The sequence below is a fragment of the Tachypleus tridentatus genome, chromosome 12 (assembly GCF_004210375.1).
Source record: "Tachypleus tridentatus isolate NWPU-2018 chromosome 12, ASM421037v1, whole genome shotgun sequence".
In the NCBI taxonomy this organism is placed as follows: domain Eukaryota; kingdom Metazoa; phylum Arthropoda; class Merostomata; order Xiphosura; family Limulidae; genus Tachypleus; species Tachypleus tridentatus.
The window spans coordinates 16,865,022-16,932,417 of record NC_134836.1 but is presented as its reverse complement, the minus strand read 5'-3'; the positions used below and the strand labels follow the sequence as shown (position 1 = coordinate 16,932,417).

The window sequence follows — 67,396 nt, the reverse complement described above, 5'->3', positions numbered from 1 at the left end:
CCAGTTGGTTTCAGGGGAATCCGCTTGGTGTCGCTAGGTTTGCACAGATCAGCTGATTACGACGCCATTTCCCGATTACAGATATCTTCATTTGTGTATTAGCTACACGGTTTTAAGTGAAGTGCGATTTTTTCGTTTGGCGGATTTCAGAGAGAATGACCTGAAGGAGCAACGATTTGCTGTGAAATTTTGTGTTAAACTTGGAAAATCTGCGACTGAAACTTTTGCTATGCTTAACACGGCTTACGGTGATGTTGCTATGAAGCGTACGGCATGTTTCAAGTGGCATGAACGTTTTAAAGATGGTCGACAGTCCATTGAAGATGATGAGCGTTCTGGACGTCCTTCCACGCAACTGACGACCCACACGTCGACAAAATCAACACCCTGGTGCGGGCAAATCGACCTCTGACTGTCAGGGAGCTTGCTGAAGAGTGTGGGATATCAGTTGGATCTTGTTACGAGATTTTGACCGAAAAATTGAAGATGCACCGCGTTGCTGCGAAATGTGTGCCTCAGAACTCGTGAGTGTTTGGCCAAACACGCGATCACTGTTCTTCCCCACCCCCCTACTCACCTGACCTTGCTCCTTGCGATTTTTTCTTGTTCCCCAAACTCAAAAGACCGTTGAAAGGAAGAAGATTTGAGACGATTCCCGAGATTAAGGCAAATGCGACGAAGGAGCTGGAGGACATCACAAAAGAAGCGTACCAGGTCTGTTTCAACAAGTGGAAACACTGTTGGGATAAGTGTGTGCGTTGGGGAGAAGAGTACTTTGAAGGGGTCCCAGACCTGTAACTTCTAAATAAAGTACATTTTGTTTTATGACGTCAGTCCGCGTATTGTTTGAACAGATCTCGTATATTTAATTCTAACAATATGACTACCTTTTCTACCCATAAAGCAAATAACAATAAGTGTATGTTTTTCTTATAGTAAAGCCACATCGGGCTATTTGCTCAGCCCACCGAGGGGAATCGAACACCTGATTGTAGCGTTGTAAATCCAGAGACATACCGCTGTACTAGCGGGGGACGATAAGAATAAGAATGAACGTAGTATTTGAAAAGAAAACTGAACAAAAACAGATTAGAATGGAGCCAAATGAAAACCAGATTTAGAGAAACACCATTCATTCTTTACAAATTACGGGTTAAGCAGTAGAAGGTGTTTAAATATCATAAACAAGACGTCTACAAATTATGAAAAAATTACATTTGTGGGAAGTGAAATACAGATCTGAAATATTACTTTTACACTTCCGATTTTAGTTCCGCAATGCATGAATTAAAAGTATTTATTTATTGTTAAGCGCAAAGCTGCACAACGAGCGATTTGTTTTCTCCTCACCTCGAGTACAGAAACCCAATTTTTAACAACATATGACTGTGGCTTTCAGTAGATCATGAGGATCAGCCAAGTAAGAGAATGTATAAAACAGGAGAAAAAACACACTTAAACTAATTTTAATCCCAGATCTTAAGGTTATACATTCGTGTTTAAATTTCCGACGTACCGTGTTGTGTTGACGATTATATACCAACAATTACTTGATTAATTAAGCATAAATAATTTATAACAATATCATTGATCTTATAATGTTTTTGGTATTAGAATATATAAAATGTGCAACGAAAATCCTTACATTTAATGCAGAGGTACAAAGAATGGAACAAAACACAAAATACTGAACTTTTTACAGTTAGTTTTATAATCATTTTAGCCCAGCATGGCCAGGTGAGTTAAGGCGTTCGACTCGTAATCTGAGGGTCGCGGATTCGAATCCACATCGCACCAAACATGCTTGCCCTTTCAATCGTGGGAGCGTTATAATATAACGGTCAATCCCACTATTCGTTGGTAAAAGAGTTGGCGGTGGGTGGTGATGACTAGTTACCTTCCCTGTAGTCTTACACTGCTAAATTAGGGACTGCTAGCACAGATAGCCTTCGTGTAGCTTTACGTGAAATTAAAAAAACAAAAACAATGCATCCATTTCTCAAAAATTACTTTATTACGATAACATTGTCAATTCTAAGCTACTTAAATTCCATAACAACTAGAACAAAACTAATTAATGAGCTATCTGTGCTCCACTCATCTCTGATATGGAAACCCAAATTTTAGTTGACAACACGAAAAGCTTAATAGGAAAATAATTAATGTCATTATTCAAAATTACAAACTACTAATTATGAACATTTTATGTCTTCACCGTTTAAACAGTTGCCACTTCACTTCCATCATAATAAAGAAATACAGTTATGATAATACCTATAACGTTATCATGGTAAAATAAATTTTATGTTTTGACATTCTGTTGCGAAGTGTAAGTTTACCGAAAGGATGTAGCGATAAACAAACACCTAACTTGTTAAAATTAAAGTTAAAAGCTCTAATGCTTGCGCTTTTATGTCTTCAATAATAAAAACGTTATCTGCATTTTCCTAAGCCATAAAGCCATCAACACACGCAGTTACTCATACGCTGTACAGAATTATTGTTTCTACACATAGTTCGGAAAAATAAATACATTTATTTCAGGTAATTTCCACGAATATTTTTCTTTATATTGGATAGCTCATTAGAAATGTATTGAAAATAATTTTACTTTTCACCTAGCCTTAATAATAGGTAGCGCTTCTACAGCACGACAGATGCTCTTCATTATAGTAGTGACAATCTTTGGTTTGAAAGGTACAAGTTTTACCAACATAAAGCAGTTTAGATAAGACATTTCGAACTACTAACACAGAACTTTATAAACCTACGATAATCAACGCTAGTAGTTTGAAACTGTGTTTCCAAATTTTGCAGGTTGATGGATTTTAGTACTTGGCACAAAATTAATTACTACACATAATGTAAAATACTCTTTAAATAAGACCACTCTTGTTTATTCATTAAGCACGTACAAAATAAAATAGTGATAATTTTCTATAAAAAAACACGCTTGGATTAGTCCTAACTATTCCACATTTAATGGTCGAAAGGGTAAGTATCGTTACCATCAATGGATGTGTTTTGGAGGTCATCATTCTCTAAAAAGACTTTTAACGTGTAGACGTGGCAAAAGAAAAGATCAATAATAACCAATTCCTGTAAGAGAAAAACTGTTTCTCACTACAATTCGAGCCATAACGACCCTTAAGAAGCTTCCGATGGAAATGACAAGATTGAAAAGAAGTTGGCCGACAAAACCATATTGTAACCTCAGGCTAAACTGAAAAAAATGCTATTCAAATTATGGTTTTTGATATTATGTTCTGGAACACTTTGTATAGAAAGGATCTCAACGGCTAACCGGATTTATTGTGTGCGTATATTTAATTAAAATAAAAAAAAAACAGCTAGAGAATAGTCAACTTGTTTTCAGAGTCACCAGAATATTGCGGTGATTTTTATTTAATTTTAGGGATTTTTAATATTATCTTTTTGTTTAGGTTCTTCACTTTCTTCGATTACTGTGTGTTTTGTAAAGACACAATAAAAATTGAAATTATACATTTCTGATATCAAGACGTTAAAATAATTTATTTTTTAGTTAATATAGAAACAGAATAATAGGATCCGTTTATTAAATACGTATCTGATAACATTATGGCCACTTCAGTTTTTAACTGATGTTAGAGCGTTCAACCAATTAGTAATCTACAGTTGTTGCGGGATTGAAACAGTGTCAAAAATACTAATTCTTTCAGTCGTGACGTCATTCAATGAAAGGTTTAAACTGAATATTCGTTGATAAAGGGTTGTCCAACATTTGACAGGAGATTTTGCCTGTCGGTTAACTTTCCTGTAATTAACAATTCAAAATTCAGAACGGTGACAGGTAAACTTCGTATTTTTACCATGACATAAGAAAAAAATTATCGAGTTTTAATTCTAAAGCTCAGAAGAAAAAAATGTAAACATGTAATATTTTATATTAAGATTCTGCCATTACTTCTGTGTTTTAACTATAAAGTTTACTGTATTACAGCACTACTACTAAGGTATATGGTTTGCCAGTTTTCTTTCTAGGACTACCGTCCATTATAATCAAACTTTCACGACACACTGATTTATTTCCTGCACCCCATTCACTTCAAGCCTAAGGCGTCTCATGCACTCAGTTATCTTTCCTTTCTTTTTCTGAAATATTACTCTTAGTCATGCGCACAAGTTACACAGTTCCATGTGGTATTTACGTGTACAAATATTACAGCACTAAACTGGATGATTTCACCCATACACACAAAAAAAATCGATTTCTTACGTTAGAGAAAGAAAAATTTATGTACGGCAACAACAATAAAAAAATCACACGATTGTTCCTAGATTGAAAAAAATGATTGCTTTGAAATGTATAGGGCACGGCAAGCTTGGTGGAACAAATAGTAATTTTTTCTCCTCCTCATCAGGAAATTTGAGTAAAATAAGTATAACGTAGGCATACTGTGAACCACATTTGCCATACTGTTATTGTAGCCTAATTGATTTGACGCCACAAAATCAATAGCTTTTATCACTAGGAAAAAAAAAAGGTTTAGCACGGAAATAGAGGTTAAAATTTTAGGGGATGATCGTAAAGGTTGACATGTTTATAAAAATTTAGAAGTAGAAACGTACTTCAGGGAGATATGGCCACCCTAATAATTCGATGCATATGGATTCTGTCATTTTGGTAAGCGTAATTTTGTTTATCCTTATTCATATGAATTACGTGTGTGACTTCTTATGGCTCATAAATGTGTAATATGTGTGTACGTTTTATGTGCTTACCTACCCCATTTAAATTCATGAGCACAGATGTATAAATACATTTGTTTTGTACTTGTATATGAGAATAATAACTGCTCATTTTACGATGTTTCTAATTCTTACTACACTTGATAGTTGCAGAGAATTTAAATTATGACAACATGAAGTTCGCAGTGCTTTCAACTGAAATATAAAATATAAACTAGATGTTATGAATTAGCTTGCAGAACTTGCTGTGGTGGCCCGGCATGGCCAAGCGTGTTAAGGCGTGTGATTCGTAATCTCAGGGCTGCTCGCCCTGCCGTGGGGCGTTATAATGTGACGGTTGGTAAAAGAGTAGTCTAAGAGTTGGTGGTGGGGGTGATGACTAGCTGCCTTCCCTCTAGTCTTACACTGCTAAATTAGGGACGGCTAGCGCAGATAGCCCTCGAGTAGCTTTGTGCGAAATTCCAAAAACCAAACCAAACCTTGTTGTGATGATTAATCTTAATGGTCAATTTCTAACAAATTTCTAGTGTTCTAAGGCGTGTGATTCATAATCTCAGGGCCAAACATAATTTTAACTGCCTAGAGTTCGACATCCCACCACATCGCTGCCAAAAACATGCTCGCCATCTTTGCAGCCGTATATAATATTAACGGGAAAAGCGTTATAATGTGACTGTTGCTCAATATAAATTTGGACCCACTATTCGTTGGTAAAACAACATAATGAGTAGTCTAAGAGTTGGTGGTGTAGTCTAAGAGTTGGTGGTGGGGGTGATGACTAGCTGCCTTCCCTCTAGTCTTACACTGCTAAATTAGGGACGGCTAGCACAGATAGCCCTCGAGTTGCTTTGTGCGAAATTCCAAAAAAACAAACAAACAAACTCTCCGTTGGGAAATCAAACCCTTTAGTTTAGCGTTGAGAGTACTTTAACTTGCCGTTGATTCAATGGAAGGCACTTCACAAACATTGAAGCGAAAATGAAATACAAACCTTTACGAAAAAGTCAAATAAATAGATATGGTGTAAATAGTAACCATCAAACATATTAAAAAAAACTAAGGCAAAACAAGAAAAAACAAGTTTTGTAAAGATATTTCTATACCTTTGTTCAGCCAGGCATGACCAAGTGATTAAGATGCTCTACCTGTAATCTGATGGTCGCGAGTTCGGATCCCCTTCACACCACACATGCTCGCCCTTTCAGCCACGGGGCTGTTATAACGTTACAGTAAATCACACTATTCGTTGGTAAAATAGTAGCACAAGAATTGGCGGTGGGTGATGATGATTAGTTGCCTTCCCTCTATTCTTACACTGCTAAATTAAGGACGGTTAGCGCAGATAGCCTTCATGTAGCTTTGTGTGAAATTCAAGCACCAAACAAAAACAATTTTTTCCAACTAAATCCTCCAATTGTTTTGGAACTAATTATTTTAAAGCCGCTGAAACCTAATCTAGTATCGGATGTTTCGTTTTGGACTTTATCTGCTTCTATTTTAATCTTTTTAAGCCTTCAAACGTACAACTGAGCTACTGAAAGGCAGAGAGAGGTTTCACGTAACACCTAATTTCATATTGTTCATAGCTTTGGAGCCCGTCATGGCCAGGATGTTAGGGCGATCGACGAGTAATCAGAGGGTTGAGGGTTTGAATCACTCCACACGTATGTCTTAGCGCAGTTAGCTCTCGTGTAGCTTTGGACGAAATTAAAACAAACAATCAAATCACTGTTCGTCAAACATATTCGCCTTTTCACCTGTGGGGGCGTTGTAAAGTGGAAGTCGTTGGTAAAACAAAAGTAGTCTAAGAGTTGGCTTTGGGTAGTAATGACGAACAGCTTCCCTTCTACTCTTTTACTACTAAATTAGCTAGCGCAGAAATCCCTTCAGTAACTCAGTGTGAAATTTGATATAAACCAAACAGTTATAAAATCAATGATGTATTACGATGTTAATAATTCACTTAGACATTCACGAGGCCATATCAGTGGGCTTAGTTGACATTTATATAACTCATGTTAGCTTTACAAACAACATATTATCTTCAATAATTAAAAACTTATTTTATAGAATTTCTGAAAACGGTAAAAATGAATTAAATACTTCATAAGTAAATAGATTTTATGAAAGAAAAACCAAAATAATTTTGTTCGATATTTCTGAGTAGAACTTATTTTAATTACTAGAGTTCCATTAATATATCTTATCATGATTTAAGAATATGCAAACCAGTGTTCTAGATGGAAGATAGCATTTAGCAGTTTAACTAAGCAATAGCTTAGTCATTAAATAGTTTTCACTCGTGCTTTTCGTTTGTGTATTAGAACCAGTTTTATGTTATGGTACTATTGGCAAGATTTATAAAAAATACTTATGAGTACCATTATAAAAGCATAGTTGGTTTGAAATACATCCATAATACGTACTTACCTGTACATTTTTATTGTCCTATAAGAGCATATCTATGTTATTCCTAGATATCTAGAAAAAAACAATTAATAGCATAAAAGCAAAAATCGGCAACGAAACGTTTTTGAAAACTCTTAATATCAAATGTAATTAATCCTGTTATAAAGGAAATGTGTATTTAGGCTAACATTTCATTCTTAGCGCTGAATCACAAAATCAAAATGCAATTTTTTAAATAACTCTCATAATGCAAATTTACAATCACAGGTATTTGAAACTTGAAATTATAAGGGACTATAAGATATATATATATTTTAATAAGGCGTTAGATTATATAATACTAATATCTTGTTTCAAAGGTTTTCTGACACAGTATGTTGCTTATATTGAACATTCAATATACTGCTTATTTGTCCTCGAGCTGAAGATTTCCCATATATTAATAACTACTTAAATATATAGTAAAATAGTTAATGAAACTACTCTTAGTGAAATAAATTGACTGAGCATGCGTAAAGTCATTTTATTTCAGTGTTGCTTGAAACTTAATAAAATACTCCCAATATAATGATCGCTGTCAATGTCGTCTTGGTTTTATTTGTCAGTGATCCTACATTTGCAGTGACTCATCTGTGAATCTGAAAACTTATAAGGTTAAAATCTAGATGTCGATACCTATAGTGGCCCAACACAGACAGCACATTATGTAGCTTTGCATTTAACAGCAAATAAACATATTTCTTAGTGTGTGATTATATAACAGTTGCTCTTTTAGTCCGCCTTCTTACGGATGGATATTAGAAATAAATACATCCTATAAATAAACGTAACAAATTAGGTTACAATAAGAAGTGCCAAAATGTGCGTTAAAACAATGAATGCGGCTGAATGTTAAGAAAAATCTCATCTTACGTATATAGCACAATGCATTACAGCGAGAACTGGCAACACGTGTAAAAACATTGAATATGCCTTAGTTGAAGATGAATTACACCAAAACAAAAATAAGTTAGGTATATGAAAGGTAAGTCTTAAACATCGAAAAATGTGAAAACATTAAAATTTAATAGGTTTTAAATTTGATTTAAAATCACTTACGCTGCACGTTGTTTATTTTCATACGTTGAATATGAATTGTGTAAAAACGAAATTCCAGGTCTGTCTTTTGTCTTTCAGAATTGTGTAAGAATGACATATTTAGATCTTCTAGAATTAGTGAAAAACAGTAGCACCTCAGATATGGTATTTTGTCTCTCGAAATTGTGTATAAGTAAAATTTCATATCTATTTTTATGTTTTCAAGATTGGCTTAAAATTAGCATTTCATATCCATATTTTGTCTCGCTAAAATAATTTCTTTTTGAAATCCGAAACAGATAACTTGAATCACTAGTGTATATTTCAGTATTTTGGAATTAATATTGATATACGAATCTTTCACTGATTTGTCATTTAACTTTCTCACTCAAAATATTTTATTAATAAATTTATTCTCACATTTTTTTCATTCTCTATAATTTCATTTTATTTTAAACAAGTCATTAAAATATCAATGATAAATAATTATGGAATGCTTGTTTGGAATTAAGTACAGAGCTGCACGATATAATATCCGTGATCTGCCCACTACAGGTATCGAAACCCGGTTTCTACTGGTGCGAGTCTGCAGATATACCGCTGTGTCACTGTGTCCACAAGTAAATGATATTACACAGTTGTTTGTCGTCAACCAAAATATATATAATAAATATATAATGTTCAAGTTTTGACTAAATGCCATGACTACTTTATGATATATTACTGATAGAAATTAACTCTATACTCTCTTCAGTGACTCAGCGGCAATTATGCAGAATTACAAAAAAACCGGGTTTATATACCTGTGGTGGGCAGAGCACAGACAGCCCATTGTGTGTCTTTGTACTTAATAACAAGCAAAATACCGGAAACAAAAACCCATACTGATAATTGTTCACGGCACAGATGACCCAGGACTGCTGTTAACGGACTAAACAGTAAGAAATACATAAAATAGTAATCTTAAGAACAAAACTAAATAAACAACTCTCTACAGAATATTTATAACCATAGTTACATTAGAGTATATGTTCGTGTTATTAATTTTAATATTAAAACATTCAAAAATACTTTGTTCTGAACTGTTTTTTCTTCATATAATTATATCTAAATAGCAACACTTCAGAATTGTTGTTGTTGTTCTGAATTAAGCACAAAGCTACATAATGAGCTATCTGTGCTCTGCCCACCACGGGTATCGAAGCCCAATTTTTAGCATTGTAAGTCCACAGACATAACGCTGAGCCACTGGGGGGCCACTTCAGAAGAAGACGTATAATTGCTGGTCATCAATATTAATACTAAAAGATAGATTAACGCTTTAGCACTTAAACATAAAATTTTCATTATGATTTTCAAAAACATATTTATAAATAGTTTCTAATTCCTAAATTCAGGAAAGAATTATTTTTCATTAGAAGTTTACTCTTAAAATTTCCAGCGTTGGAACATTCTAAATCAGCTGATACTATATTAATATATCTATAGAAAACATCAAGCGAAAAGATAATCTTTCTTTCTCGCCCTAAGCAAATGGTTCATCTTTTACTTCGCTCGAGTAACAACATGAACTAATTACGTTTATAAAGTTCATACATATTTATTTTTCATTTAACAAAAAGAAAATTCAATTTTTTTTAGAGAAGGGACATATTTTGCTGATTTTTTCACCACATCCTTACAGAATGTGGTCAGTATATGGGCTTATAATCTTTCCCAAAATTATTAATGCCAGTTTCACAGTATACTGTATTAAACTTGATCGTGACATTAATAACAGTGCACCCTCGCAAGAATATCTCCAAATAAAGTCTACTATAAGAAATAATCACATCCTCAACTCTTAGTTTTTTTGAAACATCACATCGTAAAATGAGTCAACTGAGTACAATTGATTCACACTCATACACACACATATAGATATATATATATTTAATTTGTTTTACGGTACAGAAACTCAAAAAATGGTATAAGTTCTATGTGATATCTAACTGAAGGTGATAATTATGGTAATTGCTCTTGTCTTTGTATAACTTACTCAAGAAATAAACGTAATCAGATCCCTGAAGCATTTAACATTTTATGAAAAATAGGTTAATTATCAACTTTGATTACAAGGTATAAATTAAAACGTTACGGATATCAAATCATTGGTAATAGTGAATTAAAGCCCCTTTAATTCAAGATTTTCATGCGTTATTTGAAAACAGAAAATTAAAACAACGCTAAAAACCTACTGAAAGGAAAAAGAGCAATTTATACAAACGTGTCTTTTCAGGAACTAAAACTTTGATATAGCAGGGCTAGAAATTGTATTTCTATATCCTGTTTTGAATGTGTATTGTAACAAACTGTTCTGAAGGAAATCTGTGGCATCTCATGCTGAGAATTATGGTTCTAAATAAAGCCATGTAGAATGATCCAGTGAAACTGTTTCTTTTATACAATACAAAAATATCATAACGATCCTTGGATAAAAACTCTGATTGTCAATGTTATAGAAATAAAGCATATTAATCGGATCAGTTATTAAATAATGTTGTATGGTTTAAAAAGATACTATAAGGCATGAAACAAAACTTTGATTGCTTGCTCTCCATTATGATTCAGCTACAATCACTAAACCCCAAGTTTAAACTATTAACATAAGAAACTAAAACTGATGTTTTTAATCTGTTGTGTTGCAAATTGTACAGGAAATTGTTTGATTATTATGTCATACCAGTGTCACACTTTGAACTTTTCAGAAACGACTTTTAAAACATTTTGTTTTTATTTGAACTTTTCAGAAGTGAATTTTAAGACACCTTGGTTTTGCTTGAACTTTAGGAAGTGTTGTTTGTTTTGAAATTTGCGCTATCTGCGCTAGTCGTTCCTTATTTAGCAGTGTGAAACTAGAGGGAAGGCAGCTAGTCATCACCATCCACCGCCAACCTTTGAGCTACTCTTTTACCAATGAATAGTGAGATTGATCGTAACATTATAACGCTCCACGGCTGAAAGAGCGAGCATGTTTGGTGTAATCTGAATTCGAAACCCCCGACCCTCGGATTACAAGTCGAGTGCCTTATACACCTTGGATATGCCGCGCTTTAGGAAGTGACTTTTAGAAGATTTTGTTTTCACTTGAACTTTTTAGAAGTGACTTTTAAGACATTTTGCTTTCACTTTAGAGACATACATATATACATATTTATTTATATATTATGATATGTGACAAACGAACACTATTTGTCACTATTCCCATTTTAGTTTTTCAGATGGTTTCATGATGATAACTTCTTAACAAACTTAATTTTTATATAGAAATGGTCGGTGGTGGCCTAGTGAGTAACTTGTCTTTTTGTGCATCAAAGGATCTTGGGCTCGAAATATATCATGCTTTACACTTTTAGTTGTAGCGCCTTCTGAAAGTAACAGGCAATCCTATCGTTCAGGCCCTTGTGGCAGCATGTGCTTTTAGATAGCATACTTCCCTCTGCTAATATATTTTGACACCAGAAACGACTATATCTGAAACCTGTGTGTGGGTCGCTGATTTTTTCGCTTAGTCCACTGTGTGAATAGTGTGCTATTCAAGTGGAAAATTACAGTTTCAGTTTCCATATGAAGTACATAGAATTTAGAACAGTTTCAAATCAAGATGTACTAAATCATTTATTATTATGAAATAACGAAATCTTATTACAGCTTAACCGAATAGTCATATCTTAATCATGCTCTCAAGCTGGTTATTAAGGACCCATTGTACGTTTCATATACACAATTCATTAACACTTATTTATTGTTTAAACAGTCTTATCAATATGTGGTTTTGTAAGCAATTTGCAACCAGTTCTTTGAAAAAGGATGCAGTACAAACGCAATTGATACATACATACACACATTATAGACATAAACACACATATAGGCCTTGCGATTACGGTGCTCGAATCGTTATCTTTAGGTTGCGGGAATGAAACTCAAAGATGACTATTTTTGTTGTTTTCAGTCTTGGGGGCGTTATAACATGAAGGAAAATTCTTCTATTTGTTGGTAAAAAGTAACCAAAGAACTAGTGGTTGGTGATTTCAGCCGGTTTCCTTTTTCTATAGTCAACAGCTCAAAATTCAGGATGGCGGCAAATAACTTTGCTAACTTTGCTGTAAAGAGAGAACTGGCACACATGCATACATTTGTTTTATCAACTAAATATAAATTGTACTTTTACGGTTCGGTAGCAAATGGGCGATAACCAACTCGGGGATAGTAAGTTATGTCGAAAGATAGGTAGGTCCTCGACTGGACAAGTTGTCGAAATACAACTAGTCGACAGCAGATTGTCGACAATTGCGTCTTGAGATGGACTTGTTATTATATTTACATTTACTTAGGGAAATGTATGCATGTTTACACGTACATGAATCAGATTTACAAAGTACATGAGTAATTTGTTGCATTTTGAATAAATAAATATAAATACAATGATTTCATACAGACGAAACAAGTTCGCGAAGTATTAAATTTATACTCGTAAAATAAACTGAATAAAAACAATATAAAATATTGAAATTAAATGTATTATAGATGTCTTATAGCAAAAATTAAAATGACGTAATAATGATTTCTACAGTAAGAAAGCTACAGTCTTGTCAAAAAATGATCTCGTTATTTCACTTCGATAACCACAAGCACTCACCTAGCCTACAGTCGGTTGTACTACTGGTGCATTCTAAATATTGTTATGTATATGAATCTGTCGGCAAGTGATAAAATTATTGGCAAATGGGTTGTTGTCGAGTGGTTTTTATTATTGGTAAATGGGTTGTCGCCGAGTTGTCTGTCGACTATTAATATTGTTGACGATTTGAGTGTCGCCGTTTGGCTCTCGCCCACTTGAGCCTGAACCACTTTAACATACATTGGCTCTGAATCAGTTAGAGCAATGACCAGTGAAAGGTTAGCCCTACAGATATAAATTTCCGGAAACGTGTTTTTTCTCATATACAGGTTTTAACTGCAACGGGAGAATCATGCTTATTTTTTTTTTTTAGTGTAACTGGTTTGCGTAAAACTTGATATTTATTCAGAAATGGAAAATTCGTTTACTATTTATAAACATATAATTGTACAATCCGAGTTCTGTTAAAATATCTGAGAGTTATGTGTCTTATTTCGTTTGATTTGTAATGATTTGATAGATCTTGGTCTACAAATTGTTGTTTTTAATTTTCCATGCTTATTTAGCATGTTATTAGATTTGGAAATATTTTCTTTATATGTGTGCTTGGTTCACAACTCCTCTCTCAGACATTTTGACAATTACTTTTTAATGTTTTTGTTTCTTCAAAGGAAATTATTTCTGTTTACTTTTAATGATAAACAAGTGATTTTGATAACTTCATAAGCGCTTAACTTCAAAGAAAGTTTCTGAAAGGCTAGAGGAAATATTTTTAGGCTGATGAATAGCTTGTCACTTGACTAATTGATAATTTTGTTTAAGGAAAGTTTAGGGCGTTTTGAACGTAAATTATTATTATTTTCAATTCAAGAGTCGATAAAAATCCATAAAAATATTCGTTAAATAATGTTTTATTTCAGTTGATGATTTATGTAGGAGTTTATACCTCTTTAGAAAATATTTGTTTATTCGTTGAATTTTGTGCAAAGCTTTGTTTGTTTGTTTGGGAATTTCGCACAAAGCTACTCGAGGGCTATCTGTGCTAGCCGTCCCTAATTTAGCAGTGTAAGACTAGAGGGAAGGCAGCTAGTCATCACCACCCACCGCCAACTCTTGGGCTACTCTTTACCAACGAATAGTGGGATTGACCGTCACATTATACACCCCCACGGCTGGGAGGGCGAGCATGTTTAGCGCGACGCGGGCGCGAACCCGCGACCCTCGGATTACGAGTCGCACGCCTCACGCGCTAGGCCATGCCGGGCCTTGTGCAAAGCTACTCAAAAGGTACCTGCACCAACAGTTCCTAATTTTGAAGATACAAATAAAGGGAAAGCATTTAGTTATCACTGACTTGGGCTACTCTTTAGTAATAAAAAGTATCTTTGACTGCGTCATTATAACACCTCCATGGGTGAATTGGTGAGAATTTGCAATGAAGACATTTGCGAGTCGAGAACCCTAAACTCCAGACTATACCAGGCCTTTTGGAAATGAAACTGTTTTAGCGACAAACATATAAAACACTTCTACAAATTATGAAAGGCTTAAAATGTTTTAAAATGGAATTCTAGTATTCTCAGTGCACGTTTTTTTCATACGTAACATTAACAAAATTAAATTAAAAATATTTGTTTTAATACAATAATAAATAAGAAAAGTGTGATTATTGAAACATTTGGTAAGGTACTTGACGTTTTAATCTTTCTACATATATGTCTTATTCTTATAGATGTCCTCCTGAGTTTCATATACGAGACTTCGCATAAAATCAATGTGTTGTTAGAAAAAAATGCCATAACTTGTTTTAAGCTCGAAGACAGCTAAAGGGGTTGCTATGGAAAGGTTGGATTCTGTGACGTCATACAGCGCAGCGAAGCAGGCAAGACAGTTACTAGTCAAGCGTGAATTCGCTTAGTATGATTCCACTACCCGAGCTCCAAGCGCCACTCTGATTTCTACTCGAAAGCGAACAACTGGTCACAACCATTCCAAGCCGTGACTGAAGCCCCCTTACGGTAAACTTTTCTAGTTTTTAGCAAAAGGTAACGTGCTAGTTTAAGACATATTTTCACTACTTTTTTTCTGCTAGTGCTAATTTTAGTTACTTAAAAACATTTAAGTCACTTGAAACATAAATTCGGAGTAAACTGTTTTTTCAGAGACATCCTATTCAAAATTAGAATTGAACTATACTGCAGTTTGACGTAACTCAAGAGTTGTTGGGGCTGAGAATGAAAATACAGTTTTGAAAACCATCTTGAAAAGGAATTAACTGGTAAAGGACAGAAACAAGAAAAGCTTAGAGGTTAATTTTCTTCTTCGAGTTGAAAACATTAAATAAACATAAACTAGAAAGTGACACTTACTCAAGGTCTGGCTTCACTGCTACACAGTACAGTAACACAGGTAAGCGGTAATATTGTTTAATACTTTAAACTCACTAACGATTGTTTTCTATAATATATAATTTCTTATATATTATTAACAGAATTAAATTTGCTTCAATTCTACACGTTGAAAAACGTCAGGGCTTTAAATACCATAAAATGGGGCCACTTGATCTAACATTACTATTATTTTAGAAGGAATTATTGAATATCCAGATGCTTTTATAGGACTAACTTTAGTGTTAAAGCTTTCAGTAAAGCACAACATTACAGTCATAGATGATAAAGTTTGATTTTATCATATCTGGTATTTATAAGTTAATAACAACTTACCAACATTTTAGAACTTTTGGTGTCTAGTAGATGCTTCTTGTTCAATATTGGGATTTTTATACATGGATGTTTTTACAAACCCTAGTGTTGGAAAAATATGGACTACTGGTAATTCGTAATGTTCTTACCTAATCATGGTGGTTAGATACAGTTGATAAGTTTTCAAAAAAAGATTCCTAGACTCTATTATTTTCCCATGAAATACAGATGGGCTACATTGTTGAACTGTAATTGGTTACCTCTCAACCAAGAACCATAGATGTGTCACCGTTTCGAAAAGTGTTCTGTTTCTAATCATTTTACTTTACAGTTTTGCTCCAGATGTTATTTCTGTACAGTTCAGTATAAAGAAATGTTTAAGAATTAAAATAAGATTGTACTAAATTAATACAAACGTTCATGAATAAAAGTGTTTTGTTGTGAGCAGTTGTCCTAATGAAATAGTTAGTTAAAAACCTAATTGTGGTTTTCATTTTGGAGAGAAAAACAAGAATCTTTGAAAGTTACTTTCTGTACTTTTAAAGTTTAGGTTGGTGACAATGAGGGTTGCGAGGGTTTTTATATGATTCAATAATGAGAAAGAAACACAAACACGCTTCATAAGTGACTTTAAGGAAAATAAAATGAATTAAGATATTTACTGAAACAACTGATGTGCTTACATTTTATGTTTCTATTTGGTATCTATTATATTTCTGAGTCGGCTTTGTTCATGCAACACACTGCATTTGCAGTAACCATTTTTGATATACATATTTTCATCGAATGCACATTGTAAGTAAATATTAATATCAACTAGTACTATTAATATAAAATTAATGAAGGAGTTCAGGTTACAAGAAGTGTTTTGTTTTGTGCTTTTCAAAGTGGTTATGAAATATTTTGTCCTTGGAATCTGATTTGATACCGATGATCTTCAAAGCGTTTTTTTAAAAATTAATTTCAATACTACTTCACATTTATTTTCTCACACATCTTATACATTCACCCCTCTTCATATTTACGAAAGTTGTACAACGTTTTATTTTAATTTCTTCTTAGACTTCTGCAAAATCGTTCGTATTTCCTAACTCGCTTGTGTTTCAACTTTATAACGTATTTTCGTAATAATCATTGGTGTGAACAAATAAAGATATATTACAGATTACTGACGTGATGAAAGCTCATGTAACTTATATTATGGAAGTAGAAAATGAAATGTAAAAAATAAACTGAGTATTCTTAAATTGTTTAATCTCGAAGCGTATGTTCAAGGGAGGTCCAGTTCAACCTCTAATTTGATCGACATGCGACATTGGGTTATGTTATCATACTTTTGGAGAATTTCACTCTTTATCAGTAATGAGGAAAACAAGTTAACCAAAAATAGACTAGTTGAACCCATATCATGATAAAGAAAAGTAGCCAATGATATTTTTTTCACTTTATCTATCGAGTGTACAGGTTTTCTCACAGTGACAATAAAGCACGTTCACGCCAACAATATATTTAAGGTAGAAAATGGTTATTTTGTAGTGAAATATGTCGTATACATATCTTCTTTCCTATTTATTCTATTATTATATCTCAAATTCTCACAATGCATTACAAAAAGTATTCTTTTTCCAACTGTAATTTTTGTTTACAAAGTTTTCTCCCTATAAGTTGATTTTTAAGCCATTTCCTCCCATAATACCACAAATTTGGCCTTATCTGGGCTGAAATGATGGTTTAGTGTTATAATATTTATGACACAATTTTCTTTCATGTAGAATAAACATATTAAAAATATGCCATTATTGATCTTCACAAAGATATAACATATCTTACATATTTTGATTTAGCTCAACGATATAATTTATGAAAACTAATCAGTCTACTCCGCTTGTTACGCTTAAGCATAAAAAACACACCATTTTATATTTCTCCATTGAAATCAGCTTTGTTTGGTACAATACTACTTTTTAATGACAACCTCAGGTTATTCATGTTGTATATTATACATAATAATCAAATTAAATCATCGCTTTGTCATTTTGGATTAAAATCAAAGGATAAGGTTGCAGACAAGTTCTGGGAACTTAAAAGCTGCACATGCTCATAAAGCACATTAAGATATAAGGTAAACTACATATTACAGAATAATTTTGAAAAGCTAGTTCTGTGAACTAAGCAATTACATGTGATCTATAAAACACTTTCAGTTGCAAGAAGTTTTAATTCTCAGATATTTCTAATTAGTGTCACATATCTATAACGCACTAGTATCTTCTTAACATAACACAACGTGTTCCAATGATTAATTTTACGCGTGTTTTTGAATAAATTGTGTGTTATAAACGTTGTTTGTTTGTAGATCCTATCATTTTCTTTTCTTTTTCTTTAAACAAAATAAATTAATTCTACATTTTAAAGAGCTTCATCAGCACATCTTTTGAACAGTGAATAAATGGAAAGTTCTTTTTGAAACTGTTACAGTTATTGGTGCATAATTCGGTTTCTCTAGTTTGTTACCAGTTGGTTTCCACTATTGGTAACTTGGAAAGACTTTTGAGTTGAGGATTAACACACAGATTCTGTTCAGGGCAACAAACTTTACTACCTAAACACGCAATGAACAACCGGTTTTTCAAATCTTAAAATTTATACTACAGCGAGATCAATATCCCCCCACTAAAAAACAAACACACTAGTGCCCTGAAGTGGGAAAGTTATATGGATGAAGTATTTTAAAAAGACGTAATGGTTTTGTTTTATTTAAAGGAGTTTCCCACGAACTATACATAACATATAGTCAAATACGCTGCATAACCATATTTAGTAATGTAACCAAGGGATTAGTAAGTTAACTGGTTTGCGGTAAATAAATGTTAAGAGTTGCTGTATTGTATAAGTTACTTTCTGTCTACATAAAAAAATGTGTTGTCATTCTCGAGAAGATTGCTGAGACTAGCTAAGTTATTATGTTTTATTTGCCAGTGAACCAACAGTTTTTACACACTCAAAAACAAGGTTGTCGAAACGAAAATAGTTAATTCTTAGCGAATGTTATTCGCGACAGTCTTCTAGTTTCGAAATTTAAAAAAAAATGTATACCTGATATTTATATACTGAGATACTTTACTCTATTTCTTTCACATTTAAAAGTCTAAATGAAAATAAATCATTTTGCAACAAATGGTCCTTAGCTAATATATCACATCTTGTCTAATATTCAACATTTTAATTAAATGTGTTATTAAAACTTTCTTTATGTGTTCTAAATTTATTCATTTTATCTTTTATTTTATCGTTATCCAAAATAAGATAACTGAGTGCATACACACGCACTTTCTTATATATATTTAGGAAACGCAATAGATATAATATACGCAACTTTTAAGGGAAAGAAGCACACATCTTAGCTTCGTCGACTTAATAGTTTCGAATGATAGTTGGAAATTTGTAAAATAATGTATCATACATTCATTTACTGATTTCATAATAACTCTTTTAACATAGAAGTTAGGGAGCTCATCAAGCGAAATTCTATTCATTAGTGAATTTTAAAATATTTAAGATTGATTAGTATCAGTTTGTTTTATCGCAAACTACATAGATGAGTATCTGTCCTATATTTGTCTTTAGCCTGTTAAGACAGAAGTCCACGAGATTTTGAACTCAAGTGTTATTTAGTGATTGTGTTATTTTATTAAATAGCTACAAAGTGCCTATTTGCATTTTGTCCATCGCGAGGAATTGAGCCCCGGATTTTATCATTTAAACTTCTCTTTTTTTTTTAATTTTATGGTAATAACTTGGTGATTTTAGATGTTATAGTTTATCCATGAAAGTCTTGAGAATGAAATTATTATGACTAACACTTAGGAACACTTAGAAATTACAAATTAAAATTATACTTTATTATGTAACAAATAGTAGAAATATAATAAAAACAGAATACAACGCAGACAAAAAAATACGTATAAAAGTGCCAAATCTTCCATGTAATGCGTGGAAACATTAATTCCCTATAAACAGTAATTAAATTACCTTCGTAATGAAGACCTAAATGCATCATCTAGAATATGTTTTTAATTTGTTTGTTTTTGAATTTCGCACAAAGCTACTCGAGGGTTATCTGTATTAGTCGTCCCTAATTTAGCAGTGTGAGACTAGAGGGAAGGCAGCTAGTCATCACCACCCACCGCCAACTCTTGGGCTATTCTTTTACCAACGAATAGTGGGATTGACCGTCACATTATAACGCTCCCAGGGCTGAAAAGGCGAGCATGTTTAGCAGGGATGCGAACCCGCGACCCTCAGATTACGAGTCGCACGCCTTAACACGCTTGGCCATACCGGGTTATATGTTTTTAGCAATAAGAGTTAGATATTCATGATACTGCAATTATAATGACTTCAATATTAGTATAACAATAATAAAACGATTTGCCTCTGTAATAAGTGCAGAGTAGCAATTATAGAATCCTGTTTTTACATTATATACAAGTTAATCTGACATTGGTTGCTTATGAACGTCGTATATTTGAACATATACGTACATAAATAATTTTTATTTTATAAAGGTGAGTGTTACGCTTTGTCCACGTAGACTGAGAAGAAATTGTTAGACCTTATGAGAACTTTCTTATTTAATTGCTTCGATTTGTTTGATAAGTTTGTTACGTATTATAATAAATTCCAGACGAATATCCGATTTATCATGTTACGTAACGTATTAATATTTCGAATATCCGAAAATTTGAATTTGAATTAGTTAAATGTTGATGTGTATCAACTTTATGATATTCGCCAACAAGATTGATACACACAATTTTATTTCTTAACACAAATATATTTTAACGTACAAAAAACTGTACAGTTGATATTAACGGTTATTACAAATATTCGTTTATGTATAAATTGATTATACTTTTTATAATAAAATATCCTTTTAAAAATCATAAGAAACTTTAACGTCATTATTCTCATTCATTAGGTTTTTTCGGACATATAGATTTTTATCCATGATGATTTTTAGCTCTTTTCAATGAAACTACTTCAGTTGATCGAGTTTGAAAACAGGAATCTTGTAAATGTTAATATAAAAACTCTATTTTAATTGTGTTTCCTTATTTCGTTGGAACTTTCTGGAAACTTAGATTTTAATTTTATTAACGTAATAAGATATGTCTTTAGGTTATCACGAGATGCATTAGTTCCGCTATCTTACAAAATCTGTATACTCGAAAAATAATTTGTCGTGAGCATTGTTTTAGCTATTCAGAAGAAGATTTCGAGCAACCATTAACTAGTAGAACATCTTATATCTTGAGAATTGCTTCACAGTTTCCACGAAATAGATACAAAACCAAATTCTCTTGTTCCTGAGTTCAGAATTATATCTAAAAATGTGTTAATGTCTAAAAAGGTCTCTGTTTTTATTGCGTTTCCCACTCAATCAAAGACAAGGGTTCCGAAATGTGACTTACAAACCTCGTATTCGTTTTTCTAATGATATATTTTTTAGTAACATAAGATACGAGTCTTTGTTTCCACTCTCTTATTTCTTCTCTTATAAGATGAAAGCAAATGTGACAGGAGGAGACGTAATAATGAAAAGCAGTTATATAGCTGTTGGACAGAGAAGGTAACAATTGTAAGAGAAGAAATGAAATTGTGATGTCACATTTTGTGCACGTTCATGTTAACTGTCCAACTTCTGTTTGACTATTAATGACATTTTTGCCTGTCTGTATGTATGAAGTGGAAACATCTGTGTGTCCGTTATATAACTACTCTTAGGTCGCTGGACGACTCTTATACAAACTTTGTGGGATGATAATTTGAAACAAGTGGCATGTTCATGGTGCCTTAAAATCCCACCATCCACATTATTATTGTTATTGGGCATTTATTATATTTGACATAGGTTAACGTTTACTACATGGAGAGATGACACTGTTCTTACAACAAAATGCTATTATTTTTTCTATAACACACCACATGCAGCTGGGATGGGGGGAACACACAAGTATCTTATATATCTTGGACATTGCGTCAACGCTTTCTGTGCAGAGATGTAATAAACAAATGTTCTCCACTATTTCAATAATACATTAACTCAGCTGTAGTTTCTACTCCATCAACGACTGATATGAAGAGCTGTTTCTTGAGTTATTTCCACTTTCTTCTTTGACCCGCGTCGTTTCAAATTCAGTCTGTAAGACACTTCTGTGGCTAATGTGAAATACTGCAGAATGGCATTAAAATTTGGGTATTGCAAGCGAGTAACAGAAAGCAAACAATTTTGCCACTTTTAAGTTCATAACGTGGACGAGTACTTCGGCTTGTTAATATATAAAAAAAAACATTTACATTCTAGCTACATTAATATATAACTTGGATAATCGGTTTTTGCAGATGTGCGTATTTGGTAAGACTCCTGTGGTACGAGTGTGTTATGATTAAATTGCTCCAGTTGTGAGAAAAACACTTTAAAATCAGCGATAATATTTCAACAACGTTTACGAATATTTCTCATTTTATATTTTAAAGTGTTCTGGGAAGTTATTTTACGAATAACAAATAATTCTAACTTTTAAAGAAAGGAAATACAGGAAGTGAGTACCGTTAAAATTACTTTGTTTAAATATAGAATGTTTGAGCATGTGAGGAGTTGTTACTCTGATTTTGTGGAAGAAAATCTGTGTCGCGAGGGTCAGCGGTACGTTTACGTATTATAACGTTAGATATGAGTTTCGACAACCAATGGTGGGTAAAACACAGATGGTCTACTGAGTAGCTTTTCGCTAAAAGAAACAAACAAACAAGAAAGCTTGTTTGAGAATTTTCACATAAAGGTATACAAAGGGCTACGTGTACGTGGAAGAAATTGTTGTGAAAAATATGTAAATTTTCTTCAATGGTTGTATTCTAGAAAACAAAGACAAATAAACTTGTATTTCCAGACAAAGTAGAATTGATGTTAATCATAATTAATATTTTTGATTTAAAATTAGGTTATTGAAACATCAAAACTAAAGACGAAATTGCAAAATTAATAAACAATCCGGTATAACAAACTAAGTAAAAATACTTCAGGCATTACTTAATATGTCGATCATTAAAACCTATTGTGAAACGAGACTTATGGTAACTAATAAAGTATTATAATGTTAAGCCTTGAGAAACTCCAAGTTAGTCCTAAATACATGCACTACTAAGCTAACGAATAAAAATAATCTTCATAATTATAAATATTTTTAATATTGTAATATAAGAAGATTTACCAAAACTAATTACGAAAAATAAATGGAATTAATAATTGCATACAGTACGTATTAAAGCATTAATGATTTAGTTTTAAGATTTCCTATAATCTGAGCACATGATGAAGAACGTCCATCTTTCGAAAACGCTAGGTATATGATGTTGGTATTTTAATTTTTCTTTAAGTCTTTGAACCTTTTGTTTTCCGAATATCATGAACATTTGACGCTAGCATCCTGAAAATGTTATCAAGCAAGCAACATCAATGTACAGACTAGAGTTAATACAATTAATTACTTCGATGCATATTCACATAACAAAAACTTGCGATAGCTACAAAACGATCGAGTTTAACAAACTAAAATACTAGCCACTTACCTGAAGAATTGTGTAAGTCTTGAGTTTTCTGTACTGTGCATTTGAGATGCTCAGAGAATGACTGTTTGAAGAATGTGAAAATTTCAATATAATGGATTGCTTTCTGCTCAGAGACAAATCTCAATATCTTTTTGATTTTATTTGATGGATAACCATGTCGGTACGATTTAGACATATACGTAAAACATTGTCGAAGAATATCATACTCAACATGGATTCCAACTTACACGCTTAACCTGAATCAAATTATTGATTAATAGTTGTTATTAATTATTCATCATTATTAACCAATTTAATTTATTATTTTACTTATTATCATTAATTTATTACTTATTCATTAATTATATATTAATTAGGATCTAATAAATAAAACATAAAGTTACTAATTAATAATTAGATTTTGGAGACTGTTTTGGCTATTATCCATGACAACGCTTGGTACCCAGTCACTACAACCGTATCGTAAGTACTTAAAAAGTAGAATCTCTAACAATCTTATGTAAATACAGGAAGTTTGTGCTTTACAGAATTTATCATGCAAATCTATTCTTCCGTATGTTTTTTAAATTAAATACAGTCTAATAATTGCGGAAGAAAACTATTAATTATAAGTTAATATCAATACCAAGCTTTTAGAAACCCGGAAATTCCAAAGATTTAACTGGATGAACGCGGCATACGGATAATTAATGGACAACAGAAAATTTTTGATGAGCACTGACCTGGAACTGTTACTTTACTCCTTTATTGCAATTAACCCGTGTCTGTGGAAGCGTGCAGGTAACAAAGTGTATCAAGGAAGAGACAACAAAGTTTTGTTTTGTAGAACACTACACTACTAAGTATATCAATTTTTTTGTTATCGAGTCGATATAAACGAGCTTCTACACATGTTAAGATACCTTGTGCATTAGAGCAGAAAGGTTTGAAACATCGAATAACCGAACAAATCGGTGGAGCTCCAAGTATGAGTATGAGGTTGAATTAATTTTTTTTCTGTCGTCACACAACATTACACTTTGAGAGGTTTCCTATACCTTAAAAACAACGTTATAATGTTAAGTTATTGAATATCAATTCTTTTATACAACAAGATATGTCAAATATTTAAACTCACTTTGGATAGACTTATTCCTAAAAAGCCTCATTGAATATTATACTAGATTGGCTTTAGAGTCATATCTCATAAGAAAAACCATTATTTATTTTACAGAAGCACAGAATTTTATATCCGCACATTTTACTAAGAATAATGGCTGATGACACAAACGCAAATATTGGAAGTTATTTTAACTTTGCTGATTATACACGCAATAAAAGTAAAATAAAGTACATTGAAAGTCTGAAAAACCTCAGTGTGAATTTGATATATCTTTTATTTACCGAAGGTTATTAACACAATATTATCATTTCATTATTATTAAAGTCAATGCAAAGTAAGTGGATGAATCCCAAGACTTAAAACAAACATTTATTCCATTGTGTTTGTTTGTTTTTGGAATTTCGCATAAAGCTACTCGAGGGCTATCTGTGCTAGCCGTCCCTAATTTAGCAGTGTAAGACTAGAGGGAAGGCAGCTAGTCATCACCACCCACCGCCAACTCTTGGGCTACTCTTTTACCAACGAATAGTGGGATTGACCGTCAAATTATAACGCCCCCACGGCTGAAAGGGCGAGCATGTTTGGCGCGACTGGGATGCGAACCCGCGACCCTCAGATTACGAGTCGCACGCCTTAACACGCTTGGCCATGCCGGGCCTATTCCATTGTGAAACTTATTTTTGATGAATATATTACATTACTGTATACTTAGAAGTTGATGTTAGTTTTCTATTTTTAGTGCGTTTTTATTTTTATTTGAACAGTCTTAAGTCTTCATATTCTATATGAAATATAAAGAGTTATTAAAGGCGTACTTTATGTATATATTTCTTGTTTGTTTAGTTTTTCGAAAAAAATATCAATATGAATGAACAACAAGACTGCCACAGGAGATTGTATTCTACATTAATTACAGTAAGTGTCTAAATCACTTTTTTGTTTTACTATTTGATCTTTCCTATAAAATATAACAAGAAACAGTATGATTGGGAATTAATTTTGTTTTGATTCTTTTCAACTTGATTTCCATTTTAAACAATAAGATATGAAAGATAATTGATTGCTTTAAAACCGTAACTTAGCTTACTAAACAACAACAATAACAACAGCATGGTTTAAAAACACCATAACTATATTCTTTACAACAACTAAATAAGAACAGTTTAAAGTAAAACATTTACTGGTTTCCATGATGTATTGATCTTAAAGCACTTTATACGTTTTACTGCTCAAGAAAAGTAAAAGACAGAGTAGTGATTATTGAAAAAGCATATATTAATTGTGTCTTGATGAAATGTTGTATATTCTTCTGAAAATAAAGTTTTAAGCTAGAATGCAATTTAATAATATTCTATAAGTCATAACCGATCATGCATTGAACTATAGAAATTTTCACCTTTACTTATTTAAAGTACTATTATCAAGTAATAAGTCGTTTATTTAATAACATTATATTTTTTGTATTATATAATAATTGGGTGAGAAGAAATACTACTGAGTTTACCTTTCTTTAAAATCTTCCGTTTGAATTACTGCCATCAGAGTGCGAAGCATATACAAGCCATTAACAAAACAACTGCTTTTTGTTGTCTGATAAAAACAGAGCTTTAAAAAGCACAAACAACGTAAGGAAGATCAGGGAGTACAGAAGTTTATACACAACGGAACTAAAATCGCGATTTTACTGAATGCTTCTGAATTTTTAGCCTATTATTAGAAAATCATTAAAGCCAATGATTGTTAGATTAGATTGGACAAGTGGTTTGTGACTTGTTAAACGATCCCAGTTTTGGAAAATGTTACTTTATCATCAAAATTTCATGAATGACTAAATTATATGACGTTAAGAATCTTTCATTTGTTCACCGTGATTCATGTTCTAGATGATACGCTATGTCCGAAACGAGATCTTATAATACAGCAATTTCTAACCATTTTAGGTAAACAAAGAAAATATGATCTTTCATGTTGCCTATAGCAACAACAACATTTTTAAGACCTTTGATTATTTTTTCTTAGTCGTTGAGGTAGCAGAATATGAAACAATTACTTTTTCTTGAATAATTAAGTTGCTCAACAAGTAATACACCCATTTTCACATTCTTACATAACAATGGAATATTTGACTTTATAGATTAATTACTGGACCTGTACCTCTAGATTAATTACTAGCTTAATTCTAGATTTGCACTTCTGGATTAATTGCTGGACTAATTATAGAAATACACATCTGGATTAATTACTGGACTAATTCTAGAACTATACGTCTAGATTAACTACTGGACTAATTCTAGAACTATACGTCTAGATTAACTACTGGACTAATTCTAGACCTGCACAATTAGATTTACTACTGAACTGGTTTTACTTAATGTTTTGGTTTCACATCCGTACAGCTAGAAATCTGTAGTGATGTATCACAACATCTCCATACTTGCATCTTTATAATTCATTGCTGCTCTAATTATACACCTACATATTTGCATCTTTATAGATTCACTACTGGAGTAATTACATTCTCATACGTCAAAATTATTATACGTCCATTAAAACACTGATTCTGTACTTAGATGTATACTCTAAATGCATGAGTTACTTTACTAATTACATATACGCACTTCTTACATAACATTTCAATTACTCTTTTAGTTTTAAGTTTTAATTTAATACGACGTAACACAAGTTACAATATTTGTCACAAACGCAAATAAAAACTAGGTAAAACTAATATGTTTACCTCATATTGTTTGTTAAATTCTAGATAAATTAAAAAGTTATTTAAATGTTATTATACTAGCATCAACTGGAAAAAGTACAAAGACACCATAAAAGCCTTAACTGTAGAGCTTATATTAGCACCATGAATAACAGCGATTTTTTTTTCCAAACGTGCAAGATTATTGACGCAACATTTCCTTCACAGAGCAAAACCTGTATCTTCCTGTTTACATTATTAACCACTTGCAAGAAGAATATAGACTAGATTTACCTGTCCTCGTAGTAGATAGTTTCATATCATTATTTGCTTTACAACACAGGTATATGATTCAAGTCTATCGTTTTTAGACCAAGATATATTGGCGTTTCAAGACTTTAGAAAATTCTGTGCACATCGAAGTGGTTATTGTGATAGTACTTGAAAAAATGTGTTTGAGAACTTTCTCAGCACAATTAGCTTTCAACAGAACATAAGTACTATAAAAAATTAAAAAAGTCTAGTCATGGGTTTACTCACTAGTACTCAGTAGCCTATACATGGAAAATGTTAACGCCCTTAAAACAGCTTCTCTAACTCTCAAAAGTTAGCTTAGGTATGTTGACAATTTTTTCTTAATACAGCTACACTACAGAAAAGGTTCAAGGATGCATGAACAAACAACATCTTGGTATATAATTCACAATGTAAAAGTATGAAACAGATAAAGATAACTGTCATTACTACACATGATGGTTACCAGGACACATAAGTCACACCACAGGATATTACAGGTAACAACAGTTAATACTAAACACTTAACTAACGACCAAACTCTACCAGAAGTGTAAATAAAGTGTCAAAGAATGCTTGTAGACCAAGAAAAGAATATCTGGGATAAAGAAAATATAAAAAGAAACACAAGAGAGAACGTATACCACAACAAGTAGTCTTGACAGTGGATATCGTTAGCACTTGATAAAAAAAAAACACAATAAAGGATATAAACGCTAAGAATAAGAAAGAACAATATCAAAGGCATATCAGCCATATTACTCTAGGTCGAAAGAATATTTAAATGCGAAGAAAAGGATAAGTAAATTAGTTAGTACATAACAAACCACCGAAATATTCACTGGAGAGCAAGTTCACCATTCTTTGTTTATGTGGACTACAGTATATTGTACAAACAAAATAAATGCAAACATAAATTAGAATTCAAGAACATAATAGAGATATTGGTAGAAAATCAACAAAGAAGTAAAAAATATATTTCACTATGTTTTCTGCTCCTAAAATACATTAACTCGAGTATTGGCTCCTTTTTACTTCTGTACCATACATATTGCGAAACGATTTCTAAAGTTTATACCTATTTATGTTTTAGATAAACAAAATGTCGTCTTTAAGGGTTATCAGACGTTTATTTTATATGAAAAATTAATATCATTTTGTTACGAAAGAAAAAATAATGACCGGAAATATCTCGGCAGGTTAATGCAATAAATAATATTTTAAGAGTTTTTGGTACAAGGTTTTTATTGTACAGCTACTGCCGATTAAATACATTCCATCAAAAGCCGTTTCTTCATATTAATAGCATGTCTGAACTTAACAAAGTAATCAACCTTTGCTTATCATAAACTATCAAAATTTTGAAGCTTTAATAATAGTGTTAACATATTTTTCTTGTAATTTTAGGCTGTCGTGATTTGTACCTTGTATTCTAGTGCTTCATCCCATCAATCATGGACCTCTAACCAGAATGGTAAGAGCTGATAAAGATATAAGAAACATTTTTAACGTGTATTTTAGCAGTTTTTAAACCGACTTATGAAAACGTGATTCCGCCTACAGTTTGGAGGTTTAAGATATTCAAGTACCACATTAGCATAATATGCGTCTCTTGCCGAAACTTGCAAGAATACAACCTTTTATGTAATTTGAAACATAATTACTTATTTAAGGCAGAAAACTATAAATTATTGTTATAATCATGAAATTATTAACTTAAAAGAGAAATATTAAGTTAAAAATTAACAAATATAAAAAATGTAGTATATAAACTATTTACTTCTATTAAAACGACTGCACCTTGTTGGTTCAGAGGTACATTTAAGAGCTAGTAACTCTAAAATTATCGGTTTGATATATACTGAGAGCACAACATAGATAGCTTATTGTATAGCTTTGTATTTGAACACAAAAGTAAAAAAATAGTTTTTAAGAAAACATCTCAGAAGTATTTAATATTTGCTCTGAAGTTAAAAAATAAATAACAGTTGTAGTTAACCCTAAACTTATAATCTTTTGATGCTTTCACACTTGTTTCATGATTTACGATGTGGCGAAAGTAGCTATTAGTCTCAATGTTGACAATAAGAGATTTCTTTTCTAACGGCACAATATTTGGAAGCAGTTAAAAATTCAATCTACACGCAGGGCATACTATGTTTTTAATTATCAATACAATCTTATTACGTTTTGTGTCAATGTAGAAGAACTAATGAAAAGCAAATTTTATAATATTTTAAAGAATCTACAAAAGGGTTAATCTGTCTTGGTTATGTTAGAATATTTAAAAGGAAACTGATTTTTTTTACTTTAATAATGCGAGAAGAATAGCAAAATCTCATATTTTTAAAACTTAAAACAACGTGTTTTGCTCTCCTTTAGACTTAATATTTAATTTTATTTTAAACATTATTCACAAAATAATATTTCCAGATTTAACTTTTAGTCGTTTACATTAATATTTTATAGGTCTTTATCTTCCATCATCCGTGAAGTTAGGATCTCCTTGTAAGTCTTCGTTAGTCTGTCTTCTTTTCATTCCCAACAGTTACTGCAGCTGGAATAAAGGAATCTGTCATTGTCGCTCCTATCATGTCGAAATGAATAATACAACATGTTTACCACGTAAGTAACAATATTTCCTACAATCGTAGAACGGTCCAGCATGGCCAGGTGATTAAGGCGTTCGACTCCTAATCTGAGAGTTGCGGATTCGAAACCCTGTTACATCAAACATGCTCCCCATTTCAGCTGTGTAAGCGTTATAATGTGACGATCAGTCCCATTATTCGTTGATAAAAGAGTAGCTCAAGAGTTGGCAGTGAGTGGTGATGACTAGCTGCCTTCACTCTAGGCTTGCATTGCTAAATTACAGAAGGCGAGCGCAGATAACCCTCGTGTAGCTTTGCGTGAAATTCAAAAACAAACAAACAAAACAGTCGTAGAACATGCTTATCGCGTTAGTTACAATAGTCCCTTTAAATAATTTTTAAGTAATTTTACCTGTGAAACTTTGTTTCTACTGATAAGAATAGAGCAGTTCTTTGATCACCTACCTGATTAATCGATTACCTTCTGAGCAATGGACTAACAATTTAACGAGAAACTTAGATTTTAAGTACAGAGTGATCAGATTATCTGATGAGAGGATTCATTAACTGTTTCGAAACACTTAGGAGTTAAAAAAGCTTCGTGAACTTTCCCAAGATTCATCTCAAGCATGTTCAAAAGATAATCACAACTCATGCATGTTCAGAGGATGATCTTTGTTTCATAGGAGATCGGTGAAGAACCACCTGTTTCCCTCTTTTCTTGAAGAAATTAAATTACCTGTCTGAAAAAAATAGCAGGATATATTGTTAAGTTTTATTTCTTCTCTGGAAAAAAGATTAGTAATGTTATAGCTTCTAGCCGATATATAGTTGACCAGTGATATAGTTGTCTAGCTAATTATAAACCTAGTAATAATTAACAATTATTACACAAATAAAACATACAGGTGAAAAATACATTTTAATAACAGAAAACTTTATTGATAAGAGAAACTTCGATTAATTCATTGGTATTGTGAAAGAGGAATTTTATTAGTCGTTGTTTAAAAACAAATATAATCTGATTAAAATGCGTTAATTTGACAAAGGGTCTTTCATCAAAATATTTTAATAAACGTTCAATGCTAGAATACTGGAAACTTGGTTAGGCCCAATGTTATAATAATTCACTTGTTCAACATGAAGTTACCAGCTGAATTTTGTTGATAGATGTAGTCAGTATTGGACAGGTCACGTTGATATTTCGAGCTGTATGATACGAATTACTTAAAATTTACAAATTTTATTAACACCTGTAAACATATATATTTTGACATTTAAACGAGTATCTAAAACATATTTAATAATTTGACATGGTGTCGTCGAGATCCACGGATGCAGGTCATTTTATATGTTATGTCCTTCGTTGAGACAGAAGTAAGTCTACAACCCAGAATGCTAAAATTCAGGATTTGACTACCAGCGGTGAACACACCAGCTAACCCAACTTGGCTTTGCTCAAGAATAAACCAACAAGTAAATAATAAATTATACACCTCTAGCATTAAACCATGCAATATGTATTTCGTGTATTGTGTGCTATGAGAAAATACAATTCAATTAAATATGATTTTTTGATTAACTGAAATATCTAATCTAAGTTTATATCAACATTAAAATCAATCACCAAATACGTGCAATATAATAATAAATCTAAATTACAAAATGTGTCCTTTTCAAACACATTTGCTTTTTTTTGTAAAAAAATGATTATGTTTACTTAGCTATCTATAACTTTGGGAATGTTATAATAACATTCTCACCAGTTGATAATACGTTGTATTATTGCATGAATGTTTAAAGATACGAACTTAAGTATATTAAAATATTTAAATTGATTGAAACCGCATGTTATGTTTGATAAATTAAGCGAAATATTCCAAAATGTTTACAGCCACACTGTTAGGATTCGGATGTGCCATAGATGCTCAGTGTCAAGTGAAAGTTAAGAACAGTCGATGTATCAATGGTTTGTGTGAATGTCAACCTAATTTTATTCCATTCAAACTAGACAAATGTTTACCAGGTGAGTTTGTTATATGTCTGAAGAACATACAAAAAACATACAAAATTATTATGAATTCCCTAGCTATATGCATGATGTGGTTCCTTTCTCCTTACTTTACTTATAAATTATTCTTTGTTAGTTAAGAAGGATTCAACACTTTATAACTTACCTATTATAGGTCACTACGCCTTAACTGACTTAGAGTTAATTAGAAAAAACAAGAACAACAATTAACTTAATATATTCGTATACGTTTTTGTCAACGAAAATATGTGATAGCTTAATTTTTTTCGGTGCGCCATCTGTTTGAAGAATTAAAACTTATAAATTACTGAAAATTTGTCTGAAGCTAAAACAATGAGTAGTGTTACTAGCTGTTTACAACTAGGAATTAGTACAAAAAGAGGTGATCGATCAGTTGTGATCGATAAGATCATAATATTTCTTTGTTTCTGTGAAGTACACCAGTCTATTTGATATGTATAATGTTTCTTTGTTTCTGTGAAGTACACCAGTCTATTTAATATGTATAGGGTTTATTTGTTTCTGTGAAGTACACCAGTCTATTTAATATGTATAGTGTTTCTTTGTTTCTGTGAAGTACACCAGTCTATTTAATATGTATAGGGTTTATTTGTTTCTGTGAAGTACACCAGTCTATTTAATATGTATAGTGTTTCTTTGTTTCTGTGAAGTACACCAGTCTATTTAATATGTATAGGGTTTATTTGTTTCTGTGAAGTACACAAGTCTATTTAATATGTATAGGGTTTATTTGTTTCTGTGAAGTACACCAGTCTATTTAATATGTATAGTGTTTCTTTGTTTCTGTGAAGTACACCAGTCTATTTAATATGTATAGGGTTTATTTGTTTCTGTGAAGTACACCAGTCTATTTAATATGTATAGTGTTTCTTTGTTTCTGTGAAGTACACCAGTCTATTTAATATGTATAGGGTTTATTTGTTTCTGTGAAGTACACAAGTCTATTTAATATGTATAGGGTTTATTTGTTTCTGTGAAGTACACCAGTCTATTTAATATGTATAGGGTTTATTTGTTTCTGTGAAGTATACCAGTCTATTTGATAGGTACAATGTTTATTTGTTTCTGTGAAGTATACCAGTCTATTTGATAGGTACAATGTTTATTTGTTTCTGTGAAGTATACAAGTCTATTTAATAGGTACAATGTTTATTTGTAATATTTGTTTGATTCATTTATTTTTTCATGTTTATTATTTATGCTTTTTTGTAACTGTGAGCATCACTAAAATTATTTAATGTTTTTATATTTTTATCAACACAAGAATACCATACCTTTATTTTTCTATGACATGAAGCATATTTACGTAATACGGTAGGAGTTTTTTGCTTTAGCTTACATTATTATTAATCGCTGTGTGGAAGTGTGTTTCGCTTGAAATCAGGTATTCTAGTATAGAGTGTGTTAATACATTTCGTAACTAGGTGTTACCGAATAGGTACCATTCCATTATTATCTTAGTTTTGGCCTTTAATCAGTGATGTAGTATATATAGAGTAAGTAATTAAAATATTTGAAGATAATCCGGGTACTAATATATTTTACTTTTCTTTCAAATTTATCGATATGGTAATAGTAATTACTTTTTATTAGCTTTACAAATATGGTAATGTTCATATACATATTCATTGACATTTTTCATGCTTCGATAATTGAGTTAAAAATGAAATGACCATGTTTTACATTGCAGTGGCAAAGATAGGAGACTATTGTTTAAATCATGAACAATGCCGATTATCTGATAAGTACACCTACTGTGATTGGATAATTCCTGATATTTACGGCAAATGTCAGTGTCCGTTAAGATACTTGTTAAAAGACAATAAACGCTGTTTGCCACGTGAGTACTAATAATGATTACTCTATTTTTATTTAGCTTTATAATTAGTTTAGCTGATTAACATACAAAATATTATTTTATTAAATCAGTATGTGCGTACAAAGCCTGTGTCTTTCTACTTGATGAAGAGCCAGTTACGAAAGGTTGTAATGTTTTTCAATCAACGACTGAATTACTTTTTGTGTTATATTCCAGCTCTTGGCAACAAATGTAAAACGTCTGAGGACTGTAATGAAGCGACCCCTGGTGCTTATTGCAAGAAATACAATAAAATAACTATCTGTGAATGCCGAGAGGGATTTAGATCCTCAAAAAACAAACTCCGTTGTGAAAGAAACAAAATCCAGGGTAGGAGAAAACTAACTTTTTATTTACGATTCCAACTTATATTTTGCATGTTGTTCACAGAAATATTTTACTGTGTTTAATTATTTTAATATCACAACGGTAGTAATGAAGCTTTCCGTAGCGTAGTACAGTGAGACCACATCAAAATGGATACTACTTATTTTGGAAAAGCTCAATACAAAGTTTCAAGCTCACCCTTATAATATTTATAAAAGTATTTTTAGTTTTGTAGATTAGAAAAAAGATAACTGGAAATTTATAGTTTTGTAGGTTACAGCAAGATAACTGGGATTTTTGGGTTCGTCATACAAATCAAAGTATTTAATACGTTCAAGCAATCCTTCTACGTTTTGTATACAAAATGTTGTGTTCATCTCTCAGTATTTCTTATGCGCTTTCTGTAAACAATTGAACACACTTTTAAAGTGAACTACTATATTGATGCGATAATTTTTTAAGTGTTTCTTACACATTTATTTCAAAAATACATATGAGAATTGTCCCGAAGTATAAGAGATACAGTAGTTTCTTACATTCAGTGACGTAAATACAGTTCTCCCATTTCTCAATTTCAGATATCAAATTGAATATAGATTTTGCCTGGTTAAAGTCTTAGAGCCTGATAATCAATATCTATTTTTTACATCTTTTCAACCTGTAATAACAGAATTTCTTTTCATTTTGAGCATCTGGCAAATACAATTTTTAATACTCCCATTCAACATTTGACCACTTTTAGTTAGAGTTTGTGTTAGCCAAGTTGAGCACTTACTGTTACAATGCTAGTTTCAGCGTATTATTACACTTACCGTTTTTGATGACCGTTATAAACCCGATTACAGTTACAATTTTTTGCGTTCCAGTTGAGCAATATGAAACACAGGAGTAAATTATTATTCACTCATGTGTATTCACAGGAATAGTTAGCACAGAAAAGAAAGCAGTTCTTAGTTACTGGACCTCGTACATAAAATTCTGGCAGTGCGTTCATTGCTGTCTATGGGAACTTCTGCGTTTAACTTAAAGATTTCTCATAATCTATACAAGAAGCAAGAATTCAGCGGTACGAAGTGATATTTAAGCTGCAATAAAACAACATTTACTTGTGAATAATGGCGGTAAAAATTACGGAGATAGTGTTATCTTAAGAAATACTGATAGAATCAGAGTTTCTTAAAAACATGCGGAGAGTTAGAGCTATCTTAAAGGCAATAACAATATTCAATACCTGTTTTCTGTTTGTAATTTTAGGTAACTGAATCGTTTTAGAATGTTTTTTACCATTAAATATACAATTTTTTTCTACAGATTCTGTTGAACAGATAATATCTTCTGCTACACCTACTTCCCTTGGTAAACGATGTAACAAAGAAGTTGAATGCCAAGCTAGAGATCGTTATAGTACCTGTATCAATGGAACATGTGAATGTATAGCACCAACTTCATCTTGTAATGCAGAAAACACTGGTAAGATTTAGTTATTGTATATGAGGCATACCAGGTGCTTTTGTGTCTTTTTGTTTTTTATAAAAGTGAACATTTTTCCTTCACAAGACTTTTAAATAGTTTCGTTTCGCACTTACAAGTGTTAAACACATAGTTTGCAAATACCCATCTTTAGAATACTTTGACTTATTTTTATGCTAGTCACACAGTATTAAGGGCCATTCCTCCTTGGGTATTTCCTTCAGTAATACTAATGTGCTCTCTTGTAGCGTTGATCGTGTGGAATTTTCGAAACCTTTTGTCTAACCCCATTTCTTGGAGTGCCTTAACAAGATACACTGGGAGATTTGATTCTATTTGAATAAATATATAAACTGCTTCACTCTCTCACTCTTGTTAACTGAAAATATTTTCTCCTTACATAAATTTCTCCACATTTGTAAACAATCACGATAGTCTCTTGTCGAGTGAGCACGGCTACTGGCTGTCTGATGTTCTAACTGCTCAATAAATTAACTCTTTGTACATTGTAAAACTTACCTCTAGTCGGTTTCCTTAACTTATACAGGCCAGAATTTAGTTTAACTGTGAAATATATTTTGTGATAAACTTATTAGGACAGTCTTTACTCTTACTTGAGAATTCCAAGATATCATTTACAGATAGTTTTCTCTATTTTGTTCTGTATAATCACATTCTTAGAAATATTTATAACTTCTTTCTTATTAACTTTTATTAGAGATACTACATAAAACATTTACTTGATGTTAAAATCACTAAGAAACTGGAAATGTTAAATACTCAACAAAGTTATTTCAAATATTGTGAAACAAAGTATATTTTGTTTTTTCTCAAGAAAGCGTCTTTCAACCTATTGCATGCAATTATTTTATAGCATATAAAGATGATACCTTTCATTATACAAAGGATTCATGTGCCAGGTATTTTAATTTAACTAAGAATATGATGTTGATAGCATCATTATAAAATATATTTAATAAAACATTTAACATTTTACAGATTTTATTACCAGTGTTAACCAATAATAAAAACTTGTACTATTTTATACAAAGAGATGCTGCTACAGAGCAACAAAAAATTCAAAAAACAAAGAAATTACAGTAGCTGTAAAGGAAAGTAAGTGGTGGTCAACATTTCGGTCAAACCAGTGACAGTACAAAAGCATGATGCGACCTTTGTTTCGTAGGTAATATTTCTAAACGCAATGGACTTTAAGTCATCCTGGTATTAGCATTGAGCTATAACTAATTTAATTGGGTTTCAAAAGCTAATGCTATTTTTGCTACGATATATCAAACATAAGAATATCGATTTCTGTTTAAAGAATCTTTAGCGTGGACAGGTTTTGTCAAGTGTTCGGATATTTATTGCAACATTTTAATGTATCAAAAAATTTGAGCAGAGGTTGCAGGATCTAATTAACAGGCAAAATATATAGTTGTATTGATGAAAAACGGAGTAAAACCGCCAAACTAGGTGATAAGTTTAGTAATTTTTTAGTTTGTTTGTGGTTAAGCACAAAGCTACTCAATGGACTGTCTGTGCTCTATCCACCACGGGTAACAAAATCCGGTTTGTAGCGTCGGCAGACTTACCGCTGTGCCACCTGGGAATGTAATTTTTTTAATAGGAAAGTGGAACTAAAGAGACTAAGAGAGTTCTGCTTAACAAGATTATCTGGAAATGAAAGGACACGGGTGACTTCAGATTCTCATGTAAAATACATGAGTTCAGATGATTAAAGAAACAAGAAGTTTGTTTTTGAGAACGGAAGAAAATAAGTGTCATCTACATACATTTTGAACAGGATAAGTTTTAATGTAACAGGACAATGCATTACAACACTATATATGTACTGAGAAAAACAATAATCATTAAGAATATGGGAACTATCACAGCTTTAGGCTGTGAGTTCGATAAGCCTTTAATAAAAGTTTTATTTTCGAAAGTATCGAGAGACAACTGTCTTTTTTTTTTATCTAAACTGCTGTTAGTAAATAAAAATGGTCAAATTTAGACGATAAGTGGTTATGAAAAGGGGAAGTTAGGTAATTTTACTTAAGAAATGAAAGGAATTGGGGAAAGAATATTATTAATCGTAAAGGTTATAAAATGGGAATATAAAATTTGTACAGCAAGCAGTAATAGTCGTTATAGCAGAAAGTAAGGGGAATATTTAAATTGTTAACATTTCGAAGGATATACAAGTAGATTTTTGCATTTGATCTCCTTCCTGGTTATCAAGAAATAAAGGTTCGTTGCCAAGGCTTTGAATCTTAGCAGATTGTTTAAAATGTAGCACGTTACTTTTATTTATATTAAGGTATTATTGTCGCATTTCTTCTCAGGACGAGAGGATAGTAAAACTTCTAGTGCGTGACAAGTTTTCAAGTTTGTTTGTTTTGAATTTCGCGCAAAGCTACTCGAGGGCTATCTGCGCTAGCTCTAATTTAGCAGTGGGAAAGCAGCTAATCATCACCACCCACCGCCAACTCTTGGGCTACTCTTTTACCAACTAATAGTGGGATTGACCGTTACATTATAACGCCCCCATGAGTGAAAGGGCGAGCATGTTTGGTGCGACCGGGATTCGAACCTGTGACCCTCAGCTTACGAGTCGAATGTCTTAACCCAGCTGGGACAAGTTTTCAAGAAATTATAAACACTTAAGTTTCAGATCATCTGGCGATTCATGTTTCTTGTAGCTGTTCGTGGTAAAAAACGACATAAACCACCACATTTTCTAACTACATTGTAAAAGTTAGGAGTTTCTGTATATATAATTAGGAAAAGTGCAAAGAAATTTCAGAGCAAGTGCCCCCCGCTGGACAGCAATAAGTCTATAGATTTGCAACACAAAAATCAGGGGCTCGATTCCCCTCGGTGGACACAGTAGATAGTCCGATGTGGCTTTGCTATAAGAAGATACCTACTCGAACAGAACTGAGAACATATTTTAAAAATTAAAAAATCAAAATTTAGGTCAGTAGCATAATGAATATGTACAAGGATTATTAAAAGATAAACTTTTAACTATAAAAATCGTGAGATATGATTTGAATTAGCGGAATTTGTCTAACTCTTACATTACGCACAATTTCTTGATGATAGATTTTTAAATCATTATAGAAGTTAGGCGGGAAAATCAGATGAGTGAATTCAATAAAAAAAATGCCATTATAAGTCGTTGCAACTCTTGGTTCTCAATACTTCTGCGCCCTTTGTTGGTCAAACGATGTCGAACCAATAGATTCGAAATACAATACTTGTTGGTTGTTAATTTTTAAACTTTTAAATGTAACATGTTTAAGTTGTAAGAGCAAATTTTCTAAATCATGAAATGTAGTGTTTTGTTTCCAATTATGTTTTATTGTTAAATCGATTTATATGCAAGTTTTAACAAAGTTTTTCAACATTCAATAAAGCCATGCTTTGATTTGTTGGACCTGAAATACATTCGATAATTAAATAAGATTTGTTTCTTTAACACCTGTTCTATAAGCTAGATTAATTTTAAATTAGCATAATATTTTTAGAACGTCACAAGAAATTTTCTAATTTTTAAAAGTTTAGTTCCGAAATTCCCGCCTCCTGCAGCTCGCTGATAAATTCGAATGCTTATAAAGCTTAGAATCGGCTTTTGATACCGAAGATGAGCATTGTAGAGATAGTCTAGTGAACAGCTTTGTGCGTGACAACAAACAAGCAAATAGCACCTGTTTGTGTAATTTCGGTCTTGAATTTTAATATTAAATCACTATTCAATTTTCACTTCATATTATTCAAAAACGTTAGATTTATCAAATTTTGGTGTGCAAGAATGCAATTTCACTTGTAAGAAGTGACAAGATAGAAATTTACATAATCGATAACTTTTTGTAGGTTTGTTTGTTTGTTTGTTTTTGAATTTCGCACAAAGCTACTCGAGGGTTATCTGTGCTAGCCGTCACAAATTTCGCAGTGTAAGACTAGAGGGAAGACAGCTAGTCATCACCACCCACCGCCAACTCTTGGGCTACTCTTTTACCAACGAATAGTGGTGTTTGACCGTCACATTATAACGCCCCCACGGCTGAAAGGACAAGCATGTTTGGCGTGACGGGGATGTGAACCCCGACCCTCAGATTACGAGTCGCACGCCTTAACACGCTTGGTCATGCCGGGCCTTTTCGTAAGTTAAAAGATAACGTTACCGACAATGTGTATACATTACCCTTGTTTCCAAACAAAGAAAAATTTATAAAATCAAAATTTCATATTTGATTTACAATTGTAGGATACAGTATGGCAACTTTTGGTTCGATTCTTAGAAACCCTGCAAGTCCTTTTTGGTATGTTTCGTAATTAAAAAATAATATGATATATTGTTCATCATTCGATCAACAAAGGACGCGAATAACAGTAAGCGTATATATTATAATAAGAGTTTGAGCTTTCTTATAGCAAGCCACATTAGGCTATCTGCTGAGTCTACCGAGGGGAATCGAACGCTTCATTTTAGAGTTATAAATCCGTGGACTTACCGCTGTCCTAGCGGGATACTTATATTATTATAAAAAAACCTGTCGAAGCCGGAAATTTGTACAAGCAGGAAATATCAAAATTTTGCAGCATAATTTAACGCGGACGGAAAATTATCTTTCACCTACCTCACTTATCAATAAGTAGGGTTAGAACCTGAGTAAGGCGGAAAAATGTTTTTGATTAAATATTAATTTCTTATCTAAGTAATAATTTCTTTAAAAATTAATAAATTCTTGTTTAATTAATGATTTGTTTAAATATTAATATATTCTTGTTTAATTAATAATTTGTTTAAATGTTAATGAATTCTCGGACATTTTGTTACGGTAAGTATTGGTTAAATATATTCTATTCATTTTTATGCCGTCATTATTTTTGCAGCTAAATTAGATTTATGATTTTTTGAAATATATTTGTCTTTTCAGTGAAAAATTCTACTATTTAAATAATTCTCAAGAAAAAAAACAAATTCCTATCTTCCCTAATTTTAAGAGATAGTGAGGAAATAGAAATACTTACTTCATCGCAAGTGTTAAGTTATATTAAAGCTATCAAATTGTATGCAAAAATGAAGGGGTAAAATGAACTTTATGAAAAGGCTATAGAATTGGCATTCTCTTTTAACTGCATGAGAAAGCCCATTAAAAAGACGAAACACTTGAAATTGGGAAACTTTCTTCCAATAATTTTATTAAGATTTTGTGTACTTATGTATATTTTGAATGTCTATTTTTGTTCTTATTCTAATAAGTATAAGATAAACATTATAATAACTTTATTCACAAACGTCTTACTTCTCTTGAATCAAGTAAGTATAACGTTCCACTCAAAAATTATATATAATTAAGGAAATGTATGTCCACTTTGTCTAAGCCAGAAATTTTACTCGTTATCTTGGGATTCCGCCTTAGACAGGTTTTACTGTGTATACATATATAAGTGAAATTAAATAATTATATTCAAATGAAGCCAAATAAGTAAACAAAATCATGAGGAAGGACTGCGTTAAAAGTAGCAAATCCCAACCTCTGATTAATTATACTATAACCATAATTTTTAAGCCATAAACAAAACACGTTAAAATTAAATATGGCCCGACATGGCCAAGCGCGTAAGGCGTACGCTTTGTAATCTAAGGGTCGCGGATTCGCGCCCGTGTCGCGCTAAACATGCTCGCCCTCCCAGCCGTGGGGGCGTATAATGTGACGTTCAATCTCACTATTCGTTGGTAAAAGAGTAGCCTAAGAGTTGGCGGTGGGTGGCGATGACTAGCTGCCTTCCCTCTAGTCTTACACTGCTAAATTAGGGACGGCTAGCACAGATAGCCCTCGAGTATCTTTGTGCGAAATTTCAAAAACAAACATTAAACAAAATACGCTGCATATTTTTAAAAAAATGCTATGGTACAAGCCACAACGTGGGATTATAAAATGTATCCTTGGGTTTGGAGGTGACTGCGAAAGTAAGACCCACGTTGCGGTGAGGATACACTGTCTATCAATCTTAACCTCCAATTCGCTAGGCTCGCGTAAGAAGATTATAAATTAGGAGAGCAAGATGTTGTTGCCTAAGTCCACAACGCTCCACATATATATCATCCTTCACTCTCTGCAGATAGTTGTGGGAAGGTGACTGGACTCTCAAGTTAAAATAAGAAAAAGATAAACATGAAAAGATGAAAAATAAATAAAAAATAAAATATAAGGTGCTGCCATTTGGGGGTAAGTGAGATAAAACTTACCTCTTGAAGTTAGCATTCCAGCCCAATTTTGAATTTATTATACACGATAGCAGTAGAAAAGGTAAAACACAAAGTATGTACGAAAATTTATAAGAATGATTTGTTTGTTTTGAATTTCACACAAAGCTACACGAGGGCTATCTGTGTTAGCTGTCCCTAGTTTAGCAGTGTAAGACTAGAGGGAAGGCAGTTAGTCATCACCACCCACCGCCAACTACTGTCTTTTACCAACAAATAGTGCGATTCACGGTAACATTATAATGCCTCCACGGCTGAAATGGCGAGCATGTTTGGTGTGACGAGGATTCGAACCCGTGACCATCAGGTTACGAATCGAACACCTTAATCCACCTGGTCATGCCGGGCTACAACAATGGTATGGAACGAAATAACAAAAACAATATATACAACTATGTAAGTGTACATAAGGAACAGAATTGAAAAAAATATATACACCAAATATAAAATATAAAAAAATGAATCGGTGCATAAAAGAAGAACGATAGATACAGGTATGTACAAGTAATTAAATCCAAAGATAAACAAATTAAAAAATTGAAAGTAGAAAATTATAAATGATTAAAGAAAATTGCAAATTTTAAATAGAAATTGAAAAAATAAAAAAATAATCTAGAATTTAATTACAACAAAACAACTGTACAAATGAACATTACACGTAATATACAATATGTATAAAAATAAATGTAAATTATAAGATACAAAAATAAATATTACAAACAAAACATAAACAAAATAAATGCAAATACAAATAAACAATAATTACATTGAATACAGACAAACTAAAAAATCTCAATCGTGCACGCCGACAAGACGTCCGGGTGCCAACTGTGATAAAAGTCCCTCGGACTCAGAAACCGATAGTCCGCTTCATGACGTAGTAACAGTTTGTACCTGGCCTTAGCCAGTATCTTAAAGTACGACACTGGAGCCTGCTCAAAAAACGAATTGATTACGAGTAAGCCAGATGATGTATTGAAACTGGGAACGGAAACCGGCACGTGATACAAAATGGTCTCAGCCGAAATTGACGACTCACCTTTTTCTATATGTCATCCGATGTCGGACAAAGGACCGACATGTGAAGGACAGACTTCACCCGAGTATGACACAATGGACATTATTCGGTGACACTGATACTGGAGAGGTATAAGCGCTCTCTCACCGGAAGGATGTTATGAACGATGCACCAGTTGAAAGCCCGAAGATAACTATCAATATGGCGTCTGATTGCCGCAATAGCGTAAACATATCAAGTGGGAGGATCAAAACACATTCGTTTACTCAGGCCCGGTTAAACACCAAAATGCCTCAGCCCTGTGCGAATCAAGAAACGAGCCAGTGGGCTACATGGACGATCCTCTCAAGAGAGACAGCGAATAGTGGTGGACAACAAAAGAGAAAGACACTTGGTCCGGACACATGGGATGCCCAGTCCTCCCTTGCAGAGCAGCTTAACTAAAAACAACTGAGACACTGCCTCAGTCTTACCACTGTACATGAAGATGTAGAGCTCGACAGCTCGCGCACAGCAGTCGTTCGGAGGAATAATTGCCCCTAGATGCCATATTAAGGGGAGAATCCTCCTCTTCACTACCTCTGCCCTGCCAAACAAGTTAACAGGACTGTAACGAGAATCTTAAACTGCCAAACTGACACGTTGCACCCCCTTTCCCCAAGCAGCTTCACGACTCGCAAGGAAGCGAATCCCAAAATATTTGACTGGAGAGGAAAACCATGCCAATTCAAATGGAGTATCCATAGAAGAGGCCCACTTAGTGTAGTTGAGCCAGGTTGCAGTGGCCTGAGAGTACTTGTTGACAATTGCTAGTGCTGAACCCAAGGATGTTTGTTTTTCTAGAAATAGCTTCACATCATCCACATGACTAACATACTTGATAGACACCCCATCTGGCAAATGAAGGCCACGCACCGAAACCGAGTGGTACAGATAAGAGAACAGGCACTTTATCACCAATTTATAAAAAGATGGCGATAATGGACATCTTTGACGAACGCCCTGACAGATGTCAAAGGGCGCCAACAAGTATTCATTTACCAAGAGTCTGCTCGAAGAAGGCGTATAGAAAGCTAAAACATACTGCACAAAAACTGAAGGAAAACCATACCTCTCCCAAACGTACCACAAAAAATTGTGGTGGACTCGATCAAAGGCCTTACTATAATCGAGTATGTAATGGAACAGGTCACGTAGAAGTACCACGTTTTGTTGGATACTTCTACCCTGCACACCACACGTTTGAGTGCCAAGGATAAGTTTGGGCATACCAGCACTCAAACAGACACACAGAACCTAAGAAACTATCTTTGCGTCTACATTCAGGAGCAATATGGGACGCCACGATAAAAAAATATTCGGACTGGGTGAGATCCTTACAGATTAGCGTAATTAACCCATCCAACATATCCAGAAACATGAACCTACGTGTCAGACAGTCATTAAAAACTCTAATAAAGAGGGGTCCGATAACATGCCATACATGGCGATAGAATTCCACTGGTAGGGTGCCCAACATTCACTTAGTGTAATGGATTTCAAAAGGTCGTCAGATTGTGATGGATCGAGGGTTGACAAGAACTGAGTGATTTCTCGCCAAATATTTTCGTCCACTGATGAAGCCAAATATAGTCGGCTATAATAGGTGAGGCACGTGTTGAAGAAGTCAGTTATGCCCGAGGACACCTGACCGTCTTTTCTCAACAGACTGGAGATATGTTTATATTTAGACATCTTCCGTGCCTTACACAGTGGAACCCTATTAACATTTCTGGGATCAAGAGAGTCCATCAGACTGGAAATGCTCGCTGCTCGGAATAATTTAGCATATTCCAACTCTATGTTTTTTTCCAGCCTGTTAATATCCGCTGGTTTACTGATATGCCCCTAAGTAAGCCCACTAAGGTGTCTTGCTTATTATGCAGGGAAAGATGGTGAGTTTACAAAAGCTGTATGTCTGTCTGCCAAAGCAAGGAGGTATAGGCTTCCTTAAAATATACCCACCAAGTCTCATTAATTGCGTCAATGGAACAGAGACCCCGGACAAAGGCTATTTATTTATGTCTCCACACTCCAAGAACCCAAAAAACAGGGGGAAAATCCTGCAAAGTGGTATAAAAGACTCAATGGTCAGACACGTGAAACGAAACATCACAAGTCCGATGGACCTCAGCTCTAGCCAGGTACTGCTTCAGGCTAGCTGTCACATAGAAACGGTCTAGGCGACAAGATATGCCCTAACTAGTTGAAGTGCACGCCAGACATCGTGGAAGTCGAAGTCCTACAACACTGAATGCAGAGGCTGCGTATGCTGATCACCAGAAAGGTGATTTCACCCAATCTTATCGAGGTGAGGATCCAACACACAGTTGAAGTCCCCACCAAGGACAATATCAAGAATCTGTCCAAGAAAGAAAATAACATCTTCAATTCTCTCCCATGGACAGACACATAGACATTAACAACTTTACAACCTTGAGGGATGACATCAACGTACATAACCTGCCTTTCAGCATCATAATGTGATGCAAGGATACTTTTGAAGAAGTTGGAGTTGAGGATAATTCCCACACCTCGAGCATGTGTTGAATCAAAGGACTAGAACACGGGAACCGGGAAACGATTCACAAAGGAGAAGTGATTCTTCCTGGAGAATAAATAAGTTTCCAGCAGAAATATCACATCAACCCGAAAGCAGTTGAAGAGAGAGAATGCATAGAAGCATTTTCCATGGATACAAATTCCTGGATATTAATAGTAACACAGGATAAACCCATCAACGACTCTTGAGGGATCGATTTACTTCTGCTGCTGCTTTGGTGTTATGTCAGGCAGCAAAGGATCATGGACTCTTTCCAGACTTGTCTGTTCGACAACGGGATCTTCAGGGTGGTCATTCGATAAGAATAACCTTAATATCCCCCAGACTTAAGTCCGGGAGATTGAGCATATGCCTCGAATCAGGTTCCAACGAACCCGGCAAACTCGGAAGATAGGGAAGATGGACAAGAGATTGCTGGGGGAAACATACCACTCGAAAAGAACGCCAGCCAACCAAAGAGGGGTCCTGGGCCTCCTCTTGAACCTGCAAAGAGGTTTGAGATTCCTCAGAGGCCTTAACTACCTCATGACCTGACAAGTTTTCAATAAATATGTTTTCATAATAGCATGAATATAAATTTTATATACAATTTGAATAGTTAACTCCCCTTGGAACTCCAATCACTTGTTTAAAACCTGTTTATTGAAAAAATATATAATTATTATAAATACAGAAACTTAATGTATCTTTTATGTTTTTGAAACTATATTTTCTTTTTACAGTTCTGCAGGCAGTGAGAATGATATAGGTGTAAGACGTTGTGGGCTTGAGTGCCAACATCTCGCTCTCCTAATTTCTAATTTTCTATTTTGAGATTAGAAACAAACAAACAAATATAATATGCTTTAGAAAGGCCCTCTTAATAACATAAACTTTCCTTTTCACTTAAATCTATTTTAAAACATCGGTGTTTGTTGTTAGTCGAAGAATTAAGGTCTTTGTGTTAATACCTCAGTTATACTCATATACTCAATAGTACTTATCTAGTGATGCTTGTTTATCGTTATGTAGCATTATATTTTAAATGATTCTCACAATATTATCAAAACTTCAAAATAATTTAATACTAATCGACAAATATATTGTTTGTTTTAATGTTTAACTTTCACTGTTCACTGTTCAACCAACAGTTTACTAATTTGAAATAGTTAATAACAATAGAAAAAATCTACATATATCAATTTTATAACAACCTCACAAAGTAGCAATGGTATCAAAAAGTTTATTGTATTCCAGGTTGTCTCAAAGACACATTTCAGTGTAGAAATGGGCAGTGCGTTTCCTGGTTCTTTGTATGTGATGGTAAAAAGAACTGCGTCGATGGCAGTGACGAGAATGAATGTATGCGTTACAGTAAGTATATAAGTTCATCTTATTAATTATTATACTGTTTTTGTATTAATTTGTAGACGCTATTAGCATTGTAAATTTATATAAAACTTCTGTTGGTGAGCAGCATTTATTATAGGTAATAACGGTCTTAAGTATATATTATTGTTTGTATGCAAAACATAAGAACATTCCATAATTTTCAAATTATTTACCAACTTATTAATTTCATTATTTGTTTTGTATCAAGTTATTGAGGTAATTTGATATATTATTTAAATTACATAAAGGTATCAAGCACGACTATTATTGTTCCCAGAATTAATTATGATTTCTACGGAATAACATATATCGTATTTGTATAACGGAAACATGTATGTAGTTACGTATAAAAACAGAAATTTTATTTTATAATTGACGTTTAATTAATGACTTGTGATATGATAAAGTTTAAGAGATTGTGAAAATACGATTTTTACGTACGAACCGTTTGTAATATAATGCAACGTAAAATATTAAACTTGTAAAAAACATACGTATTACGACTTATTACTGTAGTTCTGGCCATTACCTTTAATCGGTGAAGCTAAGTTAGGGATAAGGGATTTCATCTGAGGAAGATTAGTAATGTTTCAGGTACTTTTAGTAATTATGATTATTAAAGTATCCATTTCATTTAAGAATGCCCAAAAGAGTCCTTTCAATGTAACGACGGGTCCTGCCTCTCCAGATCTGTAGTGTGTAACGGGAGGTGGGAGTGTCCAGATGGGAGTGATGAAGCAAGATGTTACAAAGGTAAACGAGTTCTTGTACATAACTACCATTCTACAAAATCTAAACTGACAGAGGAATCTATATATTTTTCAAAGAAAAATAAAATAAAAATTCAAGACAGTTTTAATAAGCATTTATAGCGCATATTTTATCAAAGAAATATTACTCTCTGTCGAAAATAAGTATTGCTTTATATAATAGTAAATAACCGTGAATTCTAGTTTCTTTATTATTTTATATGTTTTTTAAAAGACATGAGTGTTGATAATATTGTTAGCTTGAGAAAATATCTAATTTGTGTTATATTTTCTTGTTGACTGCTTTCTCAAAAAAATTAAATTACGAAGGTGCACTATATAACAGGAGGTTCGGAAAAATAAATTACAAAATAATTCAGAATTTCGTAAAACGTTAGCATGTTCTAAGAAATAAATAGACTGGAAAAAATGAGAGATGCACAATGACAAAATTCAGCAAAAATCAAACAAAAATTTCTTAAAGTTTATGACGATATTTAATAGTTCTTACTTTTTCCTGACTAGGTTAGTATATCTGTGGAGGGCATGACAAAGAGGATCTTCTTTCGAACTTCTCATCCTCCTAGTTTAGCTTTACTCCTGAAAGGCCTACCGCTTACAATAAGATGATTATTTTACCTTGTAGTTGCTTGGCCTTCTGTACTATCTGTAAGTTAGTCACACATATTATGTTGGTGGTACTGTCTATTTGTGGTCCATTACTTTCATCAATCCAGAGAAGAGGTTGCTTATGACTAGCCCGGCATGGCCAGGTGGGTTAAGGCGTGCTACTCATAATCTGAGGGTTGTGGGTTTGCATCCCCGTCGCACCAAACATGCTCGCCTTTTCAGCCGTGCGAACGTTATACTGTGACGGTTAATCCCACTATTCGTTAATAAAACAGTCGCCCAAGAGTTGGCGGTGGGTGGTGATGACTAGCTGCCTACCCTTTAGTCCTACACTGCTAAATTAGGGACGACTAGTGCGGATAGCCCTTGAGTAGCTTTGCGCGAAAATTAAAAAAAACAACAATGAAAAACAAACAAGCTTTATGGGTTCCAACGCCATCTTTGTGCTACTTTTTGGGAGCTTGAATATTTCACCAGACTTTTGTACAATGTAACTGCCTCACAAGACGATAGGTGCCCAACCAGTTATCTCGTTATATGTAATGTAAGAATCATTTATGTTTTGGAAAAAAGGTGACTGTTTACTATGATTTTTATAGGTGGTGACAGCGCTTTTTTTCACCCTTTGTTCAATCTCTGCAATTTTTGTCTCGGCTGATTTCTGCAGATCTCATTGACTCCTTATTTTCATAAATCATGAGGTTATCTGAGATGTGGTGTTGATGAATTATCTCAGCGGGACTCAAACAATAGTTGTCACCCGAGGCACTTTCAAGTAATTTATGTTTGATTAATACCTACGGAGCTGGAATATTCCAACTAAAAAGGACAGTGGCTCTAGGATAGAATTCACGTTGTTTACCCAGTAAAACTCTTGTGAAAACTTTGCTTATAAGCATTGCTGTGTTACATGATGCTACAAAGTTTTCTGAGGGTCAGGTGTAATTGAATGGTTAAAATACACTCATTGACCAGTCTTAAAATATATTCTGTATTTTTTCAATCTTATTAACTGTGTCTCACTCATGCTGATTATATTATTGTTAGAGCATTATCCAAGATCGAGCAGGTAAGACTTGAGCAACACACACAGAAATGTTCTTCAGCTTTGGTAAACTACGATATATCTTAGATATAAAAATGTAATATGTATGTTTTCAATGAACTTCTGTCCTGTTATTCAGCGAAGGACTCTCAGCTTAATCAATCGTCATTTTTCAACAAGTGTTTAACCAATCATAATTTATAGTGCACCGTAGACGTGTATACTGCTATTTACCTATAAAACATATTTATATTTTATATTTGGTTTAAAGCATACCAAATAAAATAGGATATGATGTCATGATCGAAATCAGACGAGAAAAACAACAACTCTGAATCAGTTTTACAATGGCTTCTTTGTAACTTCATAGGTAGGAAAACGCTATTTTCGAGTATGAAAATACACAAAACTGTTTGTTTTCTATTTTCAACCTAAACCGTACTTTACAGGACACAGGATTAAACAACAAGGCAATGTCTTGTCATCTTTAATTCTTATTTACTTAGAACATCACTTGCCATCCACCCGACTTCTTTACAGCTGAAAGTGTAAAACGTATTTAACGGAGTATTTGGGTTCCAAATTTGGATCCTCCGATACGGAACTTAATACGCTAACAACTAAGTCATGCCTGATCCATAAAACTATTATAGTTTTGAAATAATCTATCGCTTTTTAATTATGTAAGAACTAACGATTGTGGTTTCGAAGATATAACTTGGAGTAACCGTTACTAACTTAGTTCTCAATAATACAATGATAGGATCAGGAATGGCACAAAGTAAAAATTTGTAATAAGAAGTGAAGTAGAATATCACAAGATAGGAGGACTACCCGATGATGTAAGTAAAGTTTTAACGCTAAATTTGATGTTCATGTTATGTGATCGTAAGCCACAAATTTGAATATTGGTATTTTTTATTTTTTAATAGGAATAGTTTGCGACAGATATTCCTTCCGATGTGCCAGTGGCCAGTGTCTTCCACAGTATTCTTTGTGCAACGCAGTTATAGACTGTAAAGACGGAAGTGACGAGCTGGAAGCCATGTGTAAGAAAGGTAAATGAAATCAGAAATTGTATAATATTTTTATCGTTCCCCGTTTGCCGATCCTTCACTAAAGAAAATTTAACAAAAAGAGTAAAATACCCAATCAAAAGTATACACAGTTTAGTTACTAAATTATAGTCTGGGATGCGATTTTCTTATATTGGTTTTAGAAATAAATGATTAACAAAAGTGGTGGTGTTGAATCTCTTTTTTTATTCAACTCCATTTTTAACATGTGAGAGTTTCAGCGAAATACCTGGTCCACCGTTTAACAAGAGGATGTATCATTATAATTTTAACTCTTTATTTCGCCAAAGTAACACGGATTCAACATCATTTCAGTGAATCAAGGTGTTTGTTTGTTTGTTTGGGAATTTTGCGCAAAGCTACACGAAGACTATCTGCGCTAGCCTTCCCTAATTTAGCAGTGTAAGAATAAAGGGAAGGCAGCTAGTCATCACCACCCACCGCCAACTCTTGGGCTACTCTTTTACCAATGAATAGTAGGATTGACCGTCACATTATAATGCCCCCATGCTGAAAGGACGAGCATGTTTGGTGCGATGGGGATTCGAGCCCATAACCCTCAGATTACGAGTCGAACGCCTTAACGCATCTGGCCATGCTGGGCTTGAATAGAGGTGACAATAATATTCTCTTCTGCTTAATGAGCAAAAGCAGCAGTGACGCAATCTTCTTGTGTTTAATCCGTCGAAGTAATACTGATTCGCTGTCCTTTCAATAAATAAAAATAAAGTAAGATACTCTTTTCTGTTTATAATGAATACAGGTAGTAAGTAGTGGTAATATAGTTTCTCTCTGTATTTAATTCGCTCAAATAACAATGACACGCTCACCTGTTGAATTAACCAATTAAGGTAAAATTTTCTGCTGGATCAGCGGTAAGTTTATGAACCAACCACCCTAAAGTCCGAGATTCGATTTCTTCACAATATAAAGAACGCAGACAGCTTATTATGTATCTTTTCATGAATAAATTAGCAACGATAATCATAAATGAGTAATAAAATATTCTATCAGTACTGGTACAACTTTATATAATAGGCACTAAAGTTTACTGTAAGTGTTCATAACAAAGACCAAGACGTGGTCATCCACTGCTCCTATCATTCAAGTTTGTTACTATATGTATAAGCAGATTTTGTATCTTTTTCCAGCTACTGTTTATATTGTAGAAACCTATATACAATTGCTTTGGAATGCAGTTTTGAACATTACAAGTTTTCATTAGGCTTACTTGTTTCGTGTGAGAAAGTGTTACTTAATAGAGCTTTTATAACGTTACAAATATGTAGAGAAAGAATAAAACACTCCAACTGTTCTATATCATTATATATTGGATTGTCGTGTGAAAGTTTAAACTGTTGTCAATTTTAGGTGAAACTTGCCCTAGCAATGGCTTCCTATGTAACAATGGTCAGTGTCGGTCAACCGCTGTCCTATGTAGTGGACTTGATGGTTGTGGAGATAACACTGATGAAGACAGATGTGAAGTCTGTTGTAAGTATATCTCTGTTCTTAAGATGAAAACACCAAGTATGCTTTACATTACGGAGAGTAGATTCTCCTGGAATAGATGGTTGTAGAGATAACAGTAATGAAAATAGATGTGAAGTCTTAAGTATTTTGTTTTAGACATATTTGATATATTCGTGTTCTTAATATGAAAACACACAAGTATTCTTTTACATAACGAACAGTAGATTGTCCTGGACTTGATAGTTGTGGAGACAGATGTGATATCTACTGTAAATAATCTATACATCTCCTCTTTGGAGAAAAGAATAAAAACATTCAATTTGATCATCTAAGATAAACGTAAATTGTTTAATTGCTTAAAAAATTGTAATGAACTCACTCTTATTGAATAAATTTTGTATCGTTGGTCGGGTACTGATGTATTGATATACAAAGAAATTAAGAAGTGATAGAAAATAAAAACTTTTCAGTGTCCTCTGTATTTTAGGTACCAGTGAACTTTATAAAGAATTAAAGCAAGCTAGAACTTTGGGTATTTCAAGTTCTGATAAAAACAAAAACATTAAATTTATATTAGTTTAAGTTATTGATTCATTTCTAGGGTTCTGAAGAGCAACAACGTATGTACGTAAGTTACCACCATAGGAAGTTAGAATCTGAATATAACAGAAAATGTTAACAGTATATTAGTGTGAGTTTGCGCTTTAGGTACATTTGGGCTTAAGAAAAAACCAAATCATTGATTTAGTCATAGTTCAAGTTACGACAAGTCAGCTATTTCTAGAGCTTACTAACAAATAGAGCGTAATCAAAAGGAGCGACGGGGATGAAGAACACATGGAGCAGCAGAGATATTCTAGTAATGTGAAAAGACATAAAAGGTTAATAAAGTGAAGTGACTATTTTATTAGAACCAGAGACACATAGAAAAATATAATACATATAACTTAACATAGTATTTCTGTTTCCGTTTAAACAGAATAATAGGTATTGTTGGTTTACGTTGCTTTTTTTCTCTGCTATTTGAGGCATCCTTCTTTGTTAAGGAGTTTAATCACGAAGCCGGAATAACTTCGATAGTGTTAGAATTGATAGAGAGAAGCTTCCAAACTTGTTTGTTAAGGTTATATTATAACAAATGTTAACATATATGAATAGTCAACAGATTTACTCGAGAATTTCTTAATAGAAAACAAGCAGCTTAAAACAAACTATTAAAAGAAACCTTCAGGTGAGGTGCGATGGTTGAAAAAAATTGTCTTTTAGCTTACGATATCTTTGTTTTCGAATAACAATTTAAAAATTTCTGGAGTATCTTGAATTTAAATTTTAAGTGAGAACAATGAAGATATTTTTAATCTTTCAGATTGCGAGAAGCCAAGAAATCATTGAATAGATCCTGAAGTGCCTGAAAAGCTTTAATTTATTTTTATGTTAGTGATTTTCACACATTTGTTGCCGCTTTTAGCTGGGTAAAGTGGTAAAAGAAGTTAATTTTACAAAATTTCTCATAATAATGTTGGAGGTGCTTGTCATGTATGTGCTCATTAAGTAAACATTGCCAGTCCTGTATGTGAACTTACTTAAAGATACTTTTCATGATTTGCCACTTAATCAGTATCAATACTGTCATGAAACTGTGTGATTTTCATTTAGATATTAAAATTAGATTATTAAAAGTAATATCTTAATTTCTATGAAAGAATCAGTCACAAAACATCTAAATTTATTTAATTCAAAAATATTAACACTAAAGAGAAGTTTAGTAATAGTACCACTTGTAATCGATATAATTCTTAAGTTTTTACCTACAGTCTTATTGTAACTACAACTGAATTCCAAATTTCACTTCATTATGAACCATAAAATTTTCAAAACAAGGTTTGTGCTGAGTATTATACTTTAATGACTCATTGCAAACTGACAAAAATGTACTAAAGTATCACAACGAAATATTTCATAGAACGTTTTAAAGTTATAGGCCTTTGCACTATGTTATCATATATGTTATATGTAAATGTTTTGAAAATGTGTTATCAGTATTTATAAAATAAAGTTAATGCTGAATGTACCCTCTTCTAAACCATGTTTTCTTTTTTGACACAAGTTTCAACGTTTAAGTTATTTGTGTCATTCTGAGACTGACACCATTAAAGATATTGCAGAAGAAGTAATTAATATTTCAGATATGGCCTGGCATGGCCGAGCGCGTAAGGCGTGCGACTCGTAATCCGAGGGTCGTGGGTTCGCGCCCGCGTCGCGTTAAACATGCTCGCCCTCCCAGCCGTGGGGGCGTTATAATGTGATGGTAAATCCCACTATTCGTTGGTACAAGAGTAGCCCAAGAGTTGGCGGTGGGTGGTGATGACTAGCTGCCTTCCCTCTAGTCTTACACTGCTAAATTAGGGACGGCTAGCACAGATAGCTCTCGAGTAGCTTTGTGCGAAATTCAAAAACCAAACATCTCAGATATTTGTATTTTAATTGCTACAAATCTTTTATTTGTAATTTTAATTATTTTTTATGCGAAATAGCTTGTGTAAATAATTTTAATAATATAAATTACCAAAAATGATCAAAACAGAAAGAAAATTGTGCTAAGCACTTTGAGGACGTGGGTGTGTTACAAGTGACTGTCAAATCCCAGTACCAAGCCTGATAAAAGAAACTCAAGAGTTAGCGGTGATGCCGTAGATAGCAATATTCTATCAATTCAAAATTAAAAACAGCTAACGCTTATAGTACGAGTAGGTTTTCGAGAATATATAAAAACAATCAAACAAAGTAGTTGAAATAAACATAGATTGATCTTTTTTAGAGAAATTTAAACATGATCTAATTAGGGTATTGGGTTAGACTTTCAAGAACGATTATGTATGTTTCGTACAACCATTTGTACAATAATTGCACATTTTTATTTATCTTTAGAATTACGAAAATAGTTATAAAATATATACATAATTTGAAAAATCTGTCTTAACGTAGCTGGTATTTGAGTAGTTTCTGTCTTTAAATCTATATAACCACGTACAACAGAAATGTTTCTATAAAATATGCAGATAAAGCACAAAATGTAAACGCAATAATTTTAAATTACATAAAACGATTAATCTAGTATATAATATGATCTTATGAACACAACTGAAAGCTCACTAACTTCAAGTCATTTAATTACTTACACGATTTACAACTACAGACAGGTGTTTTGGTATCAGTGTATTTCATAATTTTAACATGAAGTGATTTAGTTACATGATTTATAGATTTGATATATCTTGGTGATGTACTTCAAAACTTTAAGTTGAAATCATTTGATTACTTGCATAATATACAACTACGGACAGGTGTTTTGATGTCAACGTACTTCATATAGCTAGAAATGTATGGTGTGAAGTTACGAAGTTGCTACTGGTTGAATTTTAAAGTGGAATGATTTACAAAAGGGTAGGATAGCATATTTAACGTTTGTACGGTGCTTGATGATAGAAGTCTCACTCGAAGGTTAGCAACAATCATTAAAAAATAAAAAAATAGAAAGAATATGACTCAAGGTATAATAGATTGTTTGTTTGTTTTTTGGAATTTCGCACAAAGCTACTCGAGGGCTATCTGTGCTAGCCGTCCCTAATTTAGCAGTGTAAGACTAGAGGGAAGGCAGCTAGTCATCACCGCCCACCGCCAACTCTTGGGCTACTCTTTTACCAACGTATAGTGGGATTGATCGTCACATTATAACGCCCCCACGGCTGGGAGGGCGACCATGTTTGGCCATACGCGTTTGGCCATGCCAGGCCAGGTATAATAGATTTTCAGTGAATCTATAGAGGTACTTGAGGGAAATGTGCCTAACACACAAAAGAGGGTTTTATTTTTAATTAACCTTTATTCTTATATAAATGTCTCTAACTAAAAGTAAAACTAGAACAGCGAGAAACTGCTAACGAATCATGCTATTAAATTTATAAGTACATTAAAAGCAAAGCAGCAGAATAACAATGTGACTTATTTAACAGAGCTAGCTACTTGTATTGTAAATAAAATTATTTAATTAATTTCTATTATGTGAAATAACATTTTCCACTTTAAAACGTCATTATTTTTTATCCAGGTGATTTGTAGAAACACAGCTTTACTCTATTTTGGATAATCAGAAACGGAAACGATGTAAGGGGAACAACTGGCGTCTTTAGTAATTTGTAATATCCAATCAATGTAGCGACTTACACGTGTGTAAACGCCAGCAACACCTGCTCTCGCACATTCTTTACCAAATGACACCAAACCGCACAAAACGTAGTCATTGTTAATTTTGACCATCAATCCGCTACCCGAGTCGCCCTAAGAGAAATATTGCTTAATAAATTTCGTAAAAAAATACAAGAAACACAACTCAAAGCAAAAACATCATTATTTTAATGGAAAAAATAAACACATATAGCTACCTACCACAGTAAATAAAAGAAGAAAAACTAGTAAATGTCTGGTTTTTAATGAAAACAAAAAAACGTCTGATAAGTAATTTATTTCACAAAGATATGACTGACATTTTACATGTTCAGAAACGTATTACTATTAATTTATGTGAGCTGCATATATTAACTAAATTATTCAATATCGTATTAAAGTTATAATTGACATAAAGGTAGCAAAATAATATGATGATGGATTTTAGTGTTATCTTTCATCAGTATTATTTTTGTAGTCGACTAAGAAAGGGAGCTAAAAATGTAGTATTTTTTTCTTATCCAAGCAAAATTCAACTTCGAAATCTGGAGAGCGTTGTAAATACACATACTGGATGAGGCGCAAATAAAACACAAAACAATTTGGAAGCATTAGGCATTACAACTAACAATGTTATTTTAGTTTGTTGTAAAACATATTTTTATCCTGAAATTAATCAATTCAAGCAACAATATAATTATTGGAAAAATTCAACAGCAAAATATGCTATTGTACTAATACACCAATATAGTGACCAGTGTTCGATTATTTATTAGGCACAGTGCCTAGGACCTACGAAAACTGTGTCCATGAAAATTTTCCTCAAAAGTTAATCTTTGGTAGGGCCTACGAACAAAAGATGCCTAGGCTCTACGATCGTCTTGACCCGGCACTGACAGTGACCATATTATTACAAATTAGTAGATACTCAACATGTCACAAAGTTATTGCGCTCATTTTAGTATTTTAATTATTATTTGCAGTAAGTTCATATTACAGTTTATTAATTAAATATCATTATAAGCTTTTTGTATATGAAAATCTAATTTATAATGTGCACACTTTTAATTAAATTATTTATGATATCCATCATAAATTCAAAGATTTGTCGTTGAAAAAGAACAAACGAGGTCCATTTGGCCCCGTCACAGAAGTAGTACTGCTCTTTAAGACAATTGTTTCTTATAACGAGAGCCAAATTTTAAATACTTGTGTCATTCTGTTTCATCTAGAGAAATTTATAATAACGCTTCATTATAATGAAAAATTCTTAACACAATTGAAATCAATTATATTTACCAAGCAAGCGTCTTTGCCTACTTTACCTCCAGCACACATCATGTTCTCAGATATGTTGTGTTCAAGTGGTATCTGACACGTTTTTCTGCTTACCACTGGTACGTCTACTTGTTGAAGTACGGATGGCAATTCTGTATTGTCTGTTGACGAAAATAATAACATATTTTTCCAGTTTTATTTTCTCCAGAGCTTAAGAATTCGAAAGAGAAATTGGCAACATGCTTTATAGCATAATATAATACAGAAATACAAAATGTTAGATGAAAACTTGCGGGAAAAAATGAAAGAGAAAAACAGGCGTGGTTAAAACGCTTATTTTGTATTAATTAAACGTGATCTATTTTATCTGTGAGCCCTCTGCCTTATCAGCTGTAAATTTAAGGATTTAAAGCGCTAAAATCAGGAATTCGAGTTCCCAGAGTTGGATGGAATACAGATGGCCAGCAGCAAGTCATCATCAAACTCAACAGGACGACCTGAACCTGGTGCATCACTTAAGCTGTAGTCACCTGATCTGAACTTCTGAAACCACCTTAGACATTTTCTTTCATTGAGAGACTCCAAACCATAAACACCTTGACTGGTTCGTGTAGTTTATGCTGCATTATTGCCTTTTTCAAACTCATAAAGCATTATACACCTAAAATGCTCTTTAGACAAATCCATCTTCATAAGGGTTTATGTAATTAATGATCTGAAAAAACTGGAGTTGGGTTAGTGTTTTTTATTCGTCTGAACATGTCCTTTTACATAGTTTAGTCATTAAAGCCTTCTATAAAGACAGAAATGATGATACACTTTCTGTATTAAATTTTCGGACATTACTTATAGGATGACCTGATACAAGTCGTATAAAAGCTTCTAAACATCAGAATATACATATGTTGTTGCAACAATGAGATAAGATAACTAATGGTACGGGTGACATAAGTAAAAATTGTGCTTTTACAGTTATAGGCGGCAGAAATTAACGGAATGTGAAATCGACGGAAAAGTGACCCTTTGAACGTGAAGTAGAAACTTATGTATAAATATTATGGAAAATCGTTGATTCACTTTTGAATTTAGTGATCATAGTTAAAACATAGGAAATAAGGTGCCCCCAATCGCAGTTTCTCCCCACCCAAATTCAAATATGTTTCGCCGCCTGTGTACAAATTAAATGCATTAAAATTGAATATTTATAAAAAGCAAAACAGAAAGATGAGATAGGTATATAATAAAAGAATGAAAAGGCAATTTTTCAAATAAGATGATTTCACACTACTTAGATTTATAGCATTAATCACTAGCAGAAAAATAAGAATAAATGTTCGGTAGAGAACACTTTACAACATAGGTTACGTTGTAGTTGATAATTGTTATTCCTATGTTTTCGCACAGTGTCTCAGATAATACGCTGTCATAACTAAGTTTTCGTATAATTTTTTATTTTTATCACAAATAAATCGTTACATATAAGTATTTGTTTGGGTTTTGAATTAAGCACAAAGCTACACGATGGATTGTTTGTGTTCTGCCCACCACGTATATCAAAGCCATGATTCTAGCGTAGTTAGTCCGCAGACAAACACCTGTGCCCCTGAAAAACACCGTGTAAGTAACATTCAAATTATAAAAGCTTAGTTTATCATCTAAAAGGTTATTTAGCGTATTATTTTAGCATCAAAAAAGGTTACTTAGCATTTTGTGTTAGCCATCAGTCATATTAGACTATACAGAAAATTAAATTATTTTAAAGCCTAAGATTATTACTATAGCAAAACTCTAGTAATAGCAATAAAATTTTGCACAAGAAGCAATTCCAGATTAACATTGAATGGTCCTCTTAAAAATGTGTGCTCAAAAATTCAACATAACAAATTGGACCAGTACAAAAAATGTAATCAATGAAGAACTATAAACCTGTTACCAACACTTTTATATTTTATTTTGTTTCATGAGAGTAAAATTGAGTAGTTAAATTACAGATATAGACATCTTTGATACTTTAGTCACCAATATGACCTCAAATATACATCACATAATTGAATTGGTGAATTCAAAAGGGGCCCAAGTCCAAGAAATATGTTTTTGCAGGATATCAACTTAATTGCATATCTTAAAGGGAGGCTAGGCCAAATGATTCATACTTTACCCAGATATAGCACCGGTTTATAGCTTACAAATGCTATAATATGAAGCACTTCACTTCTTTTAATTTTAAAGGTTTGGCAAACTAAAGTCTTTGGACTTAGACCCTTCTTGAATTAAACAATAGTAAAATCTGAAGAGAATGGACATACCACATATTTCTCATCTAAGGATATCTTTATTTCTTAGTCTGTCATATTTTTAACACTTCTTAAGTTCAGTTTATATCCAAACTATTGTTCTGATACATGATAACTGCCAGTAAAATGAGTTTTTCATTCTGAAATGGGACAGGTTATCAATGAGGTACATCATTCTAATGGTATTTAATCTTCAAAGTCAGACTCATCTTCACCCCTAGTATCACATATTGTTAACTTATTGAAGAACTGCTGATTCTTTGGTGAAAGATATTTTGCCAATTTTTGAACATCCTTTACTTTTGCTGCCTTTACACCAAGCTGCCCACTGTAGAGTAGCTCCTCTGGGTATGTAACAATCCTGACCGAGGGCTTTAGAAGGCGGAATCTGGTTGTGACCTGAGCAGACATAGTTTCGGAAACCTCTATGTCATTTCTGAAATCTGCACTGAATCTGAACACCTTGTATTTGCTGACTTTGTACTTCTCTCCATCATTTCTGACTGACTTTTTATAAAACTGACCAAGGTGGGATTTGAAATTAAGCATATCACTCTTTGCCTTCAGCACATAATCTGTTTTGCTTGTTTATGGCCCATTCTTGTTCATTACACTTTCTTTTCGGCCTAATCTCTTCATAACTTGAATCAAACTCTGCTGGATGGGCCCTGCCATCCTTGATGACTAGTGCTGCCACCTACGGCATTAAGCTAAATCCATGCAAGAGAGGCCCAAGTCCCGGAGTTGGGCCCCTATTGCACTCAATGCATTTTAAATGCCGTGAATAGTCAATACATTATTGTAAACTTGGGACCTTTATGCACACAATCAGATAGCTTGTCTTTTAAAGATCATTAAACATATAATATCTCAATTTTGAAAAATTGTGGACTTGGGCCCCTTTTAAACTCACCGATTCAATTACAGTATAAGTGAATTGTGATTGCCCTCTATTGAATAACAGGTAATTGACTAGAGGATTTAAGAGCTAGTTTGTTTTTTAAGTTAGTTAACTCTATTAGTATTTTAAATCTGACACATTATGCAATTGTAAATCTAATATATATGTTATTTTTTAAGTTTGACATTTAAAGTATAATTCACGTTTTTACACAAAAAATAACAACAGTAGAACATAAATATACCCATAGATACAGTGGTCTTTATTCATTATATTTTCTATTGGTGTTATCAGCTTAAACGTGTATCAGGTAATCACCAGAGTTATGAGTTAAATGCTTTCTCTTTAGCAGAATAAATATTTAGTGAAAATACTATAAAAATTATCTAAGTCTTTGTTTTCTAACGATAAATGGCTCTGTGTAATATACGTGTATGTATAGTTATGAAAAATAGCAAACTCAGTAGCAACAGGAACTGAATAGTCCTCACGATATAACGAAGACATACAACATACTCTTCATAAGTGGAGTTACAACTAGAACTGAAATGCCATCTGTCGTCATAATAACATTGTGGGTGTTAAAGTTAGGTTATGTAGACCTTTGTCTAACACACATTAGTACTGGTATCTTAAGAAATCTATCCAAACGAAAAGACTACAAGTTATTTAGAAATAACATCAAAATAATAAAAATTAAACTATTGACAGAAATAACATAAACGAAGGACGAGATAAATATTTTCCAAGTATAATAATTACCAAGACTTACAAAATCCGATACGACCCCAGCCAATAACAGATGTTGGTGTTCCAGGACTCAGGTCTGAGTTTAGTGGGGGTAAACAGACAGTTTTTAGTTTAGATGGATCAAGTTTCACAGCCTTTTCCATTTCTATAACAGCAATGTCATTCTCGTAAGTTTCAGAGCTAAACTTTGGGTGTTGAATGATTTTTGTAGCATTTCGATATACGTTCTCTCTCTCAGAAGTTTTAGAGACATCATAATCTCCCACATTAAAGCTGATTTCACGTTCTGAAAGGCTAAAAAATATGTATGAAAACTTTTTCGGAAAAATATTTTCAGAAATATTCATAACGTATCCATATTTCTAAAAGACAATTGCAAATGGGTAAATTAAAACTTATTTTGATTATATTTCATCTATATAGGGAGAGACTCGATCACATCAAACAAATTCTAAACAGTCATGTCAATGTTACAGACTGTTATAACACAATCACACATCTTGACCATAATTTGTTTGTAGAAGTACAATAATTTTTTTGTAAAATAAATTTTATTTTTTAATTATTAAAGCTTCTAACATTATTATTTTATTTATGTTTTCTGAAACAATTACACAGTCATGTTTTGTATATTGTTAATTTCCTGAGTGAAAAGCTTTTATACCGATATCTGGTTTTAGAGTAGGATAGTACAAACAGGGTGTTCGGAACATAAAATAATCTTCATAAGAAAAGTAACATAATAATAGAAAATCAACATGCAATAAGTTTTAACAAATATAATTCGTTTAAAAAATTAAAAATTATTAGAAACCTTTTTGATATTGAACGTACAATACGCTGAGACCATTTTTATTTCGTCAATCGAGAATATCAAGGATGACATGCCGAAACTACTTAGTTGTTTACGTTTTGATATTTTTTTATCATTTGTTTATTGTTATGCTGATGTCTTTTATGAATCTTTATAAATCACATCTCCTTCTTTAAATATCTTGTATTATAATCGAACTTTTAACAAAGAGTCTTGTTGTATATAACTTATAACAAATATCTAACAGCATGCAAAGTGTTTCAACTAAGCTCAATGAATATGTTCACCCATGTACTCTTATCTCCTTGAAATGAATTTCAAGATTTACTTTATTCTCAAGACATTTTGTGAAAAGAAGATTATTTTCATTTTTGTCAACCTAAATCACAATACAAGTACTGAAAGGGTTACGGAAATTTCAGATACAACTACATTTAAAATTGTTACCCAAGTGATACAGAAGAGAAGAAAATCTATATCCATAAGAGAATTAGAACTGTATAAACTACATTTATAACTGATTCCGTTCTTAATTCATATTGATTGGGAGAATTTAGATGTAATAATTGGCTAAAATATCAAACTGAAAGGAAAAAGAGAAGTAGAAACTTGAAAACAAACCGACCTCCCTAATGCAAATAACATAAAGTACAATAAATGCAAGATACCTATTTTACCCTCCTTTCTCCAGTCCTTCCCGAGTCTTTCGTTATCTTAACAGAGATAATCTTGACATACTACCCCCGAAGAAGAATAGCCGGCAATGCAGTCATTATAAAGCATTCGTCATAAAATTAACCACATAAAAAATATGGATTTGTTTCAATGATTTAAATCGAACCTAATAATTAAGTTGTTTAACCAATTCAAAAAGTTGAATAACATAGTGAACTAAACAACTGCATACTGTTTAATAAATGATTATTACCTAACAATACTTTACGTCCCCTTGATATCAAATAAATGCGTGCTTTTTTAAATCATAATAAAGCTAAACTAACTTATAGACTGGTGGACGAGCTATGAATTAAATTTGAAAAAGGAAACATAATAAAGACCTTCACAATAGACAAGGTATTTGGTCAATTTTCAGTTTTTAATCGTGCTTACATTGGTTAAAGCGGTTTCTTTCAATTAGGATAAAGGAATATGAACGCCATTGTCGATGGATGGAAATTGAAAAAATCAACTTCTGCGTTACATGTTCACACAAACAATAGAAACAAAAATATTGATTTCTATTTGTCAAAAACCTATTGTTGAAGTAAAATTTTCCTTTCGACGCAAAACAAGAAAACAAATAAGAATATTCCAAAATAGAGAAAACATGCTCAATAAAGAAATAAGATTTGAATTTGACGTTGTTTAAAAGTATTTTTTTATTTCTTAGTTATACTCTTTACTTCCTCATGTGAACGTTGACCTCTTTGAACCGTTTTCATTTCGAAAGGATAAGACGCTAGTAATCGTTTCCTCCATCCATAGAGATTAAGGAACGTCGTTTGTTGAACGTGGTTGTGTATTTTATGTTTCACTGATTCCTTAAAGATTTACGGATAAATTTGCACAAAATACTATCCTTTAGTTAGTATCACGTTATCATTATACCTTTATATGTTTTATCAAATAATAAAAAAACATGTACTAATTAAACTGTGACAAAGCACTATCGGCATTGAGAGAAATAACACGAAAGTTAAAACGAATGTTCTTATATTTGATGAGGCTTTGTCTAGCAAAATAAATCATTGACAGAAAAATACGGCTAAATGTATTTCTAGTGGGATTCATTTTTAAACTTGTTTTAAACAGTTTCGAAAAATAGAAATAAAATGAGTACATATGAAATTTAGATTGTTTTAAGATTGCATTATGTCTTTTTATCTTATTTGAAATGTAATTGCAATATATAAAAAAAACATCTGAACGGGAAAGCTGGTTAGTTTGTATAATATTGGAATTTTTAATAAAGGATTTAAATCGGAATCAAACAGTAATAACTGTTTTGATCATTACCAAGTTTTATTGTATATGCTATATTGTTACATTCCTGCTAATTTATCCATTAACGGGTTTGAATGAGAGAAGTAAATGCAAAAAGTTTATTTTTTTGTTTTCTACAAGTCATTACGCAGGATAGATTTGAAAACAATAATAAAAAAACGAAAGAAACCTCAAACAAGTACATGCCATTTACCTTGAATTCTATTAAGGATGTTAATCCTATTGTGATGTAATGTTATCCTTCAAAATGAAAGATAACATAAGGTAAGTATAACCCATAACTATCAAACTTTACCCTAGCAAACCCAACTTCTAATGTGATATTATATTACCCCTCCTTTCTTTGTTAGATGGCACCTGGTAAGTACAACCTCAGACTAAATTACGATGCAATCATTTAGCAGTAAACCTTTTGTTTTGAATCCAAAGAAAACAGGAAACAGCGTTACTATTTCGTGTAGGTGTTGAATATATTTATATGTAGACCTTAAAGTGAGTTTCTTAAGATTATAAAGAATATATAAGTTGTGATTTTAATGAGGTTAAAGTGTTATAAGTTTGGATTGTTGAGCGTGTGTTTCTTTCTAGCAAAACCACATCGGGCTATCAGTTGAGTCCACTGAGGCGAATCGAGCCTCTGATTTTAACGTTGTGAATTCGTAGACTTACGGCTGTACCAGCGGGGGACTGATTGTTGAAACAAAAAGTGGTTAGTATGTTCTATGGCTAAAAATATTACACAAATTTGAAATTACGCTCTGTAGAAATGTGCAACGATATTTATTCCAGAGATATTGAACAATTTTAGTGAAGAAGACTGAATGGCATGTTTATAATTTTTTGACATAAATTGAAACTTGAACGTCAAAAACAATTCGTGAAAATGAAATATTAATCTGGAGTATATATATATATTGTGTTTGTTGACACACATAAGAAGAAACACATCTTAGCAAGAAATAATCAACAAATTAACGAAACTTTGATTAATTGACTCAGCAAGTTAATTGAGATTAAACAACTACATAACTTTTAAACAAATGTTTTGTGACTTAGTTACTAGATTCACATGATCAATCTCTAAATGTTTTAAACTATCTTAATGTAACCTACAATTCGTTGCTAGCAAATAAAGTTTTTTTTATTCCTAAAACAAACGTATGTTTTATTTCTATTAGGAAAGGTACACTTTACCCATTAATACAGTGACCAGCTGTCAGAATATGACGGTCGGTAATAAGTATTCCACCACAGAAGGACGTGGACCGACCCACCAGCGATTCTGAAAGCAATCGAATCTAAGATACAAAATTAAAAATATTTTTACATTGTTATGAATAATTATTATATTAAATAATTCTTAATTTTGCATTTCTCAATATTCTAGATAAGTTTAAATCATTTTTATTTGGAATTTATTCTGATAGAAATTTTCGTTACCATTTGGTACTGAATTTCACCTGTCACTATATAATTATCACACCAAGTTATATTATTATAAGCAGTAGTTAAAGCTAAATTATTTTCAAGGAACTTGAAACAGATAAAAACACTGAATAATTTTCAAAACGGCTACTTTATCTTGCTCAGAGGTATGTGTAAAAACTTATAACGCTAAAAATTGGGTTTCTATACCCGTGGTATGCAGAGCTCAGATAACCCACTGAATATCTTTATTCTTAAAAACAAACACATTATAAAAAAACAATAACACTGTAATATTCTTATATTTTATAGTCGTCTTAGATCTTTCACTGCCACAATTATTTTGAAACAGTTATTTTAATGCCGGGCTTAGGTTTGGGTACATAATAAAAAGCGACGAAAACAAGATACATATTTTGATAATTAATTCATTAATCTAAGAGTTAAAGTTTGTAAAATTTGTGAAGTTTAAAGAGGAACACCATTTCTTTACACAAATGTAAAATTTCAAACTCCAATGTGGTTAAACTCTCAGCTTTGAAAGTTGAAAAAAAAAGAGTAGATTGCGCACTATATATTTGACTACCATAGTGCTCTAGAAAGAATATATATATATATATAGCCACCATAGTGCCCTGGAGGGGATATATTTGTGACCATCATAGAGCCCTAGAAGGGCATATATATATGATTATATACATATATATATATATATATATATATACGTGCTTCAGAGAAAGATATATAGGTGGCCACCATAGTGGTCTAGAAGGGGATACATATGTGTGACCATCACAGTGCTCTAGGGGAAGTTATATATATGATCACCATAGTGATCTAGAGGAGGATATATAAGTGTGACCATCCTAGTGTTCCAGAGGGAGATATGGATGTGCCCACCACTGCGCTCAAGAGAAAGATATATATATGTGTGTGTGATCGCCACAGTGCTCTAGAGAAAGATATGTGTGATCACTTTAATGTTCTAGAGAAGGATACTTACGTAACAGAGGGGGATAGGGATGTATCCGTTGTAATGAAGGAGTTAAAGAGAATTATACAGTTTGTTTTCATACTGTCTTAAATTTATCAGTTTATACTAATTTGTTCTGAATTTCGAGCAAAATTATTCGAAGGCTATTTGCGCTATTCGTTCTTAATATTGAAGTAATATACTACAGGGACGACAGTCTAAACTAAATTACCATCTGACTTTCCTAAAGATATAATACTTTTATTTTGTTTAAAATTTACTTTACTTACAATAGTTATTTGTTTTTCAAGCGCAACAAAAAATAGTTTTAAAGTGAGCAACTTTCAATGCTAAATTATTTCAAGGTCTGGCATTTAATTCGTTTTTAATCATGTTTTACTGAGGGAAAGTCTACTGGGGTTGGATTCACTATGGTGGACACAGAAAACTAGCTCAATGTGGTTTGTTTTAAGAAAAACAATTAATCATGACGACTTTTACGTAATTATTAAGTGTTTCTAAATCTATTTTTAATTTTTTTGTCTCGCCTTCTTATATTTTTACACAGACAGGGTAAATTCAGCCTTCTGCGTAACCTCTTTGTACTCTTTATAGATTTAATACTTCTAACTTTAGTATAATATTTACATCATCACAGAACTTAGCAGTCTTTTCAGATAACATCCGAAATCTTTTTAATGAAGCGTGTTTAATAAATAAATTAAAGTTTTGTCCATGAATATAATGAGTATTTTTAATAGTCCGTGTAGAAAGTAATTTTTCACATTAAAAACTAAAACTACGTTTTCTCATTTCAGACTTCCGTTATATAATCACAAAAAACCTCCTAACTACATTTCAAACTTTTCTCAGTAGAACCTTATA

At 32.7% G+C, this 67,396-nt stretch overlaps 2 protein-coding genes across 5 annotated transcripts in view; one reads left to right on the top strand and one right to left on the bottom strand.

Moving 5' to 3' along the window:
* The first annotated feature begins 14,803 nt into the window (after nt 1–14,803).
* Nucleotides 14,804–53,919, top strand: LOC143234996 (uncharacterized). 2 transcript variants are annotated; one of them, XM_076472692.1, is made up of 14 exons: nt 14,804–14,895; nt 15,040–15,286; nt 25,157–25,228; nt 28,710–28,776; nt 29,772–29,927; nt 31,788–31,919; nt 33,637–33,786; nt 33,982–34,134; nt 35,443–35,601; nt 46,741–46,857; nt 47,515–47,628; nt 50,232–50,357; nt 51,747–51,869; nt 53,215–53,919. In XM_076472692.1, exons 3-14 carry the CDS (start codon nt 25,178–25,180, stop codon nt 53,238–53,240), a joined length of 1,374 nt encoding a protein of 457 aa, XP_076328807.1. In that variant the 5' UTR covers nt 14,804–14,895; nt 15,040–15,286; nt 25,157–25,177; the 3' UTR covers nt 53,241–53,919. The 2 variants fall into 2 exon arrangements, with proteins under 2 accessions (XP_076328807.1, XP_076328806.1); XM_076472691.1 differs by having other exon boundaries at nt 14,826–15,286.
* Nucleotides 53,920–55,570: 1,651 nt separating this feature from the next.
* LOC143234994 (mite allergen Der p 3-like) overlaps nt 55,571–67,396 on the bottom strand; it is an 18,475-nt gene continuing 6,649 nt past the window's right edge. The window contains exons 2-5 of one of the 3 annotated variants that reach the window (XM_076472689.1): nt 65,308–65,411; nt 61,318–61,589; nt 57,372–57,511; nt 55,571–56,186 (exon numbers count right to left, since the gene is read on the bottom strand). In XM_076472689.1, the coding sequence (XP_076328804.1) occupies nt 55,983–56,186; nt 57,372–57,511; nt 61,318–61,589; nt 65,308–65,411 (720 nt within the window). In that variant the 3' untranslated portion in view covers nt 55,571–55,982. Of the gene's footprint in view, nt 56,187–57,371; nt 57,512–58,813; nt 58,954–61,317; nt 61,590–65,307; nt 65,412–67,396 lie in introns of those variants that run through there. The other 2 variants (XM_076472688.1, XM_076472690.1) reach the window with 2 other exon arrangements.

Coding starts and splice junctions, on each gene's coding strand:
- LOC143234996 (XM_076472692.1), top strand. CDS start 25,178: ATGAATGAACAACAAGACTGCCACAGGAGATTGTATTCTACATTAATT. Junction 28,777..29,771: donor ATGGACCTCTAACCAGAATG/GTAAGAGCTGAT, acceptor AATATTTTATAG/GTCTTTATCTTCCATCATCC. Junction 34,135..35,442: donor TGAAAGAAACAAAATCCAGG/GTAGGAGAAAAC, acceptor TTTTTTCTACAG/ATTCTGTTGAACAGATAATA.